General features: G+C 42.9%; 1 gene segment (V, D, J or C); it reads left to right on the top strand.

Annotated features, from left to right (window-relative positions):
• The first annotated feature begins 8,920 nt into the window (after nt 1-8,920).
• On the top strand, nt 8,921-50,051 carry LOC142501644 (anionic trypsin-2-like). The segment is given in 9 exon segments: nt 8,921-8,996; nt 28,382-28,541; nt 29,216-29,469; nt 30,018-30,154; nt 32,765-33,844; nt 47,137-47,469; nt 47,793-47,810; nt 48,904-49,010; nt 49,730-50,051. Coding segments are annotated over 5 exon segments (741 nt in total).
• Nucleotides 50,052-52,558: the final 2,507 nt, after the last annotated feature.

The following is a 52,558-nucleotide window of genomic DNA, read 5'->3' as shown; positions in this document are numbered from 1 at the left end:
GGGGATTATTGTTAGAAGAGGTTAACTGTGTGGGCTCACCAGGTTCTTCTCCTCCTACTTTGCCTTGTCATCAGTGATGTCATCATGGGGAGCATGTGGGTATATATAGCCACGCCTGTATTCCAGAAGTCAGTTCTTCAGAGTTGCAGAGTTAATCTAAATCCTGTATATAGGTTTAAAGCTGCAGCAAGCAATATCCTACGTGTGTTTTTTTAATAAATAAGTTCTGTACTACGGAAAAATACCTGTAGTATTAAAAAAAAAAAATTGAAAAAAATGTTTAATGTATTCTAATGTAACAAGTATTTTTGTTTCTATAGCAACCATTTACAAAGTCACATCCCCTTCCTCTTCTGAGACAGGCTCTGGCTCTTGAGCCCTGCCCTCTCTCTAGCAGTACACCAATTGTATCTAGGCACCTGCCTGGTCACATGATCTTCCACACAGAACTTAGCATCTTGGGTAATCTTCTGCAGCCCTATCAGTGATATAAAAAACCCTGAGCCGAATCTTCAGCGACTTAGCTAATCACTTGTCAGTGTGTAGATTGTATTGATGCACATATTGAATGGAAAAATGTATGTATTTTTTAAAACGGCAGCTTGAACTGCAGCTTTAAGTGTTACTAGTCTGCAGCCATGTCATCTCACTGTTAATTATTTTGGTGTTAGTAATGAGCACTGTTCTTAAAGAAGCATGCAATCCATTTATTCTGTTCTTTCTTTCTTTTACAGGATTGAAGCAGGGAGTCTCCAGAGCTGAACACCATTTATTTAAGCTTCAGGGACTCCCTGCTACTTACCTCCAAAGGGGGTGCTGTTGTCTGCTGTTTAAAGCTCCTGTGTCACATGGGCCAATAGGAAGCCGCACTGGGTGATGTCACAGCTTCCTATTGGACCGCAGGCCGCTGGAGCATTTAAAAACAGCCATAATGTGAACCCTGGAGGTGCTACCGGAAACTACTATGGAGGTAAGTATCTCTAGAAGCTGAGAGCTCCGGAGCTGAAATGTTTGGGGTTCCACTCCAGAAACTCCCTGCTTCAACAGGGTATAAAAAATGTAGAATGAAAAATTATGTTTTAAGTCACTGCTTCTATAGAGCATCAGGAAGCCTATGTCTATAGGAGAAGTATGCAGCATGGTTCAGATAGGGTTGCCCATATTATAACCTGAAGACATATCTGACCGGCAGAACCGGAATGTTCGAAGTGCATTACGGCCTTCATGCCAGATACTTCCATCTCATTCTTTTTGTACTCATAACCAAGATAAGTACTGTACCTCTTCTGGTACCGGAACCTACCAGAGGAGGATTTCCTAGAGCACCTATTTTGCCATGTGTTTGTATCATCATCATTGTCTCTGTATGTGGAAGTGTTTCTGGAATGTGTTCAATAAAGCCATTTTGTTTTATAAAAATTCCTGGTTCCCATTTCTATTCTATACTTTCATCAACACACACCCTGCACCAACCCCACAAGATCTATATGATCTGGGAGACTGAGTGTGTATATATAAATATATATATTCTGGAACTATATTCTGAAACCCTTTGGTAACTGGGGGATGGGGGTTACATATGCACATGCACTTGCACTTGTTTGAGTAATTTCCTGCCCTCCTGTAACAATGAGAAGTGGAAGTGGAATTTGTAATAGATGCTCGACACAAACCGGACAGGACATCGAGACCGAGGTGGGGATTAGAAAACACCGACCTAGAGACACGAGGTTGTGTACGGTGTGAAGGTTCGTAATCTTGGATAGCTGGGTCAGGGTAGTTGAATGTAGGATCGTTGAAGGCAAGCAGAGGTTAAGGATTGGAGAGAACAGGGTAGTCATAGGGAAGCCGAGGTCAAGGATTGGAGAATGCAGGATAGTAGATGGAAACAAGACAATGACGGACAAGGTGAGACAACAGGGAATGAGACTAGCACACGTCACAAGGTTTATGCTCACCCATCTTCCTGGTGGAAGAGGCTGAGCCTAAATAGCAGGATCATCCAATCAGGCGCAGGGCTGCACAGTAAGCAGGAATCAGGCAGGAGCCAATCAGGCGACTGGAGCTTGACGAGGGTGGAGCCTGCGTCTGATCCTCACAGTATTATAATGATGATAGATATAATAAGGAGGTTGAATGGGCTGAAGGAGTGGCTCAGGGAGTAAAGGCTCAGTGAGTAAAGGCTCAGGGAGTAAAGGCTCAGTGAGTAAAGGCTCAGTGAGTAAAGGCTTAGTGAGTAAAGGCTTAATGAGTAAGGACTTAGGCTCAATGAGTAAAGGCTCAGTGAGTAAAGGCTCAGTGAGTAAAATCTTAGAGAGTAAAGGCTCAGTGAGCAAAGACTCGGTGAGTAAAGGCTCAGTGAGTAAAGGCTCAGTGAGTAAAGGCTCAGTGAGTAAAGGCTCAGTGAGTAAAGGCTCAGTGAGTAAAATCTTAGAGAGTAAAGGCTCAGTGAGTAAAGGCTCGGTGAGTAAAGGCTCAGTGAGTAAAGGCTCAGTGAGTAAAATCTTAGAGAGTAAAGGCTCAGTGAGCAAAGGCTCGTGAGTAAAGGCTCAGTGAGTAAAGGCTCAGTGAGTAAAGGCTCAGTGAGTAAAGGCTCAGTGAGTAAAGGCTTTGATTCTGATAAGAATTACACTAAGTTTGAATCAGGGGAACCTGGTTCAAATCCTCGTGTCAGATCCTTGTGACCTTGGGCAGTCACCTTATCTCCCTGTGACACCAAAAACAGATTGTAAGCTCATCTGCGCAGGGACTGTGTCTGTAAAATTCCTATGTGCTGCGTACCACAACTATAATGTAATTGTCAAGTGCTTTGCGTCACAATGGGAGAAAAGCGCTATTTGAAATACAGTTATACAGTATTATTACTAATGATGAATGTATTGACTATGTGCAATACATGTTACAGTATTAATACAGGATCTGGGATTGATCTCTTTCTTTTCCACTCTAACTTCAGGTGTCAGCTTGTGACCCGGATTTTAGAATTTGTTACATACAAAAGAATCTGTTGGAGATAGATCTTGCGGTGATGGGATCTGTTGGAGATCTTGCAACAATGTGATCTGTTGGAGAAGCAGAGTGATCAGTAACATGTTGGAAAGCTTTGCTGGCCCCTTGGAAGACAGGCAAAGTTAGCTAATCCGACAGGGCCTTGCCAATGTTTGGGGCCTCAGTGTGGTTTTATTCAGCAATGGTCTGTATGCATCATCAATCCAAATATAGTTTACCCTTTCAGTGCTGGATGGTTTGAAGAAAGAATGGGGAATGAAAGACTTTCTAATTCCTTTGTTTAACTCTCTAAATCTAAAAGCAATTACAGTGATGATATCAGTTCTTTATCTGTCAGATAAACAGGCCCCTTGCTTCCCTTATTAATATGTGATACAGAAGCTTACAATCACATGAGCTTCTCCTATCAAGGCGATAATGTAACACATGCAATTTATTAGGTGCAAAAATCCTTTGACAAAGAAATGACTTGTATTTCTGGATTTATTCTGGATGTACAAATAGATACTGTACATAAAATAAAGTAGTGATAACTTCCCTATAATGTGCGTAATATTTGGAAATCCGTCACTGATTTTCAAGCTGTCGTAATTAGCTGAAGGTTCTGAATTTCCACCAACCACACTCAATGGAGAGGGCCCCCAGCTCTCACACACAGGCTGAAATCGGAACAGGTGGAGGGTATGTCAAACACTGTACATGCAGAAGGTAAGAGTATATAGGATTAATAATAATACCCTATAAAGGAATGGGGTCCATGAGTCATTTGTCCTCATTGAATAGGCTCTGAAGAGAATTCTTTACATGAAGGAAGACCCTGAATTATTTTCATGTGAATCGGGCTCAGAGGATTGCCTTACACGTAGAGGCTACATCTAAGCATATTAAATATGGGCCTATGTTTGGTTAGTCTTTATTATCTTCACCAAAAACCCAAATACATTTTTTGACGACTACTACCTATTAGGCTATGCCATCTAGTGGCAAAACGTGTTAAAAGCATGATGAGCAGAATCATTATTCCTCCTGGCAACTGTAGGAGAATAACTATAGTCTTGGGCCCAGATCCACATAGGCTCCTTTACTGACTTAACACCTTGTTATGTGCTAATGGGAATCTTGAAAGGTCACTAAGAGCTGTTATATAGTGTGTATGGCCGTGCGCGCGCGTGCCTGTGCGAAGGCGCGTGCACGTGCCGCACATGTTTTGTGAGTATTCTGTGCGCGATTATATGTGTGTGTATGTGTGTATGTATGTGTATGTATGTGAATGTATATGTATGTGTGTGTGTGTATATGTATGTGTGTGTGTTTTCAAATAAATAAATAAATCCTGTAATAATATTTTTAATGTCGTACATACACACACACACACACACACACACACATATATATATTATACACATATATACACATATATATATACACATATATACACATATATACACATATATACACATATATACACATATATACACATACATATACTTAAATTTTCAGGGGCAGTAGCAGCGCAAATTCTTTCTTCTTTTCATCTTTCCCCCTGTCGGCCGGTTCCACTCTCCTTGCTGTGCGTGCGCGCGGCGCCATTATAGAAAGGCTGACTGACGTCAGCCAACTATAAATGCCGCGTGCGCGCATGGCGTAGTGCGCGCCCGCACTATAGAACCAGCCTAACATAGTGTTAAGTGCGGTATTCAACAGCAACAAGACCTTGAAAAGGACAGGTGGGGAGAACTCACTGCTCACACCTGCAGCTAATCAAACTTGTGGTGGACACTTCCCCTGGCTTCCTTTATATACTTTACATATCCCATATGAGGGGATAAATATAGAGCTACAATAGTCTCTCTATCTCTCATCTCTTCCCCTCTTCCCCTTCAACACCAGCTTCAGGTAAGACAGGTGTAACGCAAGTCATGTTAAGCTAATGCAAGGCGGTGTTCATGGTGTTAAACCTTTTCTATTGATATAACTAATAGCTGTTGTTTTTGCATATAAATAGCTTTATAGATTGCTGTCAACCTCAGGGAACGTAATGTCCATTACTGGGTTGGATAGCATTATGTTAGAGACAAGCAGGAGTCCTATGTGATGCTTGACCTGGATTTCTCTGAGATACAAGATAGCTTATCTCTTATAAAAAGTTGGGCTCCTTCATCCCCCCCCTCCATCCCCCCTCTTTTGCCCCCACCCCCGCTTCTTTCTTCCTGTCTCTTGACTGTCACTATTCAACAAACAAACTTTAAAAGGTAAACCAAGCAACTACCCACGACTAGTCCTCAAACCTCACCCACAGAAAACCCAGAAATGTATAAAGTCAAGGAAGAGGGGAGGCATGACAGTCAAATACAGATTCAGTGGGTTAATAGCTGCCTGGGAGAACAGGGGAAAGAATCCCAAAGGATGCACTCACTGGGAATGGAACTCAAAATCAATAAATTTTAATGATATCAAGAACAAACAAATTTCTATTAAAACCTAACACAAGGAGCGCATGTTTGTCTCAGCGAGCCTTTTGCCTGGATCACTAATACAGTGTTCATATCTGGGAATAGGGTTTGAGGGAACACATAAGCACAATTAACACCAAAAAAGATGTGCCCGTCGCCAGACATGTTAATTCTTTTCATGGGGGAGATGTCTCTAATTTATCTTTCCAAGGGGTTGAACTTGTAAAATTGGGGATACGTAAGGGCGCTCTGGATACTGCCCTATTAAGAAAGGAGTCCCGATGGATTTACACCCTGGGGACTTTATCCCCTGGGGGCCTAAATGAGGGTTTTGTTTATACCCCCTTCCTGTAAATCCGCCTTTATGATACCCTCCATATGTCACTAGAAACCCCATTACTAAGTTCGCTTTGAGTCCCCAGATTTCTCATGCCAACTCATTAGAAAAGCAGACTGTCTTTTTAAAGTTTAAAGATCGCAAACTTTAGTATTTCATTTATTTTTATGCCCTTGTAGAATGCCTGTCAAAACATCCTCTCATAGAGGAGTTCGTTTCGCCTTATATGTATTTTTAAAACCTTAATAAAGGGTCAATAGGACCGTTTTACAAAGCCTCTTCACTGCAGCTCCTCCCTTCTATGCGCGTCATGACACACGGAGTCACGACGACGCCAACAGGTTGCCTTGACAACCCTACTGGATATAAAGCTGCAGGGAGCTTTGAACCGCCCACTCCCGAAGAAGTTCCATAGCAAGGAACGAAACACGTGTCGGGTGCGACGTCCCGTGTGACGTCATCAGCGCGACCGACTAGGTAGTAGTCCAATCAATTTGTAATCACAGCGTGGAGTGCAATTTTCTACTCTAGCTAAATTTGATGTGGGCCAAATGCGGATCCCACTAGTTAGATACAGCACTATCTGTGTTACCACCTGGTGAAGGATTTCTGTGGAAACTACTCAGCATTTTCAGGTACTCTGCCAGTGATACGTCCTGGGGTATGAGGGGTTATATGACCAACTGCCTCTGTCTAACCGCGGCCTTTATGGTCAGTGTTATTTCTCACGAGGGAACTGCAAAATAGTGGGAGCTCTCTTAACCTTGTCTGACCTGCATGCAGCAGAATCAGACGCCTAAACTACAAATAGGCAACAGATTACAGCATCACTACGGCTATAACACTTAATATCCTGCCCTCCATTTGAACAGAGCTGCATAAAGGCCCAAAACAACCCCCCTCCCCACCCCCCTCTTTCCTTGAGGGGAAAGTGGCACACCAGCACCATATCTGGCACTGTGCACCTGTCTCATTTTTTGACTAAGTGCAAACATACCTGATGATAGTTTCCATACTTACCTGTGCAGATACCAATCTCCACTATTATCACCACCAGGTTCTCACTACCTAGCCTTTTGCCTGGATCACTAATACAGTGTTCATATCCGGGAATAGGGTTTGAGGGAACCAGTCCCAGAATCAGGGCTCAGTTATACCATAGCATCAGTGTAATAATGTTCACTTGTAAATCACCCATTGGGAATCAGCTATAATCAAAGCTATGTGAGACTTTCTTGAAACCTGTATATCTAGACTCCAGTCAGTAAAACAATGCATAGGTGTCTATGGGGTGGTGACAGACCTATATATATACCATAATGGTCATGCCTACCCTCCCCATAAAACAGCCTGCACAACTAACATGACAATGTGGAGTAAACAGGTAAGTACTCACAATACAGCAGCTTGTCCCTGGGTGATGCGTGCCTCACGCCAGCAAGGTAAGTTGAATGGGTGTCCCAGAGGGTCCAAAACTGAGCACAGCAGTAGCAAGGAGTGGGGCCACAAACCAGAAAAAAGGGTTTAAAAAATAGTTTATTTCATGACAAGTGAGGGGTACAGGGTAACTCTGACGCGTTTCGGGAACAAGTCTCTTTGACAAAGGGACTTGTTCCCGAAACGCGTCAGAGTTACCCTGTACCCCTCACTTGTCATGGAATAAACTATTTTTTAAACCCTTTTTTCTGGTTTGTGGCCCCACTCCTTGCTACTGCTGTGCTCCGTTTTGGACCCTCTGGGACACCCATACAACATATCCGGGAATAGGCTTGTAGTTAGCACTCCATACCTCGCTGAGACAAACATGCGCTACTTGTGTTAGGTTTTAATAGAAATTTGTTTGTTCTTGATATCATTAAAATGTATTTATTTTGAGTTCCATTCCCAGTGAGTGCATCCTTTTGGGATTCTTTCCCCTGTTCTCCCATATACGCCTTTATCCCTGATATCACCACTCCAGTCTCCACTCTCTTAGTCCAGTGGCTGAGCGGGGTAACTTCACCTCTCTCCCCCTTCCTCCAGTGACTATACTGGTTAATAGCTGCCGTCAAAATAACGCAACATAAAAGAATGGTATCACAAGTGTTTTAAAGGAGAATAATTGTGTAAATCTGTTATGTAATATGCAATGTGTACCTTTCTAATAAAAAAGATTGAAACAATAAAAAGTTGGGCTCCTTCATAATAGGAAACCAGATTTATTTCTAAGATGAAGCCAGTCTACTTCTTTGTGTGCTGTTTCTGTCACTTAGATCGCAAGATCAACGTAGCAGGGAATTCCTTTCCTATTATCTGAGCTTATGTTATAATTCCTAGTATTGTCTCTTTTGTTAAACTTTTCTTACATTTTTGGCATTATATAAGAACAAATATACACACACACACACACACACACACACACACACACACACACACACACACACACACACACACACACACACACACACACACACACACACACAGTGTATATATATATATATATATATATATATATATATACACATATATATATAATGTATATATACTGTATATATATATATATATATATATATATATATATATACTGTATATATACTGTATATATATATATGTATATATATATACTGTACATACATACATGCATACATACATACATACATCATATATACATACATGCTCAGACAAAGTGGGACTCCTTTCAGAGAGGAATCTGCACTTCTTGATTTTATTTATTAGAAGTTGAATTGTTAGGAAATTACATTTATTTGATACAGAAGACTACACTTTTGAAATCAACAAGTACAACTATTTGTTTAATCACCAGTCACATAGCTGGCAACCTGCTATCCTTCCTACCACCTGCTAAATCCCACACTGAAATTGCTATCTCAAATTAAAGTGTTTGACATTATTCACAGAGCCAGAAGGGGAAGGGGCAGACTAAGGAACAAAGGGTGTGACAAACTATCCTCCCTACAGGAAGAGAGAGGGACAAAGCCAGGGCCATACTAACCATGTCTATTGCCAAATGGAAACTCGGACTCTTATTAATAATTTTATATGCTGTGATAACCTCGTGGTATTGTGTGAACTGACATGTGCTGGTGTTGTGATAAGATATGGATTCAGTAGGAGAATAAATTCTCACCTCTGGACAGGAACTCTTCTTTGTCTCACCATGGAGTATCTCATCTATGTTTCCCTCCTGGGATTTGCTGGTACGTATGAGTTTAATGTCCTGTAGATTCCTGGCAAGCCTAATTGTGCCTGGGTTCCTGATGGTTGGTGGAGCAGAGACAGTTAGGGGCACTAACTAACTAAACTAATAATTGGGCAGCTTTACAAAATAATACAAAGTGTTTTTCCACATATCCATCATCCAGCTCCTTCTCTTAAATCAATTGTAACTTAAAGCAGCCCTAACACATAGACTTGTGCTATAACTGCAATGCAATTTTTTTCTGGTATCCAGGAACAGGATATGAGGGAATATGGGGATGGGGGTAACTAGAGAGCACTAGAATTCAAAACAGAATACTAGGATTCAAATTGGATGCATGGATCATATACCGTATGTACTGGGAGACTTATTCATACTAAGAAACAAAGATGTGCAGTAGGCACTAACAGGTACAATAAGCAATTTCTTGCCCAATATTTACTGAGATCCAAGATGCAGTGAAAGACAAACTGGGTACAGGGACAATTGGTGCAAAGGGAGACTAAAGCTGATACAAGAAGATGATGATGTGCACAGGAGGAAGAGATGGTACTAAGAGACCAGGTGAGCAGTAGGATAGAAGAAGCGATATGGATGTAAGTATTTTGTAAGAAATAAGATGGCTCTTAGATTTGTGTGTAATTGATGTGTGTAGTTGTTGCAGTCAACACATTTCAAAAGTCTCCAGGTATACATAGATATAAACATCTTCAGCCCCTGTTGATCTACTGCTGGATGATCTCCAAGGTATTGACGTTGCAAGGCTCTCTTCTCCACATTGCTCCAACACATTTTCTAATTTCATCTTGCCATCTTACTCCTCTTTGTCTCTTGATAGTCCTTTGAATCCAGTCAAGTGCCTGTACTCAACTGGATTTTAAAACAGCGGTGCGCAAACTGGGGGGGCTTGGGTTTTACAGAGGCCCTGCGCGCTGCCGAAGGCACTTAAAGTAAGTGCCGGGGAAGTGGCGAAGGCCTCTGTAAACCTCACTTACCTTGGCTCCGGCGGCTTGTTAGACACGTCGCCATGACAATGCAGCGTCACATGACGCCACCAGGTCATGTGACATCATGACGTCACATGCCATGGCAACGTGATGTCATGATGCCGACGCCGCAGCCGAGGTAAGAGGGGGAGACGCAGAGGGAGGGGAACTGCCGGTAGGGGGGCGCAGGGAAAAAAGTTTGTGCTCCTGTGGCAGGACGTCCTGTAGCCGAGGTCAGGGAACAGTCCACATGTATAGTTTCAGGATAATGAAAACGTTCAGTGGCTTTATTTCTCCACAGCATAACATAACATGTGGGTACACTGTCCCTTTAAACACCAAAATAAATCCTGCTCCACATTGGGAGAACTGACTAACACACCAGGTCTATCTAGCAGGCTGGCTGGCTAAACCATTTACCAAACCATAAGTGTATATTAAGCAGTCAGGAAAACAAATGAACAATTCTTACTTTGGTTGGAAGAGTTAGTTTGGTGACTCTGTCTGGCTAGCAGCTCACATAGCAGCGTTCTCTAGTCTAAGGCAGCCAGCTACTGCCAGTAACAACATCCTTTTATACCTTGCTGGCTATCAGGTGTCAGCTTACATCCTGATTACCTAGCTTCCTCCTGAGTTAACCTTCTGAGTGCTGGATGAAGCACTCAGACATATGTTTCCCAGGCATAACTGATAGGGGTTGACTTCACCCTGTCACATACCTCCCCTGTTTGTGTGTGGCTAGGGTCCCACACGGCTGAAGCCCGACCCTCCACTCCTCTTGACAAAAAATCGGCATTTCCATGGTACTTTCCAGGTCTATGCTGTAAATCAAAAGAGAAGGGTTGGAGGGCCATATACCACCTGGTCAACCTTGAGTTTGTGTCCTTCATGGTGTTTAACCATTTCAAGGGCGCATGGTCAGTGACCAGGGTGAAGTGCACTCCGGTGACATAATGTCTCAAGGCCTCAATTGCCCATTTTACAGCGAGGCACTCCTTCTCAATAACGGAATACCTCACTTCCCTTGGGAACAGCTTCCGGCTGATGAACAGTATGGGGTGTTCAACACCATCAAATTGCTCGGACAGCACTGCTCCCAGTCCTACCTCTGAGGCATCCATCTGGATGATGAAGGGCTCTTTAAAATCTGGGCTCCGAAGAGCGTGGCCTCTGACAGGCACTTTTTTAGCATGTCAAAGGCGTCTTGGCACTCCCAAGACCATTTAACTTGGGTTGGGGCACTCTTTTTTGTCAGATCTGTTAGGGGTGCAGATATTTCTGAAAAATTGGGGATAAACCGCCTGTAATACCCTGCTAACCCCAAAAGGGAGCGGACCTGTGTCTTTGTCTGTGGGGTGGGGACTTCCTTTATGGCGGCCACCTTGCTAGCTAGTGGCCTTACTATCCCTTCCCCAACGGCATAGCCCAAGTATTTTGTAGTGGATTTACCCAGGGCACATTATTTTGGATTTGCAGTGAGCCCTGCTTCTCTTAAGGACGTTAGGACTGCCCTTAATCTTTTTATATGAGACTGCCAGTGTCTGCTATAGATGACAATGTCATCCAAGTAGGCCGCGGCATATGCCCTATGGGGTCGTAGAACCTTGTCCATTAACCTTTGGAACGTGGCTGGAGCCCCATGTAACCCAAATGGCATAGTGACGAATTGGTATAAACCGAGAGGGGTGGCGAAGGCAGTTTTGCATTTGGATTCTTCCGCTAGAGGTATCTGCCAATATCCTTTCGTGAGATCTAGGGTGGAGATATACTCTGCTTTATCAAGAGACTCAAGCAATTCATCCACCCTAGGCATTGGGTAAGCATCGAATCTGGATACAGCATTTACCTTTCGCAGATCCACGCAAAACCTCACCTTCCCATCTGGTTTAGGGACCAACACTATAGGGCTACACCATTTGCTGTGGGACTCCTCGATCACGCCCAATTCCAACATGTCTATTATCTCCTTCTCTACCAGGTCTTTTGGCCCTTTGGCAATCTGTAGGGACAGGACCGTACTTTTACGCCAGGTTCTGTCTCAATCCTATGGGACACTAAATCAGTCTGCCCTGGCAGCTCAGAAAAAACATCTGGGAACTGGTCACATAATTCTAGTAGGTCTGACGTTTGTTCCGTTGTTAACTGCCCTCCCATGGGAACCTGAAGGTCATTGTATGTACTACCCTTTGGAGGCTGTGGACCCAAATACGTCTCTCCTTCCTGAGGGTGGATGAACAGCGATCTCATCATTTTTCAGGGTTTCAGGAGGTTTACGTGGTAGATTTGTTTACCTTTCCTGGACCCTGGTTGAGAGATCTCATAGTTCACCTCCCCGGTGCAGCGGAGAATTTGGAAAGGACCCTGCCACTTTGCAAGGAGTTTACTCTCTGATGTCGGTAGTAGTAGCATCACTTGGTTGGAAGACCCTTGTAGACGGACGTTCACAGAGGTACACAATTTGGAGACGTTTATAATGTGAAATTATAATAGGCTTTATTGTGCCATTTCCTTTTTTATCAGGAAAACATCCAAACATGGGGGGGGGGGGGACAAAGCTTCCATTCACTTGGGAGTATTTCTCCAAGTCCCCAAACACATAGCATGAATTAAGCAGATATAGAAAGTCTTGTAAATAAAAGTCTTATCTGTTCCTTGTGGTTTGGAGGGAAAATCTTCTCACTTCGTGGTTCAGCTTCAGGTGTAGTAGTTTTGCCTGTGTCTTGAAATCAGCTCTGCTGTGCAGAGCTCAAGATTGGTCAGCTCCAGAGATCGGGATTTTTTTGGGTCAGTCTCTCCTGGGACTCAAGAACCTCTGCTCTGTCTCTCCAAAGGTCAGCTCTCAGTCAGAGCTAAAGAGAGTCCCTTCCTGTCTCAAAGGCAGGCTTTTTGTAAACAATCTAATCAGGCAGGTGGTGTTTAGTAATTAACTACCACACTGGTAGATTAAAGGAACATTACTGAACAGGGATAAGTCCCCTGTTACATACCTCCCCTGTTTGTGGGAAGCTCGGGCTTACCACGGCCAAAGCCCATCCTTCCACTCTCATTCTAGATATCTCTGTGACTTGAATGAGAGTGGATGGAGGAAGAGAACCCTCTGTCCCACTGGGATTGGAGCCCTTTCTCCAGTTTATTTTTGTCTCCTCCCAAAGATGCTTGAGATCAGCACTCCTCAGTCGTTCGAGGAGGACTTTTTCCACGTAAAGTCTTTTAATCGCGTGCGCGGTCTTGAGATATCTGTTGCGTCGGGCACTCCTCTTTTTGTAGACAAAGTGTATGGCAACAGTTGTAGGGCAGTTAGGACTAGCCCTTAGAGTTTTCTGCTCTTGAAGTGGTCTTTCTGCAGCTTCTCCACACCACGGAGTCGCCAGTTCAGCTTCTTCAGCTAAGGATTCTTCTGGCTTTGATTCTGCACTCCTACCTCTGTTTGTTGCCTGTTGGGCAGCTGTAGGTTTGGCTAGTGCTTTCTTTGGGGGCTCAAACTTCGGAATTTTGTTTTGAAGTTGCGTGGAGTCCCCAACTCTCACTGTACCCTTGTCCTTACGGGCATTAGTTACTGTGACTGTGAGATACTGGTGCTTGGGCAGAGCCAATACCTTTTTCTGTATTGGAGGAATCTGTATCAGAGTCTCCTTCATATTCTGGAGCTCTGTCATTTTTGTCGTCAAGGTTGCCTCTGCGACAGTTTTCTCCTTGGTGTACTGACGAACAGTCTCTCTGTCTCTCCTGCTCTTGCTCCAGTTTCTGGGCCTTCTCACGCTCCCTCTCATACAGAGTCACCTGGTATCGAAGCTCCGCTTCCAACGATGCTCTGAAGACATGCAGCGTGGCCTTTAGCTCCTCATACTGCTCTGTGGGGAAGTACTGGGTATTCAGACGTTCCTGCAGCGCTTGTACCTCTTTAGCAGCCTGCAGTTTTTCTTCCTGTAGCGTTTGCTGCTTCTCCTCAGCATACTGGAGGTGTGTACGCAGACCTTGCAGTTGGTTCTGCAGTCGGTGCTCTGCGTCAAACTTTTCCTTGACTTCTTCTGTTAACTGAAAATTTTCTTCTTTCAGTTTTAAGTTTTCTCTTTTTAATCTTGAACTTTCTCCTTTTTCAGTCTCTGTATTCTTCAGGGCTTCTTTGCAGTCCTCCTTCCATTTACGCACATCTGCTTTGAGAATGACAATCTCCTGGCGTGAGACTTCCTTCTCTAGGTTGAGGGTCTGAAGCTCCTTCTGAGAGACTTTGAGAACTGTACCAAGATTACCAATAGTTTCTTTAGCAATGTCCAGCTCCTCTGTGAGACTGTGTAGTTCCTTTCTGGAAACTTCCAGGTCTGTGCGGCAGCTGTTGGTCTCATGATGTGAGGCATCAAGCTCTATACGAAGAGTGTGAACCTCTTGCTGGAAGACTGTCATCTGCTTCAGTGCCTCCTCATACTTCCGCTTTAGCGTAGCCACCGTTTTATCAGATTGGCTCTGCTTTTCATCCATGGCGGAGATAGTAGCCTTTGCAGTATCTAGCTCAGTCTTGAGATCCTCCAATTCGGTCTTGGCCGCAGAGTAAATTGCGAGCACAGTCTTCTGTAGGTCAGCATTATTTTTTCTCTCTCTTCCTAATTCTTCACAGAGCAGATCACAGTCATGCCTGGCAATTTTCAGGGCGTCTTCAGGGCTGGTCAAGGGATCGTCACTCACTGGTTCTGGCTCCGCTTCCCTGGGATGACTAGTTGAGGGTTCCTCACTGTTGGCACCGGACAGACACTTCTTTGGGGTACACGACTTCTGCCTTGGCCGTCTGGATATTCAGTTAACCGTGGGACGAATTCTCCATTTTCTCTAGGCTGCAAAGCAACTCGGCCCCCCTTTTCCTCCACAGGATCTGCAGACATGTCTGTTCCTTCCACGGTAAGTGAAGAACTGCTTTTCTTTTTCTTTTTCTGCCTTTTTGATTTGGATGACACCGTCCCTTCAGGGATATTGGGGTCTCCATCTTCATTTGAAATTTTAGCAGCTTCATTATATATGCCAGGCTTTTCTTGCAGTTGCTTTAGCTGACAGAAATATTGGGTGATCTGCTGCTCCCGCTCTGTCTCCTGTTGATCATACTCGTCATCAAAGGGAGCGGTCTTTTCTGTTCGTGCCGAGTTCAGGCACCCCCACCATTCTTGGGGTGTTTTGTGGGTGTGACTCGGTTCGGGTTCCCTGTAAGAGATGTCTTCCTCTTTATTGGACTGGAAGGGCCACTCTTCCGTGGGGTCGGGTTCATTACAGGAATGCTGCATCTTGTCCTCCATTTTTAGGCTATCAGGTGTAATTTTCTTCCTGACCTCAGGAGGCTCTATTGAAGCTGTTGCCACTGTATTTGCTAGAACCCCCAATTGTGGTAGTCCTACAGATGGGCATATTTTGCTTGTAGAGGTCGTAGCTCTCACAGGCATCTCTGTAGACTTTTCTTTCTTGGATAATTTTTTTTTTTTCAATTGCAGCAGTACTGCATGCATTTTCTTTTATCAGGTATACAAGATGTGCAGTTGCTAGGTAAAAAAAAAAAGTCTATTTGCTTTACACTATTTTCTTGCAGGGTGCAATCTCCCCGCTTCAGCAACAGAATTTGGTTTTCTGCCTGAGTTCAGTAATTTTCAGTCTCATCTTTGGGTATTATGGCATTCACACTTCACACTTTGGGTGTCTGTTTTTGCTCCCAAGATATATATAGGCAGACTTTTTTACTTGCAGAAAAAAAACATTCTTTGCAGTGGACTATTTCTTTCATTCCCGGCAGGGTGACTCAACATTCAGCAATTGGTTTTGAAAAAACCTTTTACACAGTTCAGAAATCACTTTTTCCCCCTATAGGGCAATTTTACACTCAGCATTGGTTTGCTAAAAATTCCCCTGCTTCAGCACAGTCTTGTATCAATTTTCACACTTTTCTGCATATACTCCATTCACAGCTGGTAGTCCTATGCGGTGTGGCAACCTTTATTTGCAAAATCAGTATTCACTGCTTCAGCGAAACTTTTGAAAACAACAAACACCTATCCCTTTTCAAGGGCTGACTCACTTCTTGAACCCTGACTATGGCTGAAAGGCAAAACCCCTATTTCAATGACCATATTACACTTTGTGATAGGCAAATTAAGGTTTAGCTACTTCAGCAGTCTCTTCTGGGTTTTTGTAAGTCTCAGTGCAGTGTGGTTTCAGTGGTGTGTATCCCTTTAATTCCAATATCTGCTGCATGAGGTTTTTTTTTTTTTCAGACTGTTTGAAGGCAAAAAGCATAAAAAAAATTTCACATAAAAATCTCCGGTCCTTTTTAACTACAAAGACACCTCTTGTCCCACCTCGGACACCAAATGTAGACGGACGTTCACAGAGGTACACAATTTGGAGACGTTTATAATGTGAAATTATAATAGGCTTTATTGTGCCTTTTCCTTTTTTATCAGGAAAACATCCAAACAAGGGGGGGGGGGAACAAAGCTTCCATTCACTTGGGAGTATTTCTCCAAGTCCCCAAACACATAGCATGAATGAAGCAGATATAGAAAGTCTTGTAAATAAAAGTCTTATCTGTTCCATGTTGTTTGGAGGGAAAATCTTCTCACTTCCTGGTTCAGCTTCAGGTGTAGTAGTTTTCCCTGTGTCTTGAAATCAGCTCTGCTGTGCAGAGCTCAAGACTGGTCAGCTCCAGAGATCGGGGTGTTTTTTGGTCAGTCTCTCCTGGGACTCAAGAACCTCTGCTCTGTCTCTCCAAAGGTCAGCTCTCAGTCAGAGCTAAAGAGAGTCCCTTCCTGTCTCAAAGGCAGGCTTTTTGTAAACAATCTAATCAGGCAGGTGGTGTTTAGTAATTAACTACCACACTGGTAGATTAAAGGAACATTACTGAACAGGGATAAGTCCCCTGTTACATACCTCCCCTGTTTGTGGGAAGCTCGGGCTTACCACGGCCAAAGCCCATCCTTCCACTCTCATTCTAGATATCTCTGTGACTTGAATGAGAGTGGATGGAGGAAGAGAACCCTCTGTCCCACTGGGATTGGAGCCCTTTCTCCAGTTTATTTTTGTCTCCTCCCAAAGATGCTTGAGATCAGCACTCCTCAGTCGTTCGAGGAGGACTTTTTCCACGTAAAGTCTTTTTATCGCGTGCGCGGTCTTGAGATATCTGTTGCGTCGGGCACTCCTCTTTTTGTAGACAAAGTGTATGGCAACAGTTGTAGGGCAGTTAGGACTAGCCCTTAGAGTTTTCTGCTCTTGAAGTGGTCTTTCTGCAGCTTCTCCACACCACGGAGTCGCCAGTTCAGCTTCTTCAGCTAAGGATTCTTCTGGCTTTGATTCTGCACTCCTACCTCTGTTTGTTGCCTGTTGGGCAGCTGTAGGTTTGGCTAGTGCTTTCTTTGGGGGCTCAAACTTCGGAATTTTGTTTTGAAGTTGCGTGGAGTCCCCAACTCTCACTGTACCCTTGTCCTTACGGGCATTAGTTACTGTGACTGTGAGATACTGGTGCTTGGGCAGAGCCAATACCTTTTTCTGTATTGGAGGAATCTGTATCAGAGTCTCCTTCATATTCTGGAGCTCTGTCATTTTTGTCGTCAAGGTTGCCTCTGCGACAGTTTTCTCCTTGGTGTACTGACGAACAGTCTCTCTGTCTCTCCTGCTCTTGCTCCAGTTTCTGGGCCTTCTCACGCTCCCTCTCATACAGAGTCACCTGGTATCGAAGCTCCGCTTCCAACTATGCTCTGAAGACATGCAGCGTGGCCTTTAGCTCCTCATACTGCTCTGTGGGGAAGTACTGGGTATTCAGACGTTCCTGCAGCGCTTGTACCTCTTTAGCAGCCTGCAGTTTTTCTTCCTGTAGCGTTTGCTGCTTCTCCTCAGCATACTGGAGGTGTGTACGCAGACCTTGCAGTTGGTTCTGCAGTCGGTGCTCTGCGTCAAACTTTTCCTTGACTTCTTCTGTTAACTGAAAATTTTCTTCTTTCAGTTTTAAGTTTTCTCTTTTTAATCTTGAACTTTCTCCTTTTTCAGTCTCTGTATTCTTCAGGGCTTCTTTGCAGTCCTCCTTCCATTTACGCACATCTGCTTTGAGAATGACAATCTCCTGGCGTGAGACTTCCTTCTCTAGGTTGAGGGTCTGAAGCTCCTTCTGAGAGACTTTGAGAACTGTACCAAGATTACCAATAGTTTCTTTAGCAATGTCCAGCTCCTCTGTGAGACTGTGTAGTTCCTTTCTGGAAACTTCCAGGTCTGTGCGGCAGCTGTTGGTCTCATGATGTGAGGCATCAAGCTCTATACGAAGAGTGTGAACCTCTTGCTGGAAGACTGTCATCTGCTTCAGTGCCTCCTCATACTTCCGCTTTAGCGTAGCCACCGTTTTATCAGATTGGCTCTGCTTTTCATCCATGGCGGAGATAGTAGCCTTTGCAGTATCTAGCTCAGTCTTGAGATCCTCCAATTCGGTCTTGGCCGCAGAGTAAATTGCGAGCACAGTCTTCTGTAGGTCAGCATTATTTTTTCTCTCTCTTCCTAATTCTTCACAGAGCAGATCACAGTCATGCCTGGCAATTTTCAGGGCGTCTTCAGGGCTGGTCAAGGGATCGTCACTCACTGGTTCTGGCTCCGCTTCCCTGGGATGACTAGTTGAGGGTTCCTCACTGTTGGCACCGGACAGACACTTCTTTGGGGTACACGACTTCTGCCTTGGCCGTCTGGATATTCAGTTAACCGTGGGACGAATTCTCCATTTTCTCTAGGCTGCAAAGCAACTCGGCCCCCCTTTTCCTCCACAGGATCTGCAGACATGTCTGTTCCTTCCACGGTAAGTGAAGAACTGCTTTTCTTTTTCTTTTTCTGCCTTTTTGATTTGGATGACACCGTCCCTTCAGGGATATTGGGGTCTCCATCTTCATTTGAAATTTTAGCAGCTTCATTATATATGCCAGGCTTTTCTTGCAGTTGCTTTAGCTGACAGAAATATTGGGTGATCTGCTGCTCCCGCTCTGTCTCCTGTTGATCATACTCGTCATCAAAGGGAGCGGTCTTTTCTGTTCGTGCCGAGTTCAGGCACCCCCACCATTCTTGGGGTGTTTTGTGGGTGTGACTCGGTTCGGGTTCCCTGTAAGAGATGTCTTCCTCTTTATTGGACTGGAAGGGCCACTCTTCCGTGGGGTCGGGTTCATTACAGGAATGCTGCATCTTGTCCTCCATTTTTAGGCTATCAGGTGTAATTTTCTTCCTGACCTCAGGAGGCTCTATTGAAGCTGTTGCCACTGTATTTGCTAGAACCCCCAATTGTGGTAGTCCTACAGATGGGCATATTTTGCTTGTAGAGGTCGTAGCTCTCACAGGCATCTCTGTAGACTTTTCTTTCTTGGATAATTTTTTTTTTTTTTCAATTGCAGCAGTACTGCATGCATTTTCTTTTATCAGGTATACAAGATGTGCAGTTGCTAGGTAAAAAAAAAAAGTCTATTTGCTTTACACTATTTTCTTGCAGGGTGCAATCTCCCCGCTTCAGCAACAGAATTTGGTTTTCTGCCTGAGTTCAGTAATTTTCAGTCTCATCTTTGGGTATTATGGCATTCACACTTCACACTTTGGGTGTCTGTTTTTGCTCCCAAGATATATATAGGCAGACTTTTTTACTTGCAGAAAAAAAACATTCTTTGCAGTGGACTATTTCTTTCATTCCCGGCAGGGTGACTCAACATTCAGCAATTGGTTTTGAAAAAACCTTTTACACAGTTCAGAAATCACTTTTTCCCCCTATAGGGCAATTTTACACTCAGCATTGGTTTGCTAAAAATTCCCCTGCTTCAGCACAGTCTTGTATCAATTTTCACACTTTTCTGCATATACTCCATTCACAGCTGGTAGTCCTATGCGGTGTGGCAACCTTTATTTGCAAAATCAGTATTCACTGCTTCAGCGAAACTTTTGAAAACAACAAACACCTATCCCTTTTCAAGGGCTGACTCACTTCTTGAACCCTGACTATGGCTGAAAGGCAAAACCCCTATTTCAATGACCATATTACACTTTGTGATAGGCAAATTAAGGTTTAGCTACTTCAGCAGTCTCTTCTGGGTTTTTGTAAGTCTCAGTGCAGTGTGGTTTCAGTGGTGTGTATCCCTTTAATTCCAATATCTGCTGCATGAGGTTTTTTTTTTTTTCAGACTGTTTGAAGGCAAAAAGCATAAAAAAAATTTCACATAAAAATCTCCGGTCCTTTTTAACTACAAAGACACCTCTTGTCCCACCTCGGACACCAAATGTAGACGGACGTTCACAGAGGTACACAATTTGGAGACGTTTATAATGTGAAATTATAATAGGCTTTATTGTGCCTTTTCCTTTTTTATCAGGAAAACATCCAAACAAGGGGGGGGGGGGAACAAAGCTTCCATTCACTTGGGAGTATTTCTCCAAGTCCCCAAACACATAGCATGAATGAAGCAGATATAGAAAGTCTTGTAAATAAAAGTCTTATCTGTTCCATGTTGTTTGGAGGGAAAATCTTCTCACTTCCTGGTTCAGCTTCAGGTGTAGTAGTTTTCCCTGTGTCTTGAAATCAGCTCTGCTGTGCAGAGCTCAAGACTGGTCAGCTCCAGAGATCGGGGTGTTTTTTGGTCAGTCTCTCCTGGGACTCAAGAACCTCTGCTCTGTCTCTCCAAAGGTCAGCTCTCAGTCAGAGCTAAAGAGAGTCCCTTCCTGTCTCAAAGGCAGGCTTTTTGTAAACAATCTAATCAGGCAGGTGGTGTTTAGTAATTAACTACCACACTGGTAGATTAAAGGAACATTACTGAACAGGGATAAGTCCCCTGTTACATACCTCCCCTGTTTGTGGGAAGCTCGGGCTTACCACGGCCAAAGCCCATCCTTCCACTCTCATTCTAGATATCTCTGTGACTTGAATGAGAGTGGATGGAGGAAGAGAACCCTCTGTCCCACTGGGATTGGAGCCCTTTCTCCAGTTTATTTTTGTCTCCTCCCAAAGATGCTTGAGATCAGCACTCCTCAGTCGTTCGAGGAGGACTTTTTCCACGTAAAGTCTTTTTATCGCGTGCGCGGTCTTGAGATATCTGTTGCGTCGGGCACTCCTCTTTTTGTAGACAAAGTGTATGGCAACAGTTGTAGGGCAGTTAGGACTAGCCCTTAGAGTTTTCTGCTCTTGAAGTGGTCTTTCTGCAGCTTCTCCACACCACGGAGTCGCCAGTTCAGCTTCTTCAGCTAAGGATTCTTCTGGCTTTGATTCTGCACTCCTACCTCTGTTTGTTGCCTGTTGGGCAGCTGTAGGTTTGGCTAGTGCTTTCTTTGGGGGCTCAAACTTCGGAATTTTGTTTTGAAGTTGCGTGGAGTCCCCAACTCTCACTGTACCCTTGTCCTTACGGGCATTAGTTACTGTGACTGTGAGATACTGGTGCTTGGGCAGAGCCAATACCTTTTTCTGTATTGGAGGAATCTGTATCAGAGTCTCCTTCATATTCTGGAGCTCTGTCATTTTTGTCGTCAAGGTTGCCTCTGCGACAGTTTTCTCCTTGGTGTACTGACGAACAGTCTCTCTGTCTCTCCTGCTCTTGCTCCAGTTTCTGGGCCTTCTCACGCTCCCTCTCATACAGAGTCACCTGGTATCGAAGCTCCGCTTCCAACGATGCTCTGAAGACATGCAGCGTGGCCTTTAGCTCCTCATACTGCTCTGTGGGGAAGTACTGGGTATTCAGACGTTCCTGCAGCGCTTGTACCTCTTTAGCAGCCTGCAGTTTTTCTTCCTGTAGCGTTTGCTGCTTCTCCTCAGCATACTGGAGGTGTGTACGCAGACCTTGCAGTTGGTTCTGCAGTCGGTGCTCTGCGTCAAACTTTTCCTTGACTTCTTCTGTTAACTGAAAATTTTCTTCTTTCAGTTTTAAGTTTTCTCTTTTTAATCTTGAACTTTCTCCTTTTTCAGTCTCTGTATTCTTCAGGGCTTCTTTGCAGTCCTCCTTCCATTTACGCACATCTGCTTTGAGAATGACAATCTCCTGGCGTGAGACTTCCTTCTCTAGGTTGAGGGTCTGAAGCTCCTTCTGAGAGACTTTGAGAACTGTACCAAGATTACCAATAGTTTCTTTAGCAATGTCCAGCTCCTCTGTGAGACTGTGTAGTTCCTTTCTGGAAACTTCCAGGTCTGTGCGGCAGCTGTTGGTCTCATGATGTGAGGCATCAAGCTCTATACGAAGAGTGTAAACCTCTTGCTGGAAGACTGTCATCTGCTTCAGTGCCTCCTCATACTTCCGCTTTAGCGTAGCCACCGTTTTATCAGATTGGCTCTGCTTTTCATCCATGGCGGAGATAGTAGCCTTTGCAGTATATAGCTCAGTCTTGAGATCCTCCAATTCGGTCTTGGCCGCAGAGTAAATTGCGAGCACAGTCTTCTGTAGGTCAGCATTATTTTTTCTCTCTCTTCCTAATTCTTCACAGAGCAGATCACAGTCATGCCTGGCAATTTTCAGGGCGTCTTCAGGGCTGGTCAAGGGATCGTCACTCACTGGTTCTGGCTCCGCTTCCCTGGGATGACTAGTTGAGGGTTCCTCACTGTTGGCACCGGACAGACACTTCTTTGGGGTACACGACTTCTGCCTTGGCCGTCTGGATATTCAGTTAACCGTGGGACGAATTCTCCATTTTCTCTAGGCTGCAAAGCAACTCGGCCCCCCTTTTCCTCCACAGGATCTGCAGACATGTCTGTTCCTTCCACGGTAAGTGAAGAACTGCTTTTCTTTTTCTTTTTCTGCCTTTTTGATTTGGATGACACCGTCCCTTCAGGGATATTGGGGTCTCCATCTTCATTTGAAATTTTAGCAGCTTCATTATATATGCCAGGCTTTTCTTGCAGTTGCTTTAGCTGACAGAAATATTGGGTGATCTGCTGCTCCCGCTCTGTCTCCTGTTGATCATACTCGTCATCAAAGGGAGCGGTCTTTTCTGTTCGTGCCGAGTTCAGGCACCCCCACCATTCTTGGGGTGTTTTGTGGGTGTGACTCGGTTCGGGTTCCCTGTAAGAGATGTCTTCCTCTTTATTGGACTGGAAGGGCCACTCTTCCGTGGGGTCGGGTTCATTACAGGAATGCTGCATCTTGTCCTCCATTTTTAGGCTATCAGGTGTAATTTTCTTCCTGACCTCAGGAGGCTCTATTGAAGCTGTTGCCACTGTATTTGCTAGAACCCCCAATTGTGGTAGTCCTACAGATGGGCATATTTTGCTTGTAGAGGTCGTAGCTCTCACAGGCATCTCTGTAGACTTTTCTTTCTTGGATAATTTTTTTTTTTTTTCAATTGCAGCAGTACTGCATGCATTTTCTTTTATCAGGTATACAAGATGTGCAGTTGCTAGGTAAAAAAAAAAAGTCTATTTGCTTTACACTATTTTCTTGCAGGGTGCAATCTCCCCGCTTCAGCAACAGAATTTGGTTTTCTGCCTGAGTTCAGTAATTTTCAGTCTCATCTTTGGGTATTATGGCATTCACACTTCACACTTTGGGTGTCTGTTTTTGCTCCCAAGATATATATAGGCAGACTTTTTTACTTGCAGAAAAAAAACATTCTTTGCAGTGGACTATTTCTTTCATTCCCGGCAGGGTGACTCAACATTCAGCAATTGGTTTTGAAAAAACCTTTTACACAGTTCAGAAATCACTTTTTCCCCCTATAGGGCAATTTTACACTCAGCATTGGTTTGCTAAAAATTCCCCTGCTTCAGCACAGTCTTGTATCAATTTTCACACTTTTCTGCATATACTCCATTCACAGCTGGTAGTCCTATGCGGTGTGGCAACCTTTATTTGCAAAATCAGTATTCACTGCTTCAGCGAAACTTTTGAAAACAACAAACACCTATCCCTTTTCAAGGGCTGACTCACTTCTTGAACCCTGACTATGGCTGAAAGGCAAAACCCCTATTTCAATGACCATATTACACTTTGTGATAGGCAAATTAAGGTTTAGCTACTTCAGCAGTCTCTTCTGGGTTTTTGTAAGTCTCAGTGCAGTGTGGTTTCAGTGGTGTGTATCCCTTTAATTCCAATATCTGCTGCATGAGGTTTTTTTTTTTTCAGACTGTTTGAAGGCAAAAAGCATAAAAAAAATTTCACATAAAAATCTCCGGTCCTTTTTAACTACAAAGACACCTCTTGTCCCACCTCGGACACCAAATGTAGACGGACGTTCACAGAGGTACACAATTTGGAGACGTTTATAATGTGAAATTATAATAGGCTTTATTGTGCCTTTTCCTTTTTTATCAGGAAAACATCCAAACAAGGGGGGGGGGGAACAAAGCTTCCATTCACTTGGGAGTATTTCTCCAAGTCCCCAAACACATAGCATGAATGAAGCAGATATAGAAAGTCTTGTAAATAAAAGTCTTATCTGTTCCATGTTGTTTGGAGGGAAAATCTTCTCACTTCCTGGTTCAGCTTCAGGTGTAGTAGTTTTCCCTGTGTCTTGAAATCAGCTCTGCTGTGCAGAGCTCAAGACTGGTCAGCTCCAGAGATCGGGGTGTTTTTTGGTCAGTCTCTCCTGGGACTCAAGAACCTCTGCTCTGTCTCTCCAAAGGTCAGCTCTCAGTCAGAGCTAAAGAGAGTCCCTTCCTGTCTCAAAGGCAGGCTTTTTGTAAACAATCTAATCAGGCAGGTGGTGTTTAGTAATTAACTACCACACTGCTAGATTAAAGGAACATTACTGAACAGGGATAAGTCCCCTGTTACAACCCTCAAGCGGGCATTTTGGTTGTACTGCCTCTCTTGACGTTCTTGAGCAGATTTGAGGTTTTCCTTAGCAAACCGACCTATCGTGTCTAGGCGGTTTCTAAGGTCTATGACATACTGAAGGGTATTCTTGGAGGGGGAGGGCTCCTCCTCCCAGGATTCCTTCAGTAGGAAGAGAATACCCCGAGGTTAGCGTCCATATAGGAGCTCAAACGGGGAGAAGCCTGTGGATGATTGGGGAACTTCTCGTACCGCAAACAATAGGAAAGGGAGAAGTTTATCCCAAGCTCGCTTTTCAGTGTCCACAAACTTCCTAAGCATGGTTTTTAAAGTACGGTTAAACCTCGCTACCAATCCATCAGTCTGAGGATGGTAGACTGAGGTCCGGACGGATTTTACCTCCAATAACTTCAGGACATCCTGCATTAACTTTGCCATGAAATTTGTTCCCTGGTCAGTTAACATTACTTGGGGAAGTCCTACCCTAGAAAACAGTTCTAACAGCCTGTGAGCAACCTGTTTAGCAGTGGCTGATCTCAGCGGGAAGGCCTCAGGATATCTTGTGGCATAATCTACACCAACGAGTATAAATTTATGTCCCTTCGCAGAGGGTTCTAAAGGTCCGACCAGATCTACCCCAATTCTCTCGAATGGGACGGCTACCAAGGACAGAGGGACCAAGGGAGCCGGCTTCTGTCCTTTTTGGCTAGTTAACTGGCATTCAGGACATGTCTCACATAGTTTCATGATGTCACCATGTATGCCTGGCCAGTAAAACCGTGACGAGATGCGGTCCGTGGTCTTATCCCTGCCCAAATGACCACCCCATGGGAGAGTATGGGCTAGGGTGAACACTGTTTTAATCAACCCTTTAGGTTCTAGCATCTGTCGAATGACCTCCCCTGTTTGTGTAACCTTATTCACATGATATAGGATGTCATTCAATAGTTCAAAATGTGGAAACACTCTTGCACCTTGTTCATCCATTATCTTGTTGTTGACCTGTACCACCTTCTCATATATTCTAGCCAGAGCTGGGTCTTCCCTCTGCCTCTGACGGAAGTCAGGAAGATCCAGGTCTGGCAAAATTCCAGTATCTATCTGTTCCCCACCCTGGTCATCTCCGGCCATGACCTGCAGTCCTTGGGCTGACTAATGTTACCAAGAGTCCCAGCCTTTCTTAACCAGTCCTCTTTTTCCGCACGTCTCTGTTTACATGTCTTTGGGACGTGGTGTCTATGGGGAAAAATCTCTGGGGAAAAAGGAAACAAGTCTCCGGGTTTCTCCGGTACCAGAGAAGTAGGCTCCGTAGGAGTAGGGGCCAACAATGTTTCAAAGTAGGACCAGTCTCGGCCAAGTAGAACAGGAGCAGGTAGCCAGGGAGCAACTCCCACTAGTAGGCTAGCCTCTTGATCCTTGATACGCAGTAGAATGTTCGCCGTCGGGTATGTCTTTGTATCCCCATGGATACACTCGATATTCCACGGAGAGTCTGTTGCTTGGAATTAGGCCCTCTAGGATCAGGGTTTTTCCAGATCCCGATTCCAGCATGGCTTTTACTATTTTCCCCTCCAGAGATGCTGGGACTAACCACGGATTGTGGTCCCCTCAGAGAGAAGCTGTGGCAGTGGTTCTGCCATATGAACAGTCCATCTCATCATCTCCTGAGTCCGCAAACTCGGTCGTCAGTGGAAGCTCTCGACGGGGCTCGGTGTTTGGACCTCTCCGCTGTTGGATGGGATCCTCCCTTCTGGGTGGTGGTATCCTCTCCACCGGATGGGTGACGGGAGTCCAGGTTCTCAGAGAATACTGTGGGTGGCGGCCTCCCTTGAGTGATCCAATGGCCTCGGACCTGGGACGGGCGTCTCTGCGGGTGTTTGTACCAAGAACCCTCCGAGATGGGAAAGGGTCTTCCCATCGGGTTGACTGGATCTCCTGAGCTGGCGGGTTGTAGACCCCTCGATTGTCTGCTCTCCTGCCTCTGGCATCACTGGAAGCAACTGGTGTTTGCACGGACCGTTCCCAGCTATCTTGTTGGGTGTCGTCGCCAAGGAAGTTTTCCACCAAGCGGACCGCTGAATCCAGGGAAAATGCAGCATGTCTTTTTACCCAGGAGCGGGAGGAGGGGGGCAGTATCTGTATGAACTGCTCGAGCACAAACTGTTCAAGGATCTCTGCCTTGGTATGCTTCTCCGGTTGCATCCACCTGGTACATAAGTCTACTCAGCGGTGGGCTACGACCCGGGGTCTGTCTCTGTTTGTATATTTGACTGTCCAGAACCGCTGTAGGTAGGTCTCTGGAGTGAGGCCTAGGCGATCCAGAATAGCAGCCTTTAGTTGCTGATAGTCCATGGCCTCGTCTGCTGGAAAAGCCTGGTAGGCTGTCTGAGCTTCTCCTATGAGGAGTGGAGCCAGAGTCATTACCCAGCGATCAACTGTCCAGCCGTGGGCCGTGGCTACCCTTTCAAAAGTGAGGAGAAATGCCTCTGGGTCTTCGGTTGGCTTCATTTTATGTAGCATCACCGGTGGGTTATTGGGAATCTCTGGTCTGACTGTGGCTGAGCCTTCGGCCAGCAGTTGGAGTAGCTTTTCCTCTCACCAGGCCTGTTTCTCATCTTGCTGGGCTTGTCGCTCAGCTTGCTTCTCTGCTAGCTGGAGCTGTTGCTCAAGGAACTGAGAAAAAATTGTCTCCAATTTTTTTTTGTGTGGCCCTTCAGATACTGGACCGTCCGACATCCCACTTCTGACACCACCTCTGGCAGGACAGCCTGTAGCCGAGGTCAGGGAACAGTCAACACGTGTAGTTTCAGGATAATGAAAACGTTCAGTGGCTTTATTTCTCCACAGCATAACATAACATGTGGGTACACTGTCCCTTTAAACACCAAAATAAATCCTGCTCCACATTGGGAGAACTGACTAACACACCAGGCCTATCTAGCAGGCTGGCTGGCTAAACCATTTACCAAACCATAAGTGTATATTAAGCAGTCAGGAAAACAAATGAACAATTCTTAATTTGGTTGGAAGAGTTAGCTTGGTGAATCCGTCTGGCTAGCAGCTCACATAGCAGCGTGCTCTGGTCTAAGGCAGCCAGATACTGTGCCTGTTCTGTTCTGACTGACAGATTAAATCTGTCAGTGGTGATAATGGATACCGAGGCTTGAGCCTCATTACTCCAAGTTCTCTTGTTGAGTGTATTGTCGCACACTTTAGAAAGCTTCTTGATCTGTGTTACTTGCCACAGTTGAGTTGGTTTCACAGGGTCAGCGCTACTGCCAGTAACAACATCCTTTTATACCTTGCTGGCTATCAGGTGTCAGCTTACATCCTGATTTCCTAGCTTCCTCCTGAGTTAACCTTCTGAGTGCTGGATGAAGCACTCAGACATATGTTTCCCAGGCATACCTGATAGGGGTTGACTTCACCCTGTCACAGCTCCACTGTTCTAAAAGATATCAACAGACCAAGACGATGAAAAGAGTAAGATGGTAGGAAAAAATCTGAAAATTTGTATAAAGTTAATGCAGAGATTTGTTTTTTTTACACTTATCCTCTTTCATTCACCTCTGTCACTTTTCTCCTCTCTTGCCAAGTCACATTAGATGCACAACAATCTTTTTTTTCTCTGATTCCCTTTTTACTGATACAGAAAATGTCTCTTTTCTTAGTGTCTACCCCCATTGATGACAATAGGATCGTGGGAGGTTACACCTGTGCCAAGAACTCTGTCCCTTATCAGGTGTCTCTGAGCTCTGATGGTTACCATTTCTGTGGAGGATCACTGATTAACAGCCATTGGGTTGTGTCTGCTGCTCACTGCTACAGATTGTAAGTTATGTTGATAGAATAAGGAAGAGGGGGGAGAAGGAGGGGTGGAATGAAAGAGAGATAGGGGAAGATAGAAGGAAAGAGAGAGGGAGGGGATGGAATGAAAAAGGGAGAGAGGGAGGGGAACGATGGAAGGAGAGAGAGAGGGAGGGGATGGAAGTAAGTAAGGAAGGAAGGCGGGATAGAGAGGGGATGGGAGGAAGAAGGGAAAGAGGGGAGGGTTGGAAGGAAGGATATAGGGAGGAAGGAGATTCAAGTAAGGAGGAAGAGAGGGGAAGGAAGTAGTGAGAGAGGAAGGGAAAGGAAAGAGAAAAGAAGGGGTAAAGGAAGGAAGGTGGAGAGAGGGAGGAGATGGAAGGAGGGGAGGAAGGAGGGGAAAAGAGAGGGGAAGGAAAAAGGAGAGAGAGGGAGAGAAAGGAAGGGTAGAGAGGGAGGGGAAGGAAGGAATGGATGGAAGGAAGAAAGGAAGGGGGAGGGACAGAGATACATGCAAAGTAGTTACAATGTGATATAATATGAATAAACAGAAAATAAGATTTATCAGTATCAGAATAAGAAAGAACTTAGCATAAATAAGAATGATAACGTAGAAAAACGAAAATTGACTGTGAAAGGAATATAAGCAGGATTAGATAAGAGATCAGTTTCAAGGGAAGGCCTCATATGTCTTTCAGACGTCTCCAGGTCCGACTCGGGGAGCACAATATTGAAGTTTTGGAGGAGACAGAACAATTCATTGACACAGACAAAATAATTCTTCATCCAGAATATAACCCTTCTCTAATCGACAATGATATCATGTTAATCCGACTGGCCACACCAGCTAAATTCAACGCCTATGTTCAACCCATCGGTCTGCCCACCCACTGCGATCCTGCAGGGACACAATGTCTCATCTCTGGCTGGGGAAACACTCTGAGCAATGGTGGTGAGTCTAGGGACAGTGCAACCAAAAAAAATACAAAAAACAGCACAAGATTGATCAAATACAATTAAGCACATTACAATCCCAATACAAATATTGGCATGTTTGCCTGTTATAGATCTGAAGACTTGTATACTCAGTCTATCCATTAGCCTGATACTACTGTATAACAAAAAGATACAGTAGAAGGCCTGCATATCCCAATGAGTCTATCCCACGTACTACTAGGTAACAAATAACAGAAGACCACTGGTTCATCAATTCTGTCCTTTCTATTTCAAGATGACAGAGTTAAAGCTATGTCCATGGAGTCTGACCTAGAAAGGCAGGGCAATATAGAGACACGAAGACAAAGGTACTGCTAGCTACCTTCTCACAGATACAGAGGTTGTGGTTTATGACTAGTTTGGAAGTGGCAATTTCATTCAATTAAAGTATTGGCATTTAACATGTGTTGCTCTCTCTGGTAGTTTAAAAATTGACGTTTTGCTGCCTTAGGTTCTCAAATATGTAAATATACAGACTAATGTGTTCATTTTGCTTCTTCTTAGTTCATTTCCCTGACTTTCTGCAGTGCCTGGATGCCCCGATCCTGACAGACCAGGAGTGTCGTGAAGCCTACCCCAAGAAAATCACCAAGAACATGATTTGTTTGGGATATCTAGAAGGCGGCAAGGATTCCTGCCAGGTAAATAACCTCATCAAGTGCATAAAGAACAGATAAAGATGTGGAGGCACTGTAAAGAGAGACCAAACAAAATAGGTCAGAAGAAATCAGGAGAAGAAAAAGGACACTAAGGGGCCTATGCTATAAGCGTCGATAAGCCACTTATCGTGCACTTAGCCAAAATGCATACTGCTATCCAGTAAGCCTCGATAAGTGGGCGATAAAGGAATGAATCGTCAGAAATGTCAGTCGTCATTAAAAAAAAGCCACTTATCGGCAGGTTCTGAAACTCGTGCAATTCTAGTAGCTGCTATAAGGTTATCGAGGCTCTAGAATGGCGAGTTTCTCCCCAAATCCTCACACCAGGAAACGTTGGATTGAGGCTGGTGAGAAGCTGCTGAGAAGCGGCGAGACAAGACTTAGAAAATAAAAATGCTTTTTTTTCTGCATCGGATTGATGCCAGGAGTCTCTGTAGCTGATATCAATTAATATCAGCACCGGAGACCCCCGGCGTGAATTCCATGAAATAAAAATGCATTTACAGGCAACCTCATTACCTTATCAGCTAACCGCTAAGGCAATGAAGGGGTTACCCCCTCCCGCTACCCACCAAGGGCCAAATGCCCCCTTCCCCCACCACCGTTACCCACAATAAACACTAATACCCACCTCCTATAAACTCATATACAGTACAGTTGGCAGGGCCCAGTGCACTGCTTTGCCCGGGGGCCTATAATGCTGTTAAGACGGCCCTGCCCATGTGGACCATCTGATGACCCTCAGACACTTGCAGGGACCACCCGAGGGCCCACAGACCCACGGGGACCACCTGAGGACCCCCGGACACCCGCAGCCTCTGGTATCAATTATGTGGGAGTAGAGGAGGTGGGTATTATTGTTGTGTTTTTAATGTTTATTGTGGGTAACAGCTGTTTTAATATAATTTTAATACTAGTGTGTGAGCAGGGGGTCTCCGGAGCAGAACTGAGTTTATTTGAGGTCCGGGGACCCTCTGCTTGTGCAATAAAAATGCATTTACAGTAAACTTCATTACCATAGCGGATAGCCTCAGGAACCCCCTGATTCCCGAGATACAGGCCCCGTTATGGGGTGTCGGTATCTCCTATGCATTTAAATGTCCCGCGTCACGTGACCATGGGAATAAAATGCATAGGAGATACCGGCATCCCATAACGGGGCCTGTATCTCGGGAAGCAGGGGGTCCCTGGACCTGAAATCAATGCGGTTCTGCTCCGGAGACCCCCTTGCTCATCTACACTAGTATTACATTTTTTATTAAAAAACATTAATTTTGGGCGAGATTTGCACAGGGAGAAGCGGCTCTCTCTGAGCAGCTCTCTCTGCAGCTGAAAGAAATCGCCGGGTAAGGCCATTTCAGAGAGGCGATCTTCAAGTCACAGGCTACTTGCCTATTTTGGGAATTTTGCTATCAAAGGTAATAGAGGCTTTCTGAATACCGTGATAGCAACGCTCAAAAAAACAGGTGATTTAATTGGCCCAGCGATTTTTTTTTATGAACGCATAGCATGGACCCCTAAGGCTAAGGCCCTGCTCCCAGAGTCAGCGCGCCCGCACTGCAGACAGGCGGTGCGCTGACATACACAGACCGCGATATGCGGTCTGTAGGGAGCGGGAGCCAGAGCGGGAGGTGGGCGGGAGTGGGAGGTTTGACAGGGAGGGGGGCGTGGCTTGAGCGGAGGGACCCGCTACTCTCCCCCCCCTCCACGGACTCGGGCTGGAGCTGCTGATGGTAAGCAACACACACACACACACTCATACACACACACACACACACAGGCACTCATATACACACACACACACACACACACACACACACACATACACACACACACACACACAGACAGAGGCAGGCACTCACGCACTCATACACACACACACACAGACAGAGGCAGGCACTCACGCACTCAGGCACTCAGGCACACACATACACACACACAGACAGGCACTCACGCACTCAGACACATACACACACACAGACAGGCACGCACGCACTCAGACACACACACAGACAGGCACTCACGCTGCTTTCACTCCACACTCCTCCCCGCTCCCCGAAGCCTCTCCTCCTCCCGGAGAGGGAGAGGGAGGGGGAGAGGGAGGGGGAGAGGGAGGGGGAGAGGGAGGGAGAGAGGGAGGGGGAGAGGGAGGGAGAGAGGGAGGGGGAGAGGGAGGGAGAGAGGGAGAGAGGGAGAGAGGGAGAAAGGGAGAGAGGGAGAGAGGGAGAGAGGGAGAGAGGGAGAGAGGGAGAGAGGGAGAGAGGGATAGAGGGAGAGAGGGAGAGAGGGAGAGAGGGAGGGAGAGGGGAATGGGGAATGGATAGAGGAATGGATAGAGAGAATGGATAGACACTGTACAGTGAAATTTAGAAACATTTTAGTATCCCTTCATAGTTACAGTACATTTGATATCAACCCCTTTCGGTGCTACGGACAGATGGAAGGAAGAAAAGAAAGAAAGATATGACACAGATATTTAAAAAAAAACAGATAGACAACAAGTTAAAGCAATAGGGTGAAGAAAAACATAGAAAGGGAGAAAAAAGATTCAAATATAAATCTTTGCCAAACTGTTCCATGTATTTTTTTCAGGTTGACTCTGGTGGTCCAGTTGCATGTAATGGAGAGCTGCAGGGGGTGATATCATGGGGGGCAGGCTGTGCCCTTCCTGGGTTTCCTGGAGTTTATGCCAAGGTGTGTAACTACATCTCCTGGATCGAGGAGACAATGGCCACGTTTTAAATATTTCCATAAACACGGAACTGAAATGAAAATATAATAAAGGAATAATCCCACTGTAATCTCTTCTCTTTGCAATGCTTTCCAGTTGCCATTGGCAGGTTAAGGTGCTAACAGGGTTAGTTTAATTTGACTATTATACACATAGCACTAGTATTGCATAAACAGGCAGGGTAACTTGGCTGTCATTGTGTGCGTGGGTTGGCTGAGAAGTCATTGTAGGGCTGGGTTACAATAAAATGGGATGGACTATAATGTCTATTCATTGGTGAGATAATAAAAAATAAGGGTGTGTTCTGTTTTGATGTCATTGAAGGGACATAGGGGCTTATGCAGAGAGGATAGAGAAGGGAAATAGCACCATATTTTGGAGAAAATACTTCCCAGAGAAGCTTCTCCTGCAGAGAACATGGAGAGATTCATAAAATTCTCCACAGCAGGTTTCTTTACTTTAAAAATTTCCAAACACGTGGAGAGATTGGTAAATTCGCCATGTTAAAATAGGGTGGTATGCAGGTAGCATAGATGCACTGCAACTCGCCATTCTGCCCTATATTATAGTGAGTTCAATCTAGCCAGAAAAACTTGGCAATTTTGAATCTCATCAGAAAAATTAGGTAACGCAGCTTTCTGCATACGACCATAACTTGCTCCAATTCTGTGGCTATTTTCTTGCCGTTTTCACATTAAATAACGTTCCTCTCTGCATAAGGCCCATAGTAACAAAAAGGGTCACCAAAAAAACCTGTTATATATAGCATTCTCTGTCAGATAGCAAGCAATCTGTTATTGTACAGGTAAGCTAGCTCTCACAAGGTGTGATAAAGATGCTGCAACTGAGCCTTTAAAGGACCATAGGAGAGCGCCATCAGTTGGAGCCTATGCATGTCCCTATGCAGCAGGATGGGGGGTTCTGTGCTAAGGAGGAGTAAGGTAAACTTGAGTGACTCCAGTACTGGGAACATAAATAAAGCGAGTTTTCTTATCAGTTTAATACAGATTTGGCTTGTAGTGCTATATATAACTACTGTCTGTCATTTCAGGAGATACTATAACTGTGCTAATTGTATTCTGTAAGAACAAAGAGATTGTAATAAAAAAACAATTTATTTTCAACAAACTAGAGAAAACGTAGCTCTTTAAATTTAAAAGTATTGAAGATTTAGAAGATCTCATGTTACGGTCCGCAATCAGCAGCGCCACCCACTGCCTGAGGTGTGAATGTCACCGCCTTTGCTCTGTCTCTGCATGTGCAGATTCCCCACTGAACGCTTTTTGTATGAGAGTGTAACATTGTGGGGACAGGGGGGGCACCGTGATACAAACTAACGAGAAGCCTTTACAAAAACCCCAGGGGGCTGACAGTGAGAGACAGAGAGGAAGTGACAAGAGAAACAAGCTCATATAGGATGAGAGAGGCAGAGACCCAGTAACAATGAGTCTGATAACTAATAGGGTTTTATGCACCATGCAGCTATTATTGATGGACATCTTTAAACTCTTTCAGAGGGACACTGCCCAGGGGAATATTGGAAACCAGGCAGTTGCATGAAAAAAAAACAATACTCTAATTGTGAACAATAAAGGCACCGTTGATTATGAAAATAATTATTGAAAAACGAAATTAGATATTGTGAATCGGGAATTTTAAGGTCAAAGTTTCCAGATTTGGGGTTGGTTCTGCTCCTGATCTTGTTTTCGCCCCTCACATTGTCAATGTGCAAATTATGCTGCTGTTTTTGGAAGTGGGACAGCTCTCGGTGTTTTGGGTAAGTGGCACAAATGTATTTATTGTGACTTTGACCTTTTAAGAGTAGAGAGACGTGGCTGGAGGGTTTGATCCCTTTGTTTCCAGAGGTGACACAATTATATCCACCCATGAGTGCTCCCAGTAGTAAGTTCATGTGAAGGGAGCAGGACTCTGCCTCTGTGTAATTATCAAGTTTACTTTGGAGTGGGGACACTTCTGGCAGTTCTAGATAAGTGTTTATCTCTGGGGAACTTACAGTCATATGAGTGTAAACAAATGTATGGGGGATAAGTAACCTGGGCTTTCAGTATCCAAAAAGCTAGAATATTTAGGGATTTCAGATATATTAAAATAAATTTTAAAGGAGAATTAATTATATGGTATATAATGTAATAATGACTGTATAAAGTATGGATGTACAATAATGGATATCCATACATACCTCATCAATATTAATTCATATTTAATTTATATGAATGTACAATTAAAACATATGAAGGAAGGGCATCGTATAGCAAAGCGATTTACCCCAAGTCTGGGAACAGAGGAGAGAGGGAAAATGCGAAGAAGAGAGTGAATGGGACAGAGACATACTGTGAGAGGGGCTTAGAAAGGGAATTATTATTTGTCTGAAAAATAAATTGCATCCAATGTATCAAAGAAAAATACTCTGAAGGAAGCCAATGGGCATTTCTGCTTTGATGAATGTGGTTCCGTGTTTTTGCAGCCAGGAGACTTTGATAAATGATTCCCTAGCACTTCATGCTGTAATATGAAACAATTCCTGAGTATTAACACACACATTCTAAATAATGTACTGAACTTAGATTTTTTTTTTAAAGATTTTAAAAACGGTGTATCCCTTTTTTATATACCGCGAAACCCTGTATACTGACTTTGCAGACGCCAATCCAGTTAACATATCCAATGCATTTACACATACGATTAATGTGGTAGGGCTTATATGTTTTAAATAAAGTAACAGTGTTGTATTTCATTTATAAAATCCCAAATTACGCTAGGATATGGCAAACATAGAATGATTCGTTCTGGTAGAGTAAAATATCCAATAATACCACGTTTTTCTCAGGGATCCCCTGCTAGCCTCCTGTATAACTCCAGGGTTACATAGAACACAAGATCAACTGGTTTTCTGAAAGGGTTTTTCTCCTGTGGCTAACACTGCAATATACTTCGGTGGAGGAACAAGACTCATCATTGTGGGTGAGTCTGGAAACATGAACAGGCAGAAAGACAGTATATACAGACAAATGTGGTATATACAGACAAATACGGTATATACAGACAAAGATGGTATACAGGCAGGGGAGGTTTTTATGCACCTGTGAAGGGCTGTGAGCTACGAAAAGCTTGAGTTTGGAGCCGGGACCCTACTCACCGTGCTCGGTAAGACAAGGGGTTGAAGGTTGTGTTTTTGCATACAGGAGACTGATACATTAATCCTTAGGACTCACCCCATACAGAATCCACCTTCTAATTGTACTTCATATCAAGTCAGTTCTGGCGTTTGAATCTCACATTTCAATTAAAAAAACCTGGCTAATGAGTCTAAGGGTCTTTAAAGGCAGATGGCAGTTCTAGTACAGAAGGGGTTAACACGCATCTTGCATGAATTGGAGGTTTTCCTCCTGGGTTTTGCGCCTGTGTGAGCACAGAGAGACTTTACTTCGGAGATGGCACCATGTTACTCGTACTAGGTAAGTGGATGGGGGGATAGGACTATGCTATGGAATAACTGCTCCTCCTGCTCACCATAGGATCAGTATCTCAGTCTCTCCCATCCCATTGCAGTACGTTTCCCCTTAGAACTTTATAGAGATTGAAATCTGACAGAGCCTATCTCTGGCAATATGCAGCCACTAAGGCAAGAGAGGGTATGATAAAGTCACTTACACTGTGAAGTCTCTCCCCTCTGCAGGAGAAGGTTTTAGTCCTATTTCTCATTGGGTGCACTTAATCCTGATTAGTGGGAGTTTTTGTTGTTGTTGCTAGTTCTGGTCTTAAATGTTATATCCCAATACATTGTTAATGAAGAATGAGATCTGCGTGTCCTATGACCCCCGCTTCATGAATTTGTGCAGAGCAATAGTTGAACCATCAAGCAATTCTTTATTTCTAAGGGGATACAAATCAATCGAAGGAACAAGGGTATATAAGGAAATGATTCTGACTGTTAGTGGAAAGATACAGCCGAGGGATGGGAGGATTCTGTATCATGTACCTGCATTTATATCTGTAAAGCAGAAACTAATTAAAAGAGTTGGCCAATGTGAACAGAATAAGCAGCATCTGAAGTGGTAAAGTGTCTGATTCTTGGAGAACCTGGTTCTGCTAATTAATGACCCAGCTACTTGCAGTTTTAAGCGGTTACTTTATTTAAAAGAAAGTGAAAGCACAGGCAGGGGACACAAATAACCCTTCTCCTCAAATAGTGCCAGAGGAACAGCATTAAGCTGTGGCGTTATTGTAGAAAACGTTAAAATTGAGCAATTTGCAGTTTTTGGTAACAACACGTTTTGTTTAGAGATTGGACCATCCTGAAAGTTATTGGTAAATTGCTAAAATGCTAACATTAATTGGGTCAAAGTGATTAGGGAGTGTGTGTAGAGTTGAGTGTTGGTGATACGCTTATTTTGAAGTTTGTGTTATATTCTCTGTGATACTCATATACTGTAGTTGTGTGCCCCTGTATTACCCTATTTTGGTACAGCGACACACTTGTTATTGTGACTGGGCAACACAGCACAAAATACACCTCAGTTTGCTCAAGGTAAATTTGCTTGAACAACCTTGTAGCAACTGTATATCCGTAGTTAGGTTTTTAATATAGCAATGTGGAGCTGTGATGGTGATAAACGGTATTTTGGAGATGGGTGTCGTGTGACTGTGTTGGGTAAGTGATGGAAATAATGCTATTACAAGAAGAAAACAGTGAGAAAATGAGGACTTGGCTTTATCATTATTATGCAGTGGACTTGTAATAGTGTGTGTGTACACACACACACACACACACACACACACACACACACACACACACACACACACACACACACACACACACACACACACACACACACACACACACACACACACACACACACACACATATATATCTTCCTAATAGGAGAGCCCACTTTGAGACACAAAGTCTGCTCAATTGGACCTTTACATATTATTTTTATTGCTCTATACCCCAGGCCTCAAACAGTAGATTGTAATGGATCTATTGTGTCTGTAAATGATGCTTTGTTCAGCTCCTTGTGCACGGGGAGGGCTGCACTATGCATCCATTTCCCCTCAGATTTGCAGCTGGGACAATAAATAATAATAATAAAATACTATGCACCAATGTGTATTAGGAGGACACACAGAATGGGAGATAATGTTATTTATCATGTTCTCGTTGGTGCAAAATAAGTAGGAAATGTTCAAGAAACCAAATATATCTTATTTAAATGAATGTGCTTATCGCTTTGATATATCGGGTCCTGTTTTATTTACACCAGTTTGGGACTTTAATTAATAACTGGTAATAATTTGAGGTACTGAAAAAAATGTAGAGTAACAAAAATAAGTAGAAAAACGTAGCGATCAGAGACGAGTTTGAATGAATAGAGAGAATGGAAAGATAGAGCATTGCGAATCGCACAGAACAGAGAGCAATGCAATGGTGATTTGGCAGAGACAGAAAGGAAGAAATAGGTTATTTGTGATAGTGTCAGTTTGTGCTCTTGACTGTTCATTTGAAATACATGTCTGGGTTACTCTGATTCTTCCTTCTAAGACAACACAACCATTTACTTGCTGGGGGGGACAGCATGTCATATAGCAAAGCAAATGTGTGAAACACATCATATTTAGTTAGAATCAGTAACATCAAAATGTAATCTTATGAAACAAGAAACATTTAAATTCACTGCAGTCTGAAGTTGGATCTCTATACTGTACAATACATATTTATTATAATCATGAGATCCTTACAACGAGGGTTTAAAGATGCAGATCTATTATATCCATTGTTTGTGGTAATTATTTAATTCCTTTTTAAAGAATGTTAATCACAAATTTAATTGTGAAATCCTACAGTATTTTTTTTATATAGATGTTAAATGTTTTGTGGGGTAAGTTCCATAAATTTTTTTTCTAACAATAGATTTGTCAAAGAAAAAAATCAAATGATTAGGTAATGTGGTGCTTTTTCCCCATGGGTTTACAGCTAGGAAATATTAAGCCCTCCATCAAGCTACATAAAACAGGGTAGATTTAACCTGCTCCTCTTGTGATTTCACGAGGAGTATATGGGGAGTGCGGTTTATGTAAGAGAGTGTAACATTGTGGGGACAGCAGCACCGTGATACAGTTCAATGTAAGCTCTTTACAGAAACCTGTCAGAGATTTCTATGGCATTTTTCCAAAAGGTTCAGACCTGCAGAGCACCACTCCCCTTAATATCGCCCCTCTTACACAGCAAAGCATCACTTCCCTTAATATCTTCCCTCTCACACCGCAGAGCATTGCTCCCGGTAATGCATATGGCAATAAAAGGAAAAAGCGCCACCTTCCCCCCTTCCCCCCACTCTCGGTTGGTAGGACCAAACACAGGAGCTGTCCAGTGCTGAAGACCCTATGTTAGGGAGAGGCCTCTTGCAGCCTCGCGATTAGGCAGAGTTGGTTTTCTGTAAGGTCTTTTCCTCTGTGACTAACACTGCTGTCTACTTTGGTGATGGAACAGTCCTGAGTGTGCTGGGTAAGTGTGTGAATCAGAGGGAGGACACAGAGGGGAGAGAAGCAGAGGAGGTTTTTATACAGCAGTATAGGGCTGTGAATACTGGCAAGCTTGAGTTTGGTGAGGGAACCATACTCACAGTGACTGGTAAGTTGAACGGTGAAAGTTTACATTATCCCCAGTGAGTAGTGCACAATTGTGGAATTATGATAGTACCGAGTACCACTGCTTTGTTACGTCTTAACTTGATTGTCAGTTCTTGTTTAATTGTTTTGCAGGCTTCTCTGGTAGCAAAGGGACATTAGTATCATCTTTTTGAAACACAGACATAGTCTGTTCATTTAATACATTCAGAAATTGTATGAATATTCTGTGTTGTTTTTTTGCCCCAGTTTTGCACCAATTGTAACTAATAACTCCTAGTGATTTGAGACACGTAATAAATTGAGAGAAACAGAAAGAAGTAGAAAGAAAGAGTGAGGAGAGGAGACACACAGTCTTATTGAAAATCTGCTTATACTGTATTTATTTAGTATTAAAGGATATTTTCACTGAGAAATCAGATGGTCTGTTCTCTGCATTTGCAGCAAGAAGACCAACGGTATGTGTTTTTCTCTGTTTGTGTCTGTTTGATTGTGTTAGTGTCTGTGTCTACAGTATGTGTGTGCCTGGGAGGTAAGGATTTAGTGTATAGCCTTTTGTGGCTGTGAATACCGAGAGACAGTATTTTGGAGCTGGCACTATTCTGGCTGTTCTGGGTAAGTGATGGAGGTAATACAGCTAGCTTGTTCAGTACAAGAAGACACTTGAATAATTTAATGTTATCTAAAATAAATCAATCTAGGAGTTAATCCCTACTTTGAGCCCATAAATGACATTCATGCATATTGTATCTATTTTTTGTTTTAATTATTTCATGGACTTCCCTTGTTTACCTTCGTCACACATTTCATTTTAAAATCTTCCAGTACTTTATTTTGAAAATATATCGATGTCAATTTTTTTGGGTTGAAATTTCAAAATTGTATTTTCTAACAATAGATTTAACAAAGAAAAACAACAAATTGCTTTCAAAGTGATTTTTTCTTCTTAGATAATGTGCTGCTGTTTTCCCTGCCTTTGGAGCTAGGAAAGTAATATTAAGCCCTCCACCAATTTCCAGATAATAGGGCAGATTGAACCTGCTCCTCTTGTGATTTCACCAGAAGGAGTATTTGGGGAGTGCTCTTTATGTCAGAGAGTGTAACATTGTGGGAGCTGGGACAGCACCATGATACAGTTAAATGTAAGTTCTTTACATAAACCTGTCAGAGATCTGTATGGCATTTCTCCATAAGATTTTCCCCTTGAGACCTGCAGAGCATCACCCTTCTTAATATCTTCCCTCTCACACTGCAGAGCATCACTCCCCTTAATATCTTCACTCATACTGCAGAGCATCACTTCCCTTAATATCTTCCCTCTCACAATGCAGAGCATTGCTCTGACTAATGCCTACCCGGCACTAAAAGTACATAGCATTGCCCTTCCCCCATCCCCTGTAGGACGTGTCCTAGCCCAATAGCTGTCCAGTTCTGACGACCCTATGTTACAGTAACACGGAGAGACCTCTTGCAGCCTCGCGATTAGGCAGAGTTTGGTTTTCTGTAAGGGCTTTTCCTATGTGACTAACTCTGCTGCCTACTTTGGTGATGGGACAATCCTGAGTGTGCTGGGTAAGTGTGTGAATCAGAGGGAGGACACAGAGGGGAGAGAAGCAGGGGAGGTTTTTATACAGCAGTATAGGGCTGTGAACACTGGTGCTAAACTTGAGTTTGGTGAGGGAACCATACTCACTGTGACTGGTAAGTGAAAAGGTGAAAGTTTACATTATCTCCAGTGCGTAGTACATTATTGTACGTATTTGCAGAAGAAGGATCCGTGTTTGTCTGTGTTTCTGTCTGTGGCTATGTAAAGACACTGACTGGCACTGAGTTTAAAGCAGTGGAATCTGTTTCAATTCCCGGTGTCTACTCTTTGTGACCTTGGGAGTCACTTTATCTTCCAATCGGGCCGGGACTGTGTCTGCAAAAAGTATCTGTAAAGCGCTAGCAGCTATATACTGTACAAGAATTGTTAATATTATGTACAGTATGCGTCTGCATGGCTGAGTATATAATATATAGCCTTATGATGCTGTGAATTCTGAGAAGCTGGGACTATTCTGGCTGTTCTGGGTAAGTGATGGGTAAATGTGACTAACTTGTTAGAATCTGCAGTCGTACAAGACACCTGTGCAAATTCATGTTTGACTAAAATGAGACACTCTAGTAATTAGTCCTCAATTTAAGCCCATAAATAACAATAATGCGTCTGCTGCCAGTAATCACATGGGGAACAGAAGCAGGGAGGTTTTAATACCACAGTTTACAGCTGTGACTACTACAAATAGGCTTGAGTTTGGTGAGGGAACCATACTCACAGTGACTGGTAAGTTGAATGGTGAAAGTTGTAATTAAACCCAGTGAGTAGTGCACAATTGTGGAATTATAATGGTACCAAGTACCACTACTTTTCCGGTTGTAAATTTGATTGTCAGCTCTTGTTCCAAGGCTTTGGAATGTGCTGCTGGATTCTGTTGTAGTAAAGGCTATGTATGATAATCTGAATAGAATAGTATGATAATCTGTTCTTTTAACATACAGTATTTATAAACCTTGTGAAATGATGCCAATAGTAACTTTGCTCCCTTGTATATACAATTTAATTTTTTCCAGTACCGATCATTCTAATTGTAATTTTGGAAGAGGTGGGGGTGTAGATTTCGGTAATCTGGGGAAGGTTTTAGGGCAGCCTGTTGTTTGTGTGGTGGACAGAGCACTTTCCTTTGGAGAGGGAACTCAGGTGACAGTGCTAGGTAAGATAACAACTTCTTATAAACAGTGATATCCAGCAAGTACCTTTCCTTACAGCCCTTATCTCTATTATAATGCAGCCTCCCTAGTTTTCCTATAACCTTAAAGACTCCCTTCTCTAGGCGGACTCCCTGGTATAACATCATTCCTTCATACAGTAGGAGCATCTCCTCTGCAAGGTCCTAAGTATCTGTCCCTTTTCATGATATTATCAGGTTCCCTTGGGTATTTCCCTTGCAACCCTCAGTGATATGAATATTTAGCTCATACGGTAGGAACATCTCACAGCCCCAATATGTTTTTTTTTAGGGAAACATGTCTGTTATAAGAATACTGTATTCCACTTGTAGGAACCCTAGTGTATATTTTTCTATTGAATCAATTCCTGTGAAAATAACATTAGTGTCTGTACTGTATGTGTATGTTAGATTATGCTGTATGTCTCAGAATGTTCCTAGATTATTGTGTAATTTGGCAGATGGACTCAGGTGCGTATAGAAGGTAAGAGCTGGACAAGCTATTCACTGCTGGATGTTAACATACCTAGCATTGTACTGTATATAGAAATGACTCAGACACATACTGGATGGGCAGATAGAAAAGCAAAGAAAAGCGTTGAAAAATCATTATTTGAAATATACAGTATCATGATAATAAGAGGGTTAGCGAGTAAATACACAGAGATAAGAGCAATTAATACTAAAGGTACAAATGAATATTTAGATTCAGAGTTTATCGTTCCATTTACTGTAATGGGAAACGTTCAGATTTTAAATAATATTGTAATTCTGATGGCTTCACACAGTGATAAAATATTACAGAGAATGTGTGACTGGATGAGAGTCTGTGTCTGTACATTGGTATATAGCACAGTAACTGTGATACTAATGCACAAGAATTTGTAAATGGAACACATATGAATGTTTTAGGTGTGAATAAAATTGCACATCGAAACACACACACACACACACACACACACACACACACACACACACACACACACACACACACACACACACACACACACACACACACACACACACACACACACACACACACACCTATGTTCAATTTGTTTCACCTAAAACATTCAGATGTGTTTCATTTCCAAATTCTTGTGTATTAGTATCACAGTTACTGTGCTATATACCTATGTACAGACACATCTACTCACACATTCTCTGTAATATTTTATCACTGTCTGAAGTCATCATAATTGCAATATTATTTAAAACATGGCACCTCTCTTGTCTATATTTTCTATAACCTCATACACAGGTAATATATATATAAAAAAATGTATCACATATGCTTGTTTGTGATATTGTACGTTGTTATTGGTTTAACAAAATCTTACATTGATAAACTTTTAGGAGTTAAGCCTCTGCCAGCACATAGAAAAAAACAGAAATTGGTGGTAATTAAGGTTAGTGGACCCATTTCCCTAATTGCTAAGGAATGACCTAATGAGAAATAAAAACTCAGAATGAGAGAAAGGGGTAGAAGATACACAATAAAAACAGGAGCTAGATATAGAGAGAGAATAAAAATAATACGTTGAAATAATACGTTGACAGATGTAAGAAAGACAAATGAGTAAAAATGGGTTGAATGGAGGGGAAAATAACAAAAGGTCGAAATGGGAGACAACACGATATTTGTATATTGAAAATAAAACTGGGAGAGGCTGAAAATGTTTCATGTGGAAGAATGGAACGAGTGATAGGGACAGATAGAAAAGGTTATTCCTAACACGAGTTACTCATTTACTATCCACGTTTAAAGTCTTTTTTCTTAGCTACATCTTCACAACGTGAGCATACTGTAATACAATGTAAATTAAAGTAGATTTATTTTCTACAAGACTTTTTCTGGAGGCGGAACAGTGACAAAAAGATGGTCAATTAAATGTTTCCCAGAATTGTAGCATTGTTATAATTATTATGGTTAATACGGTGGTTACTATTGTCATTATTATCAAATACCATTGAGGGTAATCTCTTTTACCAAAGTCTCTTAGCTACAAAACACAAATAGCAGCGGATCTCTAAAAAACAGAACAATGTCTGTCTGTGGGGCTCTGATAACTCTGTTTTGGGAAAAATATAAGAAGTATATTGGTCAGATTGAATGATAAAGCATTGGAACATCTTGCATGCTGCTCTTTCTTCTAAATTGATTGGTTTCATACAGATCCCCTGGTACAGTATGTAGCCATATATTGTTTTCATGTTTACATTTTTTATATTGTTTGATGTGCACCATTTATTGTTTTGTTTTGTCTTTAAATTCCTTTTTTTTACCCCAGTTTTTCTGGGATATATTAATATTGCTTCTGGCCCAGATCCACAAAAGGGTGCTAACATTTAGGGTGATAACATTTAGGGTGCTGTTACTCCCATTCAAATGACTGAGAGTGATGGCGTAAGCTTAGAACCCTTTTGTAGATCTCGGCCTTAATGACTTTATACAGAAATAAGGGAGGGTACACAGGGGTGTATACTTCATAAGAACTCACTTGGTTGCACACCACCCATGTAAAACATAACATTTAATAAATCTAATAAAACAAATATCACTGTAATTCAAGAATGAACAGTAATTAATAAGTAAGCCGTGGGATCGGATCAAAGGGAGCTAGCGAACCTCAGAGGCTCAAAATCAATGAGCCAGAAGAGAATTAATCACCTTAATAAGGGTATATGCTGCCCACCCAGAAAAGTGTCGCAATGAGCCTACTGGCAGAGGGACCAGCTGAATACTGCACACATCGAGAACGCCTATGCAAGTCACTGAGTACACAGGTATTGCCCAATAAATATATTTAACTGCACGTTGGTCATATAGATAGATAGATGTAGAAATAATTGATCCCAAACAAGGACAGGGATGCTAATTAGAGGCCCAGTCCTGGAATGTACAGTCCAAAATAAATGGACAAACGCTCAGAGGGCTATTGTAGTAATAGTGACTGCCAGCAAGTGGAATCAAGCAGCAGGAGTCCTTAGCCTGAATAAAACCAATGTAGTAGTAACAATGTATATATAAGTATAGCTCAATTTTCATCACCTAGTAGCTACAGAGTATCAGAGACTGCCACAATATAGTAGGCAGGGATGTAGCAATCAGACCCCACGGACTCAGTGCACCAACATTCTGGCACCGAGTAGAGAGCAGGCAATGATCAAATAAGCATGTACTGTACTGCAGGACATGGCTGGAGAGGAGGTACTAGTCACTGGCTGACCTAGATAACACACGTCCTAAGCACTACGATTATGGGTGGGCCGCCCGTTCCCACACAGACCCGTTTCTGCAGACTCACATTTACCTCCTCTATGGAGCTTCGTCAGATGGAAGAGTCAGGGAGTATTTTTACAGCACGTTATAATGGGATACCTCACATTTTGAATGACTGTACTATACATCACTCTTTCCCCTTTAATCATCATCACAAAAACCCGTCACATTTGGGAGACAGTAAATGACATTTCCCAAGCTCGATCTGTGTCAAATTTAAGAAATATTGTCCTATATCTTCACGTCACAACAATAAAATGGTGCATTGTGCCAAAACAAAAATTGTTTTGTGTTGATACTTCACCCCAAATGAGATCTGGGTCTATTCTGTATGAGGAAAACAATCTCTAAGGGGCTATCTATCAAAGTATATGTATAATATAGATATAGTATAGATATCAAAGTCTGCAAAACCTGCAAAAAAACACCTACCAACGGAAATAAATCTACTGATGGATCAACACAAAAAGGGTTTATTTGTTTGTTATGGAGCACTGTGCCATGTTCTGCTTGTGTTGTAATCGGGTTTAAGGAATAGTCCTAACTTGTGCTGTAAATGACATCAGTAAAAGTGACACTCTTCCTAGCGCTATGTCACACAGCGCAAAAGGATGCACTTGAAGTAACGAGGAAAGATGAAAATGACATTATTTGGGTCTTTGAACATACTTACAGGATGGCTGCATTGTTATTATTAAATGTAGCCGTACTGTAGCATAAATAATTACACATATATTAATATTATATGAATTAATAAAACAAATATATAATACAATATTAAACTATTTCCTTTGAAGGAATGAATCATCTTCAGGGATCTTGATGGGGTTCCCTGTTTGGCCTATAGTTGTGCTTCCACATTTATGACCACTATTTCCACTGCTGCAATAGGGAGGACAAATGCAGCAGTGAGAACGTTGAACTGTGACATGGTGATTGAAATCCCTGAGCACAAAGGACCAAAGGGTGCGGTTCTATGGTGCAGCTTCCAATGCCAGAAGACGTATTATTATATATTATTATTAATATATGTATCCGTTCAAGTGAATGGGCCACAATGTGTTTTATGAGATAGCTTCATAAATATTGTCCAAAATGGGGGTACTGCAAGGTAGCTAAGCTATACATTATTCTGTTATCTTAATTCATGCTGCTTCCTGTGTAAACTCCCTGTGTAAACTTCAAGACCAACCACTGCCTCAGCAAAGTCAGCTTGTAATAATGAAACCCCATTTATTTAAAACATACAGAGGTTTTGCCTCAATATTCATTGATCCCATTGACAGTTATGAGGCTGTTTTGTCCCAGTTGTGCACTTTGATACTTAACCCCTACATCATACATCATTCACAAAATCTTATGAGAGCTTTGTTTTAAAGGATGCAATTATATAGTAAGGTTTTGCAGTCAACTTACTTGTCACAAAATGTGATTGTAAGCTCTTTATTTCAGGGATTTAAAGTGGCAACATAATTGGCATGTTCGCCTTATCATAAGTGGATCAGTTCCTTACAAAATGTCTTGTCTCTTGTAGAAACGGGGCGCAATAAGACCCTCCCCAAGATATCGATCTTTCCTCCAAACCCCTCAGAGCTGAAAGATCACGAACGTGTCTCCATTGTCTGCATCGCCAGTGACTTCTATCCAGAACATGTGCGCCTGCGCTGGAAAGTGGATGGGGAGGTGAGGGAAGGAGGGGTTCAAAGCACCCCCTGGAAAACAACCACAGGATACTATTCCACTAGCAGTCGACTCAGCCTCACCAAAAAAGAATATTACAACTCACAGAAGACCTTCCAGTGCAGAGCTGGTTTCGGGAGAGATGAGGAAAAAGATGAAGTATCCAAGGAGATAGAAGGGGAGCCAGGTGAGAAAGAGCGGTGTGATGGAATATGTAAGGGAGATAGGAATGAGAAGGGGTCCAAGTGAGAAGACCAAAGAGGGGGGAAGGAGGCATCATAGGTTAGAGAAGAAAGATGATAATGGGCGAGAAGACACCACAAGAGAGGAGGAAGGAGAAGGCACTGGAAAGAGAATTGTTGGGTGAGGGTGTGGAAGAGGCATAGAAGAGCAAAGGGAGGAGAAACTGTCAACCGGGCACAAGTGACATAGGGCAAATAGCTGTCATTGTAAATAGGACCATACCCATAACGAGCTAATCTCCATCTCTCTGTCTTTTTTTGTCCACAGGTTGCAGTATGTCTCCCAGTGAGTGAAATATTTATCCATCAGACAACAGAGGGGCACATCATGGTGTTTCAAAGGGTGTTATTGTATAATAAGGTTTTCTTATAGGGAAGGGCATCCACACAAGATGCTTAGATTCGAGTGGAAAATTTCCAATGCAAGTGTACAGAATATGAATAAATAGTGCAAATCAGTGCAAAACCAACCATGTGTGCACACAAATATAACGTGACTTGAAAGTGAACAAATATTTTAACACAATAGTGATAACATAAATAGTGATTATATATACACACACACACACACACACACACACACACACACACACACACACACACACACACACACACACACACACACACACACACACACACACACACACACACACACACACACACACACACACACACACACCTATCCCTGCTTCATTTTGCAAAGCCAGTATAACCAACCCCACACTGAGGAGACCCATTAAGGTCGAAACAGCTGCCTGTAGGTGGGTTTACTGGCTATGCATCTTAACCCAGGCTGTGCTCAAAGCTGTGAAATGCAGCAAGCAAAAGCTTATGGGGGACCATAGTATATGGTTTTGAAGCAAAAGGTGGCACTGTGTGCTGATTTGCATGTCATTTCCCAGAATCCCTTGCTGCAGTGGAAACACTGTGTGCTGGGTGATAATGGGGAAAGTCAGGGTTGCGGACCCGTCTATGACATGCAAATGAGCATACAGTAATATTTCCATTTGCTATATATATAGAAATGTATCACATATGCTTGTTTGTGATATTGGACATTGTTATTGGATTATATATAAATATAAAGCTGTGAGTGCCCTCCCCTGGCACTGTATATTTAAGTGGATCCTTATAATAGGGTTGATCTTACAACCAAGATTTATCCAAAGATTTATTCGGGGGGTAATATAAAGTTATAAGGTTGGTTGTTAAAATGACTTTAAAAGCATAATTTAGGATATGTAGTCTTTGGACTACAAAACGGTGGCAATACTAATAATAACGCAAATAAATAGCCCCAAGTCGGTATGACATGGGGATGTTATTGTAAATGGCTGCTTTGTATCTGATATATTTATATTGTGTATGTGTCTTTTCAGACATGTATAGGAGATACATGAATAATGGGATGCTTTCTTACCTCCTAATCCTGTGCAAGAGCGCTTTGTATGGAGTCATTGTTGCCGCTGTGGTGCTAAGAAGGAAGGTGAGAGCAATGGGTGTCAGATCTGCAACAGTTTGGTTACCTTTACAGAGGTCAAAGAGACCTCAAAGAGACTATGGCCCTTATTCTATAAAAAGCACAGACGCTAACACACAAACAGTCCTGTTGACTTCAATGCAAGTTTCTATACAACAAGGACAGATCTGCACTTTTGCAGTTTGTAGAGTAAGGGCCTATGACTATTTTATTCATATCTCGTGATTCTAAAATCAGGTATTTGTGGCAAAACAAACCCCAATATCCTACTGTAATGAATACTAGTTACACTAACTTGTGTGCAAATGCATTGAATACCCTAAAACCTGCTGCGGTGGTCCCTGAGAGAGGTTTGAGCACTAAAGGGACCATCAGTCATTTAGTGCATGAGGGGGCCAGTGAGCAATTTTTATGCCTCTGCAGCACTGAAGGGGTTACATTTTAACTACCTGGAGCGAGGATTGCATTGTTCAGTGCTTGCGTTGTGAGGGAGAGACAATAGGGGAGGATACTTGGGTCCTTTCTGTCTGTGTTATTATTATTATTATTATTATTATTATTATTATTTAATCCGGCTATCGGAAGTCCAGTCTGGCTAACTCATGGTGTCCCTCTGTCTCTGTGTCACTATGTCACTATGTCACCCTGTGGGAGGAGGGACAGGTTCTGTACATTACAGCCTCTTCTGCATGCCTGTGTATTTCATTTCTCTCTCTCACTTCCAGGCTGTCAGAGACTCCTGCTGAGTGCTCATCGCCTCACAGACACTGCTGCAGTATCAAGGCAAAATCTGAGCTTCACATGCAAAATGTAACCCTGTGCAGCTGAGCAGAAAGAACCGTGGGTACAGAATAGAGAGAGACATGGAAAGAGACTATATAATGGATAGGTTGGCAGGAAAGGATGTTATGGGACATATAAACAGAGGAAAGGGCTAAGTACAGACAGATACACACACTGTTTGTAATATTTATTTGTGCTTTTGGCTTTTATGTGTGTAATGATGACCTGTTAGCTAATAAAATCATATCTTCTGTAAGCATGCAATCTGTCTCATTATTTATTTTTATTGACGTCAGTGCATACAGTACTACAGTATACACAGTAAAACAAGAGATGCCTGAGGAGTATGCGATCTTGGGACCTAATACACAAAAGTTTAATATTCGTTATATTTTATTAAATGTATGAAAATTGCTAAATAAGTTTGGAACATCAGACCAGGCGTTTTCTTTTAGGCACAAGAAAAAGGATCAAAATGACTGGGTAAAGATTTCTAATTATCATCGGCATCTCAAATAGTTCCTTTCAGTTTCTTTCAGTGCTCCATATGGCAGCAAAACGCATTGATACACTGATGGTAAGAGACCCATGGCCCAATACCATCAAAATATGTTTTTTTGAGTTTAATACCACGGGCCAGATGCACAAAGCTTTTATTAAAGCTGCAGTTCAGTCTTTTTTTTTTTTTTTACATTTTTTTTTTTACTTCAATAGTTTCATGTGTGCAATCTCTACTTACCTAAAGAACTGCATAGCTGCAGGTCAATTCGTTCTCCATGTATTGATCGGCGAAATTTGGTGACATCATTAGAGCTGGCATATGTTTTTCTTCTGCTTCTGTCAGTGGAAGCTCATGATTATTCATGAGCACTCCTGCACTGACATTTGCTAGAGGGAGGGCAGGGCTGATAAAGGGGTGTGCCAGAGCTTGTGACAGGACATGAAGGGGCAGTGCCTTAGCAAATGGTTGTTAAAATAGAATACAAGAAAATTGGTCTTTCAAAGTTGTTTTTTTTAAAACAGAAAATGCTAAAAGTATTTTTTCTTACTACAGAACTGATTTATTAAAAAACCCACACATACAGGATATTGCCTGAACTGCAGCTTTAAGCCACTTAATGTAATATTATCCTAAGTTAATATAATGTTAATTGTAACACTGTATCCTCAAACAACAACAATATAACGGTAAAACATGTTATTTCCCTGTAAAAAGCATTGCATTAACTATAACGGACATTAGTGAATTGATCTGCAAATGAGATGCTAAATGAGGTTATCATACATTGCCAAACCACTAAAGTCCGTTAAGGTTAATACTTAATGGTACGTTATTTAAGTCATAGCTAACCTTGGAATAACTCCCATTAAACCCTGAAATATGGCTGTCGCAGTGTCTGTAATGCCACGGATAGGCATCATTTAAATAACAGCATTTAATGCCCTGGTCCATCTCCTCTCCTCTCTCTCCATTCCACCAAAAGAACTATTTTGGAGTTTGGATTTGAGTAATCACAAGACGTACTTAACATCACAATATTAGAAGATAATGCAACAGTATGCTTCAATAGTGTAGCATTTAGCCTATGCTAATGAGATGTATTTCAGACATTGCGTATAATTAGCATTGTGGATACCATGTTAAATCAGAGAACATAACGTCAGTTCCAGTTTTCAGTAATGTCAAATAATAAACGCTGATTAGAAAGGAGCTGTTTTTATTTTTTAGCGTTGTTATCGCGGTATTCACAAAGCCTCGAATATCTGTGATAGCAAAATGCCCAAAACGGGCGAGTAGCCGGCGAAGTGATGTTTGCCGCTCTTAAAAGGGCTCACCCGGCGATCTTTTTTTGACGGCTGCAAAAATTGCCTATTCGTGCCTTTATTGCCCACTTAACGAGACTTACAGAATGGTATATTCTAGGCTTTCTAGGAACCCTGATTGAAAAAAACACTGGGTTAAGGAATTTTTATGAGGGTTCACATTGTTATGAATGACAGCTTTGGCATTTCTTGTTCAGATGCCTGTGTGTGCCCAATCTTGTGCATATAGCAAGGCCCCACTTCTCGGCGACCCACTTTTCGGCGACCCGCCGATACGGCGGTACCGAGAAGGGGGCCGTCATGTCTGCGCATGTGCAGAACAGGGAAATTCGAGGTCACGCGTGTGCAGAACGGGTGGTTGCCGAGGGTGCACACGTGCAGAAGGGGGAATTGCCGGTTTGCGCACACGCCGCAAATCGCCGGTTCCGCTTTCCGGCGATTCTTGGTTTGCGGCAGGCCCATAGAACAGAACCCGCCGCTTGCCCGGGGCCCTCCTGTACTGTATACTAATTTCTGTTGGTCTGTTAAAAGTGTAGCGCCCTTACTAAAATTCCCTTGCTCTGCATGTCAGCCCTTGTAGCTGCAGGCAGTGCCAGGGTTAAACAGCCCTCACAAGGTTAGACATGTGAGGAAGTAGAAGTGGCTACTATTAAGTATTTAATATGTTTTTCTTTCAGGCACATGCTGGGCCTCTGGAAGTTGCCAGAGGGTCACCTGCTCAGATGTGTGATCAAGTGGCAATAGGTATTTCTGCCCAGATACTGGGGGCAGACTATTGGCCACACCCTAGCTATAAAAGGTGGGGATCCACCCTTTTATCACCAGACCCCATGTAACACCAGGAGGATCGTGTAATATCTAGGAGGATTCCAGGGAGGTCTCCAGGCTCTCCTGGCCTGTAAAGCTTCCCAACATCTTTGGTTTTTTTCCCAGTTTAGGGCAAGTTC

Source organism: Ascaphus truei, chromosome 8, assembly GCF_040206685.1.
Source record: "Ascaphus truei isolate aAscTru1 chromosome 8, aAscTru1.hap1, whole genome shotgun sequence".
Lineage (NCBI taxonomy): Eukaryota > Metazoa > Chordata > Amphibia > Anura > Ascaphidae > Ascaphus > Ascaphus truei.
Note: the sequence above shows the minus strand (reverse complement) of the source record. Positions and strands in the feature narration are given on the sequence as shown.